Below are 72089 nucleotides of genomic sequence, written 5' to 3' on the forward strand. Positions count from 1 at the left end.
CTGGGACACAGAAACATTAGCGCCAATAATAACTGCCAAGGGACAATGCACTGAGAGAGTGATCAAAAGACAGGCCGTCAAAAGGTCCGTTATTACTTCTCAAAAATTACACAAACCTTAGACTTAGGAAATGTTTCTCATTTTAAACTGAACACTTTGTAGTCCAGAGGGGTCAGTCACTTGTTAGTGTATTCAATTTATCAGTCATAGTTTTATCTTATTTAAATGGCATTTATTGTTTGCAAAATATGATTTCCTGGAGCATTAAGTCCTTATTTTATAAGTACCAGAGCATAAACAGAACAGGGGTGTGCTGGAGTGGTATCAATGTTTCTAATATAGATGGCCTTCACAGGGTCCTGATATGCCCATCTTGGTCAAGACCCGGCTATAGACTGGAACCAAAACATCAGATGATGTGGCCTAAGATCAGGTACAGATGCGGGGCATTGTTCCAGACTGAATGTTTATGTCCCCCCAAAATTTACATGTTGAAATCTTAATCCCAAATATGGTGGTAATAGGACCTGGAGCCTTTGAGACACAATTAGGTCCCTCAAGAATGAGATTAGTGCCTTTGAAAGTAGAGGCCAGAGAGCTAGCTAGCTCTTGTCCTACCATCTGAAGATATGACTCAGACTTCCACAACCTGGAAGAGGGCTCTCCCCAGAGCTTGGCCATGCTGGCATCCTGACTTCAGACATCTGTGAGAATTATTTCTGTTGTTCAGAAGTGACTCAGTCTATGGCTTTACCACTTAAAGTGACGAAGACAGACATCCTGTCTACTAGTTCTGTTCACAGAGGGACTCAGAGCAAACTAGATGGCCCAGGCATCTTTGATTCTTCCTTATTCTTCAACTCAGTTTATTAGGTGAGATATACTTCCAATTCTATTTTCAAAAGGCTGTTCAAATCCATCTTACCTCTACTCTAACTTCGTTAGAAACCCCAAAAATTACCACTAAATTTTACTAACTGACATTCAGTCTTTCCCATCCCTAATCTATCCTATATGATGTTACCATATTATTAACTTTGCAAAATGCAAACTGACCGATCCCTTCACCTACAATTATTCTCCAGTACTTACAGGATAAAGTCTAAATTATCAGTGGACATTTGAGTTTTATCTCCTGTTCTCACTCACTAAAAATCTCTGAGCGGGGATATGCCTATCTATTTTAATAATAGCAAGGAGGCCCCAAACTGAATGAATGAAGACAAATGGTATAGGAAATGATGTCAGAGAAGTGAAAGAGGAGTACATAATGAAGGCCATGGGAAGGTGTGGCTTTAGTCTGCGTATGATGGGAAGCCACTGGAAGCACTTAAATAAGGAGTGACTTGGCCTGTCAAGATTAGACAAGATCACTGTAGCTACAGTATGGCAAACAGAAGGGGATGGGGCATGAGTGGCACAGGAGTAGAAAAGAAAATATCCTGGACTTATTTTTGAGGTAGGGTGAAGGATTTGCTAATGGATTGCATGTGGTATTTGGGAGATCTGATGATAAATGTTTGTGACAATATGCTTCAATTATTTCCATTTTTCTAACGAATGAGAAAGCAAGGTCTTATGCTTAAAGTGAGGCTGGAGAGTTGATGTGGAGGTTTAAAGAGAAAGGAAAGGGTACCAAATAATCATGTGGAAGAGTAAATGATTGCTTAACAATACTAGGGACACATTTCAGTTATGGTCATGGATCTAACATGAGGCTATGTAGATGGTTGGGGCTTTCTGTCCATATCTGTTCAGGTTCAAAGATGCAAAAATGAAGAAGGTAGGTAATTACATTTAACCAGAGTTTGAGTTTTGCCTGATAAATAAGACAAAGTGAGAGAAGGTTTAGGGGGTAGGGAATGTACACAGGGGAGTGATTACAAGGGATAATGACATTTAAACTGGATAAGGGAGACTGAGAAAATGAATGGCTTAAAGAGGGAGTGGGGGGCACCTGGGTGGCTCAGTGGGTTAAGCATCTGACTTCAGCTCAGGTCATGATCTCATGGCCCGTGGGTTCAACCCCACATCAGGCAAAGTGCCCACTTTGGATTCTCTGTCTTGTTCTCTCTGCCCCTCCCCCACTAGCGCTCTGTCTCTGTCTCAAAAAAATAAACATTTAAAAAAGAATTAAGAAATAGAGAGTAAACAGATAATGAGACGAATGCATGAGGTGGAAAGAACATCAAAGTTGAGTACTACACTTAAATATAATAAAATTGCTTGAAAATTGAAATGGCAAAGGAATTGGAGGTTTTGTCATGGAAAGTTCTAGCATATGACTATGACAAGGAGTGCCTCAGGGAAAGTTGAAGGGAAAAAAAAAAATCATTGGAAAAAGGAAGTCAAGAAAGTGTAAGGCCAGGGACGCTGGGGTGGTTTAGCTGGTTAAGTGTCCAACTTCGGCTCAGGTGATGATCTCATGGTTCCTGGGTTCAAACCCCACATTGGATTCTGTGCTGACAGTTCAAAGCCTGGATCCTCCTTTGGATTCTGTGTCTCCCTCTCTCTCTGCCCCTCCCCCCCCCATGCTCATTTTCTCTCTCTCTCTCTCTTTGTCTCTCAAAAATAAATATACATTTTAAAAAGAGAAAGTTTGAGGCCATATTTACTTAAAGTTTATCTATATGAGTATTGAAATCCCAAGGACTTTGTGGTAGGATATTGGAAAGAATGATAATGAGCCAGGAGCTAAAATCTTTAAAAAAAAAAAAAGAAGAAGAAGAAGAAGAAGGAGGAGGAGGAGGAGGAGGAGGATAAGGAGGAGGAGAGGAGGATAAGGAGAAGGAGGAAAAAGAAGAAGAGGAAAAAGGAAAAGGGAAAATATGATAGAGAGACAATATGCTTTGAGGATTAGAATTTGCAGACAGTGGGGGTACAAAGATAGCAGGTACCCAATAATATGAGATTTAAATGCCGGGGATTTTGTGAAAGGAGGAGAGCAAGTGGTTCAACAGAAACATAAGAAATATATGATTTAAAATTTTGTCACAACCTCATTAAAAAAGGAAAAGAACAATAAGTAAAATTAAGTTCAATAATATGTTGCTTGACTTAAAATATCCAAAATAGTATCATTCAATACACAATAAATATGCAACTTATTAATGTTATATATTACATTTTCTTTCTTTTTTGGTACTTTCTTCAAAACCCAGTGTATATTATTCACTTACATCACATCTCAATTTAGACTACACACATTTTAAGTGCTAAAGAGGCATACATGGCTAGTGGCTACCATATTGGAGAATAGAGATCTAGAGATATTAATTATATAAGGGTTGTAGTATATATTCAAAGGGTTTCCAGGGCCACCAATTCATAGTTTCTGGTGAAATAATGTACTTGGGGAGAAACCATATTTCATTAGATCAAGAAGGTGAAAGAAACATTCAGATAATTAAGGAGGAGAATATAGGGGATATTGTTTATGACCATCTATGAGTGCCAGAGGACAGTGTAGAAGATTTTCAGGTTTTAGGGAAGGTGATAAATTCAGTTTATGTTGAGGAAGAAGCTGGATTAGAAATTCATTCCTCAGACTTATTTGGGGTTCCCAGACCTCCCAGACCTCCCAAAGCAGGTCTTCCTGAGGTTTCTTTTGATTTCTAAAGGTGGTGGGGATAGGGGAGATAGAGAGTAAGATTTTGCTTATTCTCATAGTCTCCTGCAATATATTACTTCCAGTTTCTCTAAAAAACATGTCTCAAGGTAGAACTATAGAAATGTTAGATTGGCATGCTCCCAAGCTTTCTGCTAATACTGTTTATATAGATAATATGTTTTATTTCAAGCCCACCAGATTTGCTAAAGAAACAAAAATCATAATAGGTACTCACACTGACAGGAACTGTTGACTCCAAGGAGAAGCTCTAAATCACTATAATGGAATGAATATAATGATAATACCTTACCTTTATATGGGCACAGGAATAGATACAAATAAGCTAAACCCTGAGATTGCTAAGGGGATGATATTTCTTGGAAAGTGACTCTAAAGATATAGTTTTACTCAAAAATGAACAAACTATCGTTGTTCACCAGTTATTCTCACCTGTTGAGCCAAAAGGTAAAAAACCAGAGCTGAGAGAAAAAAAAAATGTAGAGGAGTCCAATAAGTATTAGAAAAATGTAATGGTTCTAAACCTAATGGAATTTCTCAAAGAACTTTCTAGAATCCTTACCTCAATCAGGTGATTTCCTACACATCAGGGTACAATCATTAGCTGAAGGCCGGGAAGCTCCAAAGGGAATCATTTCTGTGGATTGTGCTCTGTGCATCTACATATGCAGTAAACTATGTCATTTACTTGCTCTGTTATGGACTGAATTGTGCCACCCTCATTCATCTGTTGAAGCTCTAATCCCCAGTGTGACTGTCTGGAGACAGGACCTTTAGAGAGGTAATTAAGGTTAAATAAGCTCATACGGGTGGGACTCCAGTCCAATAAGACTAGTGCCCTTATAAGAAGAGGCAGAGACACCAAAGACCTTTCTTCCACCAGGTACAGGCACAGGAAAAAAGGCCACATGAGAACAGAGATAAAAGGCAAGCATTTACAAGCCAGGAAGAGAGTCCTCACTACAACCAACCTGGAATGCACCTTGATATTGGACTTCTAGCCTCAAGAACAATGAGAAAATAAACTTTTGTTGTTTAAGCCACCCAGCCTTCAGAATTTTGTTATGGTAGACATACACTAAGGAGTTTGTACTGTTTTTCTTTATCAGTTGGAATCTTGTAACAACTCCCCAAAGTAGCTCTACAGTTTTAAAAAATTGTTTCCATGAACATTCTCAATTAATTCTTATACTAGTTAGGGCTTCTTGGGTTGCAAACTAAAGAATGTGATTCAAGATAGTGTTGGCAAGAAAGGGATTTCTATTAACCCAAAGACATGAAGGTGAATATGCATCAGGAAGGCATAGGAAACTGCCTGACCTCTTGCTCATGCCTCATTTGTCTAAATCTGATGCATTTTTCTCTCTCCTAGGTCTTCTCCTGTTCTTCTGTGATCCATATGGTGAACTTGGGAGTTGTATCTGGGGTTGCATATTATAGATCCAGGCACAAACATTTGGAGTCAGTGAAACAATGGTCACTCCCTTTCCCACAACTCCAGATATCCAGTAAGGGAAGTTTCATTGGTTTACCTTGAGCCACATGCTCACCCCCAACCAGTCAACTATGGCTGAGGGGTGGGGCACTAGGAGGCAGACATCCAAAATAGCTAGTGCCCTACCAGGGGGAGATGGATTAAATCAGGTATCCATCACAAATAAGATATCCACCAAGCTGTCAGAACAAACCAGAGATCAGCCTTACCATCCCCATCCTGTACTCCAGGGAACTGAAATGCTGATTTGTCCAAGGGCACACAAGTTTTAAATGGAATCAAAACAATTGCCTCGGAGTCCACATTCCAAGTCTGTCAACTTCACCACCTGACTAAAATGATATATTGCCTCACCTTCAAATATTTTTAACTGAACTGAGGAATTAGCCTTCAAAATTCAAATATAGATGAAACTGATGATTATTTTAGAAAGTTATATTTCATTCATTGAATTTATGAGGCTGATATTCTTTCAGCAGAATCTAAGTTGTATAAAAATGCAGATTTCTCCCTTAAGTTTTATGTTGTGAATTGTCACATTATATGTGAAGATAGCTCTTTTTTAAAATGCACTGATACTCTATCTTTGGGGTAGTGTGAAAATAAGTACATTTCACAAAAAAATATGAGTGATGAACCAGATATTCTTTCTTCTATATTCCTGGGACACACTAGCAAAGAAAAACAGTAGGGAGTCCCCATTACTGTCTCCCTTCTATTTATTACTAGAAGTCAGTGGCATTGCTTTCATTTAATTTATGTTCAGTTCTATGGGAAAAGGTTGTCATTAGTTACTGGAGACAACAATAACAGTAATAGTGGAAGTCACCTTGATAATTCCACTTAAACTCTTTTACTTTCAAAACGAATGTGATAACATCCCATGAGATGTTATTTTTTTCAGAATGGTGATATTTTTCAATAGAATTTTTAATAGGAATAATGCAACTTTAAAATACATACAAAAGTTTTCCTTTTCTTGTGTCTTGTTTTGAAAGGTGTCAAATGGACAGTATCAGAATACTTTTAATATGCTAGTTATAGTACTGTCCTTAGTATCTGTACAAATTTTCTATTGTTAAAAATTTCTACAATATTTTGCCTACATAATTTTCACATTATATCCTCAGTTAGGGAATGGAGACACTGTAAAATCTATAATAAACTCTGTCTTGACTAGTCTATCATATACTACACGAAAGAATGTGTTAACTAGTCCTTTATATACCATGTAGAGTCAATATTCTATCCAATAAAGAATTAAAACTAAAGAGGTACAGCAGACATTCTTTTACTGCCATCCACTGTTCTTTAAAATGACAGGAAAGCCATTCTAGATTCTGGAGGTACCCCACATGGCCACCCATCCCACAGTCAGTGAAGCAAACATTCTCTGTGTTACCTCTTTCTTATCTTCTCTTCCTCTTCAAGTGTTCTTCTGTAATCAGCGTCTGGTATGATAGACCTTTCTGTCACTCACAATCACATTAGATCCTGTCCAACCCAGCACTAGATGGAAACTGAGAAAGAGATTTTGAAGGGCAGGAAGAGAAGGAAGGTTTCAAAATCCATGTGGTGTGTTTGTACATGACAATGGCATATCTACCAGTCATTTTACACTATTATGACACTTCCTTAAGCTATTTCTTTGCCTTTCTTAGTCTCCAATCTTATTCTCAAAACATTTCTCATTTCTCCTTCCCTTCCTCATGTATGAAACCAGATGAGGGGTTGATAGTACCTCCAACTACGGATTCTATCAAATGAAATGCCTACTCCCTACGGCTATAATTAATTAATTAATTAATTATGGACAGCTTTTATATGGAAATCCTTACCCTCGATTCCCCTCACTTACTTTCCCAGTGTTGTTTTCTGCCTGGAACTTATTTTCTCCCTTCTGGGCCATTACAAACCAACATAGGCAACTAGCTCTATCTATATACACAAACATGTACCCCAATCACCCAGTATTCAGACCTCTGTGAATATTAGCTTTATACAGCTGAGAAAAAAACAAAAACATCATTTATGGTGTTTAATCAACTTAATGTCTTTAGGCAGATTTACATTCCCATATTGCTACAGGTGAGATATCCTATGTAAAAGCACAAAGTAAACTCTCCTAGGAACTCAAAGAAATTAGAACTAGAAGAAATTCAGAAGTCTCATGGTTCAAACTTCTCATTTTACACACAGGAAATGAAGCCTGGAGAGGTGAAGTAATTTGAACTAGGTCACATAGCTCTTCAGTGTGTGTAGAGGGACAGTAGGGGCAGGAGGCTTGATTTTAAGCTCAAAATGAGTCAAAAGTGGAGTTAAAAAATAGACTGCATGAATTAACAAAGGCTCTCTTATTGTATTTTAGGTAGGTCTTTATGAGGCCCAAGAAGGATAGTAGGAAGCACCTGGTGGGGGTAGGAGTTAGGGGTAGACTGGGATCTGTGGCATGTCATTTTACTAGAACCCTCTGAAGCATGAAAAAAAAAATGTCATCTCCTCCTCTTCCTCTCTCACTTGGAAGGGAAGGAGCTGGGTATAAAATTATTCCATCATTCCAAGTCAAAATTGTCCACCTGAGGGATTTTCCTGATTCATGGTGAGGTTATTCAAAGTAGTGGGTTGCCAGGAACCTCTGCAGGAGATTATATGTTTTTGAGGACTCAAGCAATGAGTGGTCAGAGTAAAAGTGTTGATAATGCCCTGGATATTAAGTTGGTTGGTATGGTCACTAATGTTTGATTTTTTATCACGCTCTATAATTTGCATTGTGTTATATATATGTTTTGTCTTTATCAAATATTTAAAATAAAATAAACTTTTAAATATAACCAGAGATTCTTAAGGACATTGAAGTTATTCAAGAATGAAAACCACAAATACTTTCAAACATGCAAGTGTTCAGGGCATATAATCTACAAACCCTTTTTGAAAAAAAAAAAAAACTTAAGAATGAAATGCAGCCAATTAAATCATGAATAGAGATAACATTATTATCTGAAAAAAATTATTGGTGAGCATTAAGACATCTAAAACATAGATCCATGGCTGAACAATTATGAGAATGATGCTAATATTCAATTTTCAACTGAATATGTTACTTTTTGTCTGAATCTCCTCCATAATATTAGGCCAGGGAAATGATCTACTGTAATTCTCTAGGAACTATATACTTTGATTATCCATATTTATTCCCCCAAAGTATCATGCATCACTCTCAGTACAATAGGGCCTTTCCTGAGGAAGTAGCAACTGATGTGTCAGACATTACCAAGTACTTTGTTTGCCCACTCCTCTCTCTCTCTCTCCACCCCTCTCCCATAAGTATCTACATCTATAGCTGTACGTGAGCATGCACGCGCGCTCACGCACACACACACACACACACACACACACACACACACTTTATTAGTTCTTCCACCAAGAATAGAACTCTAATTCTTTAGGAAAGGCTGCAATTAATGTCTTTGAAAGGACTCACTTCTCAACACAGTGGTTTCCAGTTCTACATTTTCCAAATATGAGCCATCTTCTCTCATTGTGACAGAGGGGATGGTTTTAGGATTAAGCAATTCACAGATTCTCACACCACTCACCCAAGACTCCAGTCCTTTTTCCTGTAGTAAATAGCCTGCACATAATGGCCAAAGATGGTATCAGAGACCTGAAATTAACACCAAAGCAACATAGCTGTGGTAACTTTGTGCTAAGCCAAGACTGATAACAAATGCTATAATTAGAGACCACAAGAGCTCCTCCCTAGTGTAGCTTCATAGAACCTAATTTAATGCTGCAAAGACACTAATAATTGGTTGTATCAATCCGTACCTAAAAGTGTGTCTCTCTCCATTCTTTTTGCTCTTATTTGGCATGGCTGATGTTAAAATCAAAATGCCTTCTTTGGAGCACCGGGGTGGCTCCGCCTGTTAAGCATCCGACTTCAGCTCAGGTCATGATCTCACAGTCTGTGAGTTCAAGCACCATGTCAGGCTCTGTGTTGACAGCTCAGAGCCTGGAGCCTGCTTCAGATTCTGTGTCTCCCTCTCTCTCTGTCCCTCCCCTGCTCATGCTCTGTCTCTCTCTGTCTCAAAAATATATACAAACATTAAAAAATAAATAAATGAAAATAAAACCAAAATGCTGTCTTTAAGTGTGTTGTATCTTACCTAGCCAGTAGAAAGGCTCATACTAGTAACAGCACAAGATTAACTTCCCAAATTCACCTTGTACGTTACCCCCATTCCCCATCATACAAACATATTCATTTGTATGTGTGTACACATGCATACACAAGCTAGCATCAGTGCACAATATAAAAATCTCCTGGAGGTAGGAAAAGTCAATACAATCAATCCACTTGTTTTTTCCAGATATAGAAGCATGAGTTTTCCCCATATCCCTCTAAATGGTTCTAAAAAACAATAGCTTTGCCCTTTTTTAGTGTCTGTAGTGACAGGATTGTTCTCTGGAAACAGTCTGAAGCCTCAGGCTCCCTTTAATCAGAGGAATGGCTCTTGCCTTTCCTGATATTTCCAATAAAAGGAAAATCCTAACAAGAATATTTATGTACTGATTCTCAGAGTAAGTAACTAAATGATATTTCATCTATAGGTCAAATTCTATTATGACAAAAACTATTTCAATAAAATTTCCCATATAACAAATATACCCAACTGATTACCCTTTATTTCAGAAAATGTTTTATCAAAATTGTAGGATGAGGACCACAGCCAGACTCCTGTAGAGTTCATTGTAATAGGACCTGATTTATTATGAGTCTATAAATGCTCGCATTCACATAAGCTATTCATAAGCTTTTTCCTTTGTTTTCTGTATTGACAGTTTCTCTATCAGGGATAGATGACATCAAAATTATTATTCTCTTTGTGCAGTTCCAAAACACATAAAATTCATTGTTTTTAATCAAGCCATTTCACTTTCCAATTCACAGACTCTTATTTGCTATGAGTCTTGCTAGTCATTAGTATAAATTAGGATGGGTCTACAATTGTAATGATCCTTGCCTTATTAACCTCCTCCGTTTATCAAGCATTGTGATTTAAGAGATATCAGTTCAGCCTACACAGCCTGCAAAATTAACATCAGTCACTTTGGAAATAATCAGAAAGAAACCATTGTAACAACATAGAAAGAAATGCTAAGCATACAGGACCATAGTCTATCCATAAATTTAAATGCTATGGAAAGAGAAAAAGTAGAGATCCATATGCAAACATGTGTGCATCAGTCCAGGAATATGCTACTCCAGGTGTGTTGGATCTAGTTACTCCAAACACTGAATTCTAAGCATGTAAAGATCTGGTATAGGTTTTAAATGGAGGTAGCATGGCTTAATGGACTGAGCTCTAGGACTTAATGGAATCAACGAGTGAATTTTAAAACCTGGTCTGCCACTAAAAGGTTATATCAACTTTAGGAGTCACTTAAATTTTTAGTAGTTTCAGGCTCATTACTTCCAGTCAGTAACAGATGAAATATTGTCTGACAAAATCCAGCTTTTTGTACCTGTTGGAAATGTATTAGGAAATGTTTCTTTCTCAATATAGGTCCATATACTTATATTTTTACATTGATATTTCCTCTTTACCTACATGCATGATTTAAAGGACATACTCATTAAATGAAATTTTACTTTTTACTTCTATTGCCTTTCACACAGTACCTTTGAAAACCTATGGTTGCTAATAAGAGATAAAAACCCTCTTTTCTCACTTAGACAATGGTAAACATTGAATCACTTAGGGTGATCACTTACTAAAAGGCGGATGTGGTCTGCCTCATCAAAAAAATTCTATTTTGACATTCTACCAGTCATATTTTCTGGTGCACTAATTATTAGTATAGAAAGATCATTGAATGATGAACAGAATCAATAGGCAACTTCTAATCATCCTGTTTCAGGATAGTCACTTTGTAATCATATTTGATTCCTCACATTCTCCATCCTTGGATTTATGCTAACACATATCATTTGAACCATTGCTGCTATCAATATATCTCCTAGACCAAACTAACAAAAGATGGAAATTGTAGAAAGTGATTGTGAACATCATGAATAAGACACCTCTTTCTTTGATTATTTATAATTAATTCTCCAAAATATCCATCCAATACACTTCTAGCATCTGTCCTCATAGTGTTACTTGTCTCCTAGTATTTAAAATCTCAGTGGAGTGATCATGCAGAGGCCTAAACTATCTCTCTGCTATTCACTCCATCATTCACGTAGCAAGACTAGTGACACAGAAGTGACTAGTAAAGGAGGAAATCCTTATCTATTGAGCAAATAGACCCATGACCAAATATATGCTAACATAACACAAATATAACAAGTAATGTTTTGTTTATTACTTTCAAAGATCCAGGCACTTAGATTGAGTGCTTTACATAGATTATCTCAGTATATCCTTGTATAACCCTATTGAGAAAAGTACTGTAATTATATGACACTGTTATAATAAAAAACTGAGGCCCAAGATAAATTACTTTCCTAAAATCATATGCTAGAAAGTGGCTAAACATGGAGATAAGAGTATGATACAGGGATCCAAATGGAAGCCTGATGGTTAGAGCGAAACTGCCATAACTGTAATAAACCATATTTAATCTCAGAGAATAAAGTCTTTGCATTTCAAATGTCTCCTTGGTTTTAATGTAGGTCTAAATAAATATTCTACAAAACCTACTTTGCCTAAGCAGTCTTTTCCTGTAGATTCATTATCTTTTTTTAAGTTTATTTATTTATTTGTTTTGAGAGAGAGAGAGAGAGAGAGAGCGTGCGTGCATGAGCAGGGGAAGCCAGAGAGAGAAGGAGAGAGAAAGAATCCCAAGCAGGCTCTGCAATGTGAACACAGAGCCCTAATTCAGGGCTCAAACTCATGAACTGTGAGATCATGATGTGAGCTGAAATCAAGAGTTGGATGCTTAACCAACTGAGCCACCTAAGCACCCCCTGTTGATTCATTCTTTGGTAATGTGAACACCTTCATGTCCTGTCCTATCGTGTCCCAAGTAAAGGAAGAAGATTGGAGGAAAAGAAAGGAGAAAGTGACTAGCATTTATAGAGTACTTACCTTTTGAAGGCATTAGAGCAACGTATATTAATAAATACTTAAGCAACTCTAATATATAGGAATTATCAACTCCAATTTACTGCTGAAGAATTTAAATCTCTGGTTAAGTCCCAGAGATTATCCTGGTTGGGATTCAAGTCTACATCTCTTTTAATTTAAAAATGTTCATGTTCTTTTCACCACATAAAAAAAAAAAAAAAAAAAAAAAAAAAAAAAAAACCTAGACACATCCCTCCACCCCCACTGCCAACCCCAGCATACAAAGTTAAAGCCATTTGCTCGCTTTAAACTGAAGTTTTGTTTCACTTTATAGACTTGATAGAATTATTCTGAAGGAATAATTTCACTGCCTAAGATGCAGTGTCTCAAATTTCTAGTTATAACAATGGTTAAAATGAGGGTTAGGGATCAAAAAGAGTTCATTTGACCATATAATCCCTGTTATCTATTAAAACAGATTATATAAATTGCACTCAGTAAGGCAAAGCTGTACCATTATTTGATTTGCAAAAACAACACACGTTCACTCTTCAAAACACAAAAAGATGGCACAGGCTTTGGCAGAATTATGTGCAGATACCATAGCTAATACTTTGAAAGAAATCCAAACTGATCACAAAGCCTTTTAGAAGACCATAATTAAAAAAAGAAGGAGAAAAGAAAATCAGCAATGTTAAGGGAGATGAAAAATATGCTGATCAAATTAGTCTCAGAATCTAGTATTTAGTTGATAAAATAGCTTTATTTTAGAAACCCTCAGGAAATGAATGGATGGCAAGGGTTAATACAAATGTGACCTTCATTAATGGAGAAGAACAGCATCAACTCTGTCGACAATTAATCTTTCAACTGTGTTTGAGTAAGGCGACCGACCCTTCTAAGTCCGTACCCTTAATAATACTGTGCAACATTCCTATGTGCTACCACCAGTGTTTGATGGGAATAAACTGAGAATGACTAGAAAAATCTGCCAATTTCTGTATGTGCAGAGTAACACCAACCTTAATTAGACAGCTGGGAATGGAACCCTAGCTGGAATTTTGCACTGGTGACCATGAATTGGGGACACTGTCTTTGGTAGAGTGACAGCACAAGCAGAGCCCTGAGTACCTTAGATGTGAAGATCTTAAGAATAAAAGAATTTCTTTGCTTTGATTATACCTGACTAACCAAAAGGATGGCTAAAACCACTTTTTTGTCTGGACCAAATGCAGACATTTCTCAAACCCTCAACAGTCCTCATTTAAAGTTGGAAAAACCAATTAAGCCCCTAGAAGCTGTGTCAACCCAGAAGCTGCACATGAAGTCAAAGGTGGCAAGATAAACCCAATTTGACATTCATAATCATTCATAACTCAACATCAGAAATTATATACCCCATGGACCGAAGACACCCTTGTGAAGTCCAGGGTTGTGCAGGGATGTCAGTTGAGCAGGTATATCAACCCAGAGTTGATGCATGTGTCAGTTTTCCAGATAATAGTATGGGGCAACGTCCTAGGGATATGTTGGAAGAATACCAATTATGGCAACTGGTGATTCAACATATTCTTGCCCTTCTGTTCTTGATAAAGATTTCTTTTGGTAAGCCTCACTCAACATATTTTCAAAGGAAATGCACCAGGCTGTCCATTGTAGACAACCTCCCAGGATAATTATAATGTCTAAAAAATATAAGTTGGCCCTTCTTGCTAAGGATAATTCTATCAGAAACATGTGTTGCTGAAAACACTATGGACTTATATAACAGAGACCTAGATCTATGCTCCAATCTGCCACAAACTGGCTTCTTACCTCATTGGTAAAATGAACCATATCAATAGTATTAAGTGACTTGCTATTCAAGTAAGCTTTTAGAAACAAAACATGGTAAATAGCAAACATATATATGCATGCATGTACATATACACAAATATATTGAATTTCTGCTTCAAGGGAAGCAAAAATGAAGGACGCATCATCTACATACTCCTCTAAAGTTAGTCTCTAGGACCCCTCAATAGAGATTCTAAGGTAGCTAAAAGCTACTTGAAGTTGATATTATTTACAAATGTGTTACCACAAGACAATGTGTTTTTAACAATATCAAACAATTTTTTATAAATCTGACTTTTGATGGGGCAGCTGGTTGGCTCAGTTGGTTCAACATCCGACTCTGGATTTCAGCTCAGGTCATGATCTCACAGTTCGTGGGTTCGAGCCCCATGTCAGTCTCTGCTTCTCTCTCTCCCTCTCTCTCTCCACCTCCCCTGCTTGCTCTCATTGTGAAAATAAGTAAATAAACTTTAAAAAATATATTTAAATTTGACTTTTGATACCCCAACTACACAAAGTACATATTCAACAGTACTTTCTGGAAAAAAAAATGTGGGGAAATCACTGATTCCTTACAACATTTTAATCTAATTCTATCAGTTTAACGTTCATTAGAGGAATCACAAAATTTCACTGATTTATAAGAGAAAACTGAGTAGAAACACAAACCAATTGAGCCATAATTCTGAGTGTGAATGAATTCAGTGTAGGATTCAATCTTTATGAAAAGGAAAATAATTACAAGGAACTATCAAAATAGGCTTGAAAAGAACAAAATTACTTACAGGTAATGTCAAGGCTTCTAAGAGAAGCAAAGTCAGATCTAATCTTCCCTTGTGTAAAGTCACTTCAGAGAGGGAAGGATTTCTATCTCCTCAGTGAGTCAATGAATCTGTAACCAGATGAAATCCCTTCACCTTAAGGTGGAGTCCTATATCTCACTTGTGCAAGTAGAATGACTCAGATGGTTATGGCTAAAGGCTTATATTAGCAATGAGAATGTCTACAAGGTTCACTATTCTCAAATAATTAGAGAAAAAATAAGAAATTAAAAAATTAATATAAAGTTACTTTCAGAAGGGTAAAAAAAAAATTCTTGAGCGTTATTGGAGACCTCAAACTGATTAGTCACAACAGATCTACTATTTATTACATACAAGGAATAGAAATTATGAGGTAGTCCTGGGAGTGTGAGACCCAAGAAACATTGTTTTGTATACAATGATAAATATGTGCATAATAAATATATTAATCATAACTAAACATATATTAAATATAATATATTTAATATAAATATGATATATTAATAATATAATGAATATATTGATAAATCCTGGTTATCTGAGAAAACTAAGTAATTACATTATGATGGGAGGTTTATGATATTAGAAAAGGAAGAGAAAATGCAATGATTTCATTAGTCAAAGGGAGCTAATCCCAAAATACATCAATTATATTCTTGGTTCTGCCAGATCCTGGGCAAACTTCAATGGAATAAATACTATAATATTCTAAAACTGATATGAGCTAACTTTCAACCTTTGCCTAGGTGTCTAACTTCTCATTAAACTAGCAAAGTTTTTTTGTTTAATTGAATGCCCAGAGGAAGTTTATTACTATATTCAGCTTATGAAAATCTGATTCAAAATAGATACAGCTCCCTACTCAAGGCGCTTGCCTTATAATTTCTAATTTATTAATTTATCCTCATTACTGTCATTTCCATTTTATGTGTGAGGAAACTAAGAGACAAAGGTTTTGGTTCACTTGTTTAATACAGCATATGGTATATGTGATGTCAAAAGAAAGACATTCCAGAGAAGGCAAAATATGAATTGAATATTAGAAAACAGAGAGAAGATAGCCTGGTCAAAGAGAAATGACATGAGGAAGACTTTCTGACCAGATGAAGCTGCTTCTGGGCTTTTGAACAGAGAGAGACACAGACAGAGAAAAAAATAATATTTCAGAGGCTGTGTGTTATTGGAGAAAAAATATTAAAGTGTAGCAACAGAAAAAGTTAGTCTGGCTCTCTGTCATGAAATGTTTTGAAGGCCAGGGTCAGAAACATACATTTTTCACTGTAGATCACAGAGGAAACACTACAGGATTTTAAGCAAGGATATTTGTATTTCCAAAATAATATTTCTCGTTAAAATGTTGAAAATTGTTGATAGGCAACAATTCTGAAATTAGAAAATTTTATTATAGGGTTCTTTTTCTTGCCCCATCTTCATTCAGATATCACTGGTATACAACATTGTGTAAATTAAAGGTGTACAATGTAATGATGGTATATCTCCATAATTGCTTGGGTATATATGTGAAAATATTTAAGATCTACTCTCTTAGCAACTTTCGAGTATATAATACATTATTATTAACTATAGTCACCATACTGTACAGTCAATTCCAAAAAGTTACCATCTTATAACTGGAAATTGAGAACCAATGATCAACATCCCCACATGTCCCCCCAACCCTTGGCAACCACCATTCAATTCTGTTTGTATGAGTTCAGCTCTTTTAAATTCCACATATAAGTAACACCATATATTATTTGTCTTTGTCTACTTGACTTTTTTCTCTTAGAATAATACCCTCAAGGTTTATCCATGTTCTTGCAAATGACAGGATTTATTTCCTTAATGGCTGAATAATATATACCTACCTACCTACCTACCTACCTACCTACCTACCAACAAATATACCTATCTAATCTCACGTTTTCTGTATCCTTTCATCTGCCAATGAACACTGAGGTTGTATCCATGTTTTGGCCAAAGTCAGTAATGTGGGTGCATAGGTGGAGGGACTAGATGCACATGTACACCACATGCACAGCACACACACAGCAGTGGGATTCATCTTTGAGGATCTAGGCTGGCATCTTGCACTCACATAGCAAGTTACTCCCACTGTGTGACTGATAATGGTAGCCTCTGCCCTTCTTCCTTATTCCACACCATCTCTAAATATCTCAGCTTTGCTGGTCTCTGGATGTGGTGAAAATGAAGTCGGTCCTTCATGCACTGCCCCCAAAGCCTGGGAAAGTTGGTTGCTCACCCTATTCTTCCTTTCTGGAGAGGGAAGCTCTTTCCAGCCTGAGTTGCTTCTTAGAACCGAGTTCTTCCCTGGTGCTGAGCAGTACCAGCCTAAGAAATGGGATGATACAGGCAATATAAAACTGTTTTTTCTTACCTTTTTGTGGAGTTATTCTCAGGTTTTTAGTTCATTGTGTTGCTACAGTTTCTTAGGTGGACTCTAGAGCTCTCCCAGAGCTATATTTGTTTGTAGATAGTTGTCCAATTGATGTTCATTGTAGTGGAACAGTCTGTAATCTCCTATTCTTCCATGTTTGTGACATCACTCCATATTATGTTTATTGATTTGCATACATTGAACAATCCTTACATCCCAAGGATAAATCACATTAGACCATGGAGGATGATCCTTTTAATGTGCTGCTGAATTTGATTTGTTAATAGTCCATTGAGAATGTCTGCATCTGTATATATCAGGGATATTGGCCTATAATTTTCTTTTCTGGTAGTATACTTATCTGGATTTGGTATCAGGGTAATGCTGGCCTCACAAAATGAGTTTGGGAGCATTCCTTCCTCTTCAATTTTTTGGAGGCATTTGCGAAGGATATGTCTCTATTCTTCTCTAAATGTTAGGTAGAATTTACCCATGAAACCATCTGGTCCTGGGTTTTTCTTTGTTGGTAAATTTTGATTAGTAATTCAATCTTCTTACTCATTGGTCTGTTCAGATTTCGTATTTCTTCATGATACAGTCTTGGTAGGTTGACTGTTTTTAATAATACATGCATTTCTTCTAGGTTATCTAATTTGTTGGCATATAATTGTTCCTAGAGTTTCTTATGATCTTTTTGTAGTTGTATGATTTCAGTTGTAATGATTCCTCTTCACTTCTGATTTTGAGTCTTTAATCTTTCTTTTCTTAGTCTAGCTAAAGACTTGTCGATTTTGTTTATCTTTTCAAAAATTCAGCTCTCAGTTTCACTGATCTTTTCTATTATTTTTCTGGACTCTATTTCATTTACTTATGCTCCGACCTTCGTAATTTCCTTCCTTCTGCCAACTTTGTACTTAGCTGCTTCTTCTTTTTGTACTTCCTTGAAGTGTAAATTTAGGTTGTTTAACATCTTTTTTTTCCCCTTAATGTGGGCATTAATTGCTATAAACTTCCTCCTAAGAACTGCTTTTGCTGCATAACTGCTGGCATGTTGTGTTGACGTGTTGTCTTTCCATTTTTATGTTAAGATATTTTTTTATTTCCTCTTTTATCTTTGATCCATTGGTTTTTCAGAGGTAAAAGGCTATTTCCATAATCCATGCATTAACAATACCTGATTCAGGACAGATGCAGAAAAGGTGACAGAATTAAAACATATGGAGGAAAAGAAATCAATAGGACTTAATAATGATTTGACACGGGTAAGAAGGAGAAGCCAAATGTGATTACCAAGAATCTTTTTTCTAAGTAGAAGAGCAAGTTGCATAGCAAAAGAATACAGAGCAAGTACAGATTTGGTGTGACAAAAATGGTGCATCCCGAGTTTAGGCACATAAGTTTGATAAAACTCATTGCTCTGGCAGGTGGCTTGCTGTTATTTGTGAGCCTCTGTAATTGATCTGGGAATTTAGAGCATAGAGGTGATTTGACATTCTGATTGGATATTTCTTTTGTGACCTCAACAGGGGCTTTAAAGTGGTGAACCAAAAACATGACAAAGAACTACCCTAGAGTGTAGCCTTTTTGGAGTCTTGAATAAATGGCTGGTGTGTTCATCAGGGTCTCTCCACTCTACGTCCTCAGCTCTCCAGTCCCTACCATCACTGTTCAACTCATAGAATATTTGTTCAACTGACAGCCCCTGGTAACGGGCCTTGTAGAGTCTTGAAATGTGCAGGACAGCTTACAGTTCATTCATAGATTGGAGGCACCATTATGCTAGTTTCTAGACTATTCTCTGTGATAATTTGCCCTGAAAATTATGGCTGCCTCAGCAGCCTAAACTGACCTGTTTATCTCCATCCAGTGAAACTACTGTCCTCTGCTTGGGCTCCACTTCCTGAACCAAAGTTTGAGAAGTATCTTCAGGCAAAATGCAAAGCAAATGTGAAGCTTATTTTCTAAATTCCCTTTCCATTAAGGATCATAGTCCTATCCAAAATTTTGTTCAATATTTAAAGAAGTTGCTTTATTTATTTTGTCCAGTTTCATACTTCTTAATGGCAGAAGGGCAGCCTATTATTCTGTTATGTTCAGAATCCCACAGTATAAAAATTTTAACAGATACTACTTAATTACCCTCCCTAAAAGTTCAACAGGCATTTAGATAATCTGTACAGAGTTTTCAAAATGCAAGAAAAACAAAAAGGATTAAGTTCGTAATTATTTCATTTTAATATTATTTATTATTATAATGTAAAAATATCAATACTTAGTATTATTAAGTTTTTAACTTAAACATTTACTCTGTACCTGTGAAATGCTACAGGATGGAAATGTAAAGAAGAGATATACTGCAAGGACTTCTCAAAAATACACGTAGTCTACTTGGAAAGGACATATCCACACAAGCAATTTTAAAAAGTGATCAAAGAGGATAGGATATGAAGCAATGCATGGTGGCTGATAAAGAAAGACATGAGATTAAGCTCCAAAATAGAAGATAATGTTTATATGTAATAGGATTAATTTTCCATCATGTCTCATTCCTAGAACATCCTCTACAATCTAAGGATGGAAAAACAGGCTGGATAAAACAGGCTATATTTAAATCCTCTTTGTGTAACTCCTAGGAGTGGAGAGAGCAGGAAAAACATCACACCAGCATTTATCAAAGTCTATTTCACAAACTGCAGGGCATTCCTCATGGAATAGTTTTGAGATATTCACAAAGGACTCAGGAATTGTGAAGTCAGAGAGAAATCCTATGATAAAATCTCCTAATTAATGTGTTTTAATGCAGTATTTTACAAATTTGTGAAACAGAAAAAAATTATTCAAATATATAAATTAATATGATCTATACTGACATATGATTATTACGGCACTAAAATAATATGAGTAATCTTTGAATCATAGTTTGATAAATCCTGCATTATGTTACTTAGACGTGCTATGAGAGACTATTTAAAGAACAAAGCCTGTGGACACCATGATGCAGCTTTCTCCTGAGTCAAACTGACTAGTGGGGCTACTGAAAGATTCTACATTAAATGGTCTCCAAGACTAGAAAGATAACAAAGCTATTGACCCTGTAACCAGACATCTCAAAAGGAGACACATGAGAACTATGTTTAGGCAGATGGACACACTTTTCACAGAGTAACTTAGAAGTTAGCGTGCAACAGAGAAATTGAAGTCAGGGCATATTATTCCAGTATCGAAAATTCAAAGGTCAACAAACAAGAAGACAAATTGCAGTATTCGGGTGAAACAGGGCAGCATGCCTCTTAGTCAGCAATATTATGGAAGGTATATCTGTACTAATGGAAAAGTCAGAAACAGGATGGTGAAAAGATCAGTGTAGTAGCAACATCAGCAGCCCAGTTAGACCTTTTTATTAAGAAGAAAATAGAGTAGAGACTTAAGGAATACAGAAAAGATTGTGATGGGATCCACCATTGAGCTCAAAAAAGATTTCACAGCATATATTACAACCATCAGGTGCAGCAGGGGATGGCTAGCCTGAAGAATAGTAAGAGAATAAAAATAGAGATTTTCCTCTTACGAACCTGTAGCTCAAAGTTTATTAATCATGAAAAAATTAGTGATTTACTAGAGGAGTCAAACTGGTGTTGATGACATATAGGTATAAATTATTTGCAAACCTATATTGCTTAGCTAATTACCTCATAGGTTATTCTCTCTCATTAATTCATAATTTGTTATTATTCATTGACCACTAATATGTAATTCTGTTGTAATTCACATATAGGTTGATGTTAAAATGGAAATGTTTAAAATTGGGTAAAGTTCAGTCATGATCTTGGTGCCTGGATAAAAACCAACCTTGACTATGTCTAGGAAATGATAGTTAACTAGGTAACCTGCCTGTATTTACTTTATTAACTGCTAGATATTTGTGTCTCATACTTTACCATCAAAGAAACATGGTGATGTTGAAATATCTTCAATAAAATATGGGTTTAAAGGCATTTTTCAGGGTGGTAGCCTTGTGCTGAGTTTTGATTTTATAGGTGTAAAATATGATGAACATCTAGTTATACCATTAAAAAACAGATTTGTGTCCTAATTATTAGTGCAATACTCAAACAATGATGGGCCAACATGAAAGTTGTCTTTGCATAGAAAAAAGCTACACTTTCTAGGAAACATTTCTTGATCTTTTGCTTTTTGTTGACTTTTTTCCAGTTACACCTGTTATGAAATGGAAAAGGAACTGTTATGCTTGCATTTTTTAAAAATTTCAATCTGGCTAAATGTATCTAAAATATTCACAAAATTAAGCTTTTTCAGTATAAAAAAAAACATGGTTTCCTAAATTGTTTACAAGAGTGACTGTATGCCGATGGAGATATTTTGAGCACAAGGTGCAGCAGAATTTTAAATAACTTCCTCTCTCTCCTCATCAGTGTCTATATGATTTCTAATCATTCCTCCACACATCAGCTGTGATGAGAATGAATCCAGGTGTGATGAACGTGATGTTCTTTTTATTCTGAAGGACGTTTATTTTTATTTATGCCATTGTGTTTAGGCTTTTCAAGCAATATTTAGAACAAATAGGCATACAAAGCTTCTAAGTTAAACCTTCTGCCAGCTCCATTTCTGGAGTTGGGACAGGATTTCTTCCTGTTTGGATAAAGGTTTCCAACTGGAATAGCATGAGTGAGGCCAGAATACTAATTCTCAAATTGCCCTTCGTCTGCTGTGTTGTAAGGGAATATTTTCTCCGTGGTTCTATCTGAAGTTCTAAAACTCTTTAGAAAAATTGAAAAGAAGAAAATACATATTTCCCAACATCAACTTCCGTTAAAAGAACAACTTTTCAAGCACAGATGTAGATCCATAGATAGAGCTGTTATGGCAAGAGGAACTTTCTGTAATTATAGGTAATCATGCAAACCCCCTTGGAACACAGATTCCATTTCATTTTTTGTTCCTGAGATTACAGAGATTTGGTAAAAGGGGTATTTTCACTTATCAAGCTAACAGCAGATATTCTGAAAAGCTTAGCATATCTTTTATTAAGCATGCATTTGTTCACTAAACAAGTTATTCTTGCTTATTTTCACAAGATAATAATTTTGAAACTCAATCCGTCCACAAGTCTGGTGCTGTGCAAATAAGAAGAATAAACAAGAGCCAACTGAAGAAATAAAGCTGAATGTTAGGAGCCCACTTGATGACACCCAGGAAATGGTTATATTTGATTGATACTTATTAAAGCTCCATGTTTAAGTCTATTAAGATGCATTTCATTACCTCTGCCATATGCAAATTGGCTTTCAAACTTTCCACAGTAGCAGGATTTATTGTACAGTTCAAAGAATGATTGTATCTGCCTTCTGGGCTTGGTATAGTCTAATTTCATAATATATACACAAACAGGATTTGTTCTTGGAGTAACACTGGGACAGTTTCAGAGCTGTAAGTCAGGTGCTTGATGAGCTCCTGAAAATATTTGTTTAGTATTCCGAATAATACATATAATTTACAGTGTTATCCTGAGATAACGAGGAAATGTTATTTAAAATAACAGCTTACTTAGTAAACAGAGGTTCCAGAGGAGATACTACCCAGCTATCACGAGGCACCATACATTCATTTTAGGTAAGCTCATATCTATAACTCATGTCCTGAGAAAATTATGAATATTGTTGTGAATTGGCTGACATTCTGCTCAAATAAGATTTCTCTAGCAGCTACAAAAATGCAAAAGAATTAATTGCTTTAAAAATGATTTCTTGCATTGATAAAAATTACATTTTACTTGAAGGGAAGCCGGGGGGGGGGGGGGTGGAAACTCTTAAAGGCCACCAGCAAGGTATAATCAAAATATGTTTGAAATAATTATAATGTAAACCATTCAAAATATGTCCACTTTCATCAAAGGTTAGATTATACAGAGATATTACTTACATATATCAATATTCACATGAATTTTTAAATCTTAATTTTTTAATTTAATTTATTCTTTCCCATAAAGGATGAGGTAAACCTAAATATCTCATACACTTTATTTCAACAGTTAACTTTGAAATTTAGGCAGCTGGATTATTGGTTCTTCTATTATAAAAAAAAAAATTATTAGGGGCGCCTGGGTGGCTCAGTTGGTTAAGCGTCTGACTTCGGCTCAGGTCATGATCTCCAGATTTGTGAGTTCGAGCCCTGCATCGGGCTCTGTGCTGACAGCTCAGAGCCTGGAGCCTGCTTCAGATTCTGTGTCTCCCCTTCTCTCTGACCCTCCTATGCTCATGATCTGTCTCTCTCTGTTTCTCAATAATAAATAAACGTTAATTTTTTTAAATAAATAAATAAAATTAAAAATTCATTAATTATCAAATCTACATTTACTGTATTTTCTGATCACCCAGGTCTTTAATTAAATTATAACATTTCAAAATATAATTTCAGTTAGTTGTTAATCTAGTTGCTTTTGAGGTACCTGTGACCAAGATAATTAAACATGAAAACATATTATTCTACACACAAAATAGGTATATGTATATGTATTTATGTACATACATCTAGAAATTCCAAAATAAATATATACTAAATATAGTAGTTAAAATAATCACAATGAATACAGATATTCTTCTGCCTACATATCTACCTTAGAGCAATGTTTGGTGGAGTCTTGTAGCTATGAGAAAGAAGACCTAACTCCTTTCATTATTAAGTTTCTATTTCCTCATCATTGTTTTAGTGAATCGTTTTTTATGCCTAGTCTTGTAATATGAGAGTGGTAGTGAGATTTGAATATAATAAATTAAACTAGATAACTTTAAGGAAAAACAAAATTTGAAAAATTTCAAAAAACATGCTCTGTTAATTAAGGCATGATTCTAAATAAATGTTTTCAGTTATAATTGATTGTTCATAGTATTAAATATATTAAAAATATATGACTACTTTAAATTCCCCCCCAAAGATTAAAGTTTATTTCTCCATTTTGAGCTTTGTACCTACATCAATTTTATTTATTTTACAAGAAAATCAAAACTTATTCCAAGTTTTGTTTTTTATTTATCATTTAGATGTGTCATCATTAAATAAATATATTTCAAAATATATTTCTCTTTCATCTACTTTGGAGCCTGTTGAGGCCTACTGGGAACAGGACCATTAAAATGAGCGGTCCAAGGCCATTTTTGCTGGCTATAAGCAGGGTCTCTGGAGCCAGAGGAAGCACATGGCTCTTCTTAAAATTGAAGACGCTCATGCTCGAGATGAAGCTGAATTCTATTTAGGCAAGAGACGTGCTTATGTGTACAAAGCAAGGAACAACACTGTGACTCCTGGTGGCAAACCAAACAAATTCAGAATAACCTGGGGAAAAGTAACTCATGCTCATGGAAACAGTGGCATAGTTCATGCCAAATTCCAAAGCAACTTTCCTGCTAAAGCCATTGGCCACAGAATCCAGGTATGCTGTACCCCTTACTGAAAATAAATAAATAAATGTGTACATTAAAATAAAAAATACAGAAGATGAATGAGGGAATTAAATTAAAGTGAATAAAGAATAGAATAAATATAAGTATCAATAAGAGATATTTGTACAGTGCTAAAGTTTTCTTTTTTTTTTAATTTTTTTAATGTTTATTTATTTTTGAGAGAGAGAGACACATAGTGCAAGTGGAGAGAGAGGAAGACACAGAATCTGAAGCAGGCTCCAGGCTCTGAGCTGTCAGCACAGAGCCAGACGCGGGGCTCAAACCCACGAACTGTGAGATCATGACCTGAGCTGAAGTCGGACACTTAACCAACTGAGCCACCCAGGTGCCCCTAGCTAAAGTTTTCTTAAACATGCACACACACCTACACACGTGCGCACACACACACACACACACACACAACCAAATGACAATCCAATGTCCTTTCTATGACCTCTAGGTAAATACCTCCCTCACACCAAGGAAGAAAGACCATTTTATTTCATAGTGCTTCTAGCAAGAGCTGAAAACTGAACTAGATAACCTCCATCTGCCCCCTTAGATGGCCCCATTCTCTCCATTTCTACTATCATTGACCACCATCAATTAGACTACTCCCATATCTGCCATCACACATGTACATCTCTCATCACCATCTATGATATTCAGTGGAAAGATTAAAAAGTATTTTCCAAGGGCATCTGAGTGGCTTAGCCGATTAAGCCTCTGACTTGATTTTGGCCCAGGTCATGATCTCATGGATGGTCATGAGATGGACCCCCGCACACATCTGGATTGATTTTCTCTCCCTCTGCCTCTGCCTCTCTTCCCTGCACACACATGCTCTCACTCACTCTCACTCTCTCAACATTAAAATAAAAAGTATTTTCTAGGGGCACCTGAGTGACTCAGTTGGTTAAGCGTCCGACTTGGGCTCAGGTCACAATCTCACGGTTTATGAGTTTGAACCCCGTTGCTGGGCTCTATGCTGACAGCTCAGAGCCTGGAGCCTGCTTCCAATTCTGTGTCTCCCCCTCTCTCTCCCTGCCCCTCCCCTGCTCATGCTCTGTCTCTCTGTCTCAAAAATAAATAAACATTAAAAAAAATTTTAAGTATTTTCTGTAAGAGAACATCCCTTGCATATCAGTATTTGTCTGTTCCACTTGTATCTCTTCTACATAGAATGATAGGCAGACAAGTCAGAGGAAGGCTCAAATCTTTTTAGTTCCCAATCTTGCCTCAGGCTTTTAACATTCTGGAAGCAATAGGAAAGAATGGCTAAATTTCACCTCCAACATGCTTTAATCTCTAAATGATCACAGGCAAATAAATGTTTTATCCTAATTAACATTAGTTAATATTTGAATTTTATTTTGAATCTTTGAATATTATTTCAAAGATTTGAAAATTGTTGCAATTTTTTAGTTTCTTCATTGACAAAATAAAAAAAGTCATTAGTTCATCCAGTGCATGACAGGTATTCTCTACATCCTAGGTATGTGACAGAGAACACTCGAGAAGATCCCTGCTCTTCTCCAGCTGTATTCTCATGGGGTCAGAGGGCAGATAATACAAGAAAATTAATAAATAAGATAATGTTAGCCTCCTTAGCCTCAATTTACCCAATGTAAAATTACTCATCCTTTCACCTATTCATGAAATATTTATTGAGAGTTTATCATGTGCTGAGCACTGCTCCATTAGTTGTAAATAAACACAAAATATCCAGTCCTCATGTACTTACATTCTAATGCCATAGATAATAGCTTAAATAGCAGGTAAAACATATAATGTGGTAAAGGCTAATTTGTACCATACAGAGAAATAACCAAGGACAGTACAGAAGGAAGGCCAGGATAATGGAGGTAAAGATTTCAGGTTTTAATAAATCTGGGTAATCAAAGGGATGCCTCAGTAGCCCAGTCAGGTTAAGTGGGTTAAGGTCCAATTCTTGATTTTGGCTCACGTCATGATCTCATGGTTCCTAAGATTGAGCCCCGCCTGGGGCTCTGTGCAGAGAGTGTGGAGCCTATTTGGAATTCTCTCTCTCCATCTCTCTCTGCCCTTCTTCTATTCATGCATGTGGGCTTTCTCTCTCTCAAAATAAATAAATAAATAAACAAACATTTTTTTTTTAAATGCGGTAGTCAAGGAATTACTTTCTGTGAGTGTATTAGGTGAGCAAAATTCTGAAGGAGGTAAGGAAACAAGGCCTGAAAATCACCTGAGGTCAAAGTATTATGGATCCCTGGTTTGTTAAGAGTAGTAAGAAACCACCTGACTACATGGAGTAACCAAGGGAAATCACATTAGGGAAAGAGGAAAGAGAAGGACATGGGTGGAAGAGAGTAAACCTAATGGTTTAGAACTTTGTAGACCATTCTAAAGACTTTGACTTTTAATCTGAGTGAAGAAGACAAAAGCCAATGAAACATTCTAAAAAGACAGATTTCATATACTCTCACACATTAATAGGGAAGAGGAAAGAAGACAAATTAGGATGCTATCACAATTACCTGGATGAGAGACAAGCATGAGACATTGCTGGCATTTCACCAACACTGCAGCGGTAGGGGCGGTAAAGAGTTGTTGTATTTGGAAGGTAGTCAATGGGATTCACTGGTTATTAGATTTGGGGAATGAGAGAAAATGAAGAAATGAGGATAACCTTAAGATTATTTGCCTGAGCCCCAGAAAGAAGGGAGTTGCCATTAATGAAGATGGAGAATCAGGCATGAAACAGTTTTGGAGAAGAGATAAGAGTTCTCATGTCGGGATGAGCACTGGGTGTTGTATGGAAGCCAATGTGACAATAAATTATATTTAAAAAAAAAAGAGTTCTCTTATGGGCATATAGTTTAAGATATTAAATATGCATCTAGGACATCTAAGTATGGAGATGAATATAGAAATTTGAAGCTCAGGAGAGAGCTCCAGGTGGGAGGTATACATCTGAAAATCACATTTAAAATCACAAGAGTGGATGAAAAGGTACGACAGTCACATTGAATTATACCTCATGGTGTTGCTAAAGAGAATATTCTCAGACCTTTGCACTTTACCTAACACAAGTTTGGCCTTTAATATATGTTAGCTATTACTATTATTTAGGATTCTGCTTTATATGCAACTACTTTTTATCCATAACTGTCGTAACACTCAGTAACTACCAGAAGCCACGGTGCCAAGCCTAATTAAAGTGTGCTACCACTTGTATTTGAGGTAATATACCATAGATAGCACAAGTCTCAAAAACAGGTGAAAATAAAAGGCTTTCCTAGGATGGCATGAAGGTGAAACACTATACTCGACAGCGGTTTCATGGATATTCAGCTCTGCAGCATCTCTTCCTCATAATCATTAAGTAGATGTACATGCCAGGTTGACACGCCCTCCAAAAAATAGGTTTATATTGCTCTGTGGTCATTCAGAATCAAACTCAGAAGCAAGTTAATTGGCATGTGAAAGACATGAAAAATTTAATTTGGCCATATTCCATAAGGGAATTAAATATAATGACTATCAAAAAATAGGGGCACCTGAGTGGTTTAGTTGGTTGACCCACTTGATTTCAGCTGAGGTCATCATCTCAGAGGATGGAGCCCCACGATGGGCTCCACAATGAACATGGAGCCTGCTTACGATCCTCTTTCTGCCTCCCCTCCCCGGCTCCCTCTCTCTCTAAAATAAAAAAGTAAACACCTAAAACTTCAAAATAAGTAAATAAATACTACCAGAAAATAGAGAAAATGTGTTGGGGAATGTTCCATTACCTTTCTTTGCTTATGTTTCTCACTTGAGGACTTTTCGTTTAATTAGCAGGGATAAGGCATACTCAAGCATTTTCCAGTTATTTCAAAATATAACTATTTTTAAGATTGTCTTGAATCATAACCTTATTGTACTATAATAAAAAAAAGAGGCGCTATTAAAGACTAACAAGTGTTCTCACAACCACGTTGCATTGATCTGTAAAAATGGGCTTTTTGGGTGGCAAGAGATTAAGAGTGATTTAAGTTCCATTCCCAAGAAAACACTAATAAAATCTGTGGTAACATTTACTGGTCTCTGCATGTTTTTCCTTTATGTTTCAACCAAATTTGGCAAAGCAGGTTTTCACACTCAAAATTTTTAAGTCAATATCAGTTGTGGTTTTCTTATTTTTCTCATGTGAATCACCATTAAATCAGAGAGCAAAATGAAAATCAGTATTCTCTTGATCAATCCTTATGCTTCCATACAAGTTCCAAGACACAAAGCATAGACACTGAAGTGAGCAATCAGGAGCAAACCCTTATGGGCCATTGTTCAATAAACATTCTTGCACTTACGTTTGTCAGTTAACAAACATAACTAAGAGTATTAAATGTTAAGACACGTGTTACACAGGCACCTACACCTTCACAGACATTGAAAAGCTGCATCTGTTACATCACCTAGTGGGTAAAAAGAAAATAGCAAGACTACTCCCTGTGTAATTGGGGGCAGCCAAGTCAGATCTTATTTTTTTTGAGTTTACAGTACCTGACTAGACAGTCTGCAGAAGCAACTGGATAGTGGATATAGTAGTTTCTAATCTTAGGAGAAGGAGGTCATTATTCAAACATAAATTAATCTCCAGCATTGAGACAGAGAAAAAGAATCAGGTGATTCGACTAAAGCCGGTTTTTATGTTCTTTGTAAAAGCCAATCCAAGTCCTGTTCAAAGAGAAATGTGGCGCACGTGTTAATGGAAGATATCGTGCAAGAGCTACTTCTAATTTTATTTCTATATGAGTTGACCCAATGAGAATATCTTTTCTTCTTAACTAAAAATTTTAAGTTGATTTAAGTTGATTTAACTTCATTTATTTTGAATATGTGAAACATTAATGTAAATATCTTTTTTTTTTTTTTTACTTTCAGCAAGAGTTATTATTTCCCTAAGAAATCAGGAAGTAAAGCTAGATCCTAATATAGCAAAATCATGTACAGGCATGTGTTTTAGGGGGTTCAAAAACCAGCTTGTAAGGCAATTTGTAGATTATTCAAAAATCCATTTACTCTCAGGAACAAATGTGATTAAAATATTTTGCCATAGAGAAAAGAAGGTGGCTAATCAATGTCAAAAATACATTTAACTGATAGTCGTAATTTTAAACCCCAATGCTTAACTATTGGTTAAGGATTTATATTCATACTGAGGACATTTTAATAGCACTTGGCTCTCCAAATTCTGAACTCTATGCTTTCCTAACAGAAAATATATGTGACCCAGATATGAAGCTTACAACTTGCATAGCACAATCCTCAGAACTGACAGATACATCATGCAGGTTTTTTTTTTCTTTTTATATAAAGAAAGATTAGCTGTTGTAGGAAAATTTTACTTACTGGAGAGACAACCAGAAAATTAAAGAAAGAAAGCTCACATATTCCCACAGTGCCAACAGGAAAAAGATGCACATATTCTAATCAACTTGTATGAATTTTTTTTCTTCACCTTGCTGATGAATAGTTATGCAACTGAGAAGCAGACACGAAACCTGTCAACAATTTTAACATGATTAGTTAAGGAGAATTGCTGCTAGTTCCTCTTACACTGATCTGAAGCATTAATATAGTTAGCTTGGGCAAGCTCGTCAACCAGGTCATCTGCCTTAGGCATGAACCTGGCATACAGCATTTGTGATAATCCTTTGCTCGATTCCAACTGTCAAGCGACTCTAATGCTATTTTTCTTAGGTGTCAGTGTAATTGCCCCTGACTGAAAAGTGACTTAGTTTCTTGTTGTTCCACATATCTGTAGCTTCTTGCCCCAGGGACTTGTCCCAGGCTTCACTCATGTAATGTTCCATTAACTATGGTTAACCAGGAGTAGACTTAAATAGCCTGAATATATTTTCTTAAAATGGGAAAAATAAAAGAACTGAATTTCAATTAGTCAAAGTATTTTTCAGGTGGGTGGGTATGGATGTGGGCTGTTGTACACATGTACGTGTTTCTTCCCTCTATCATTATTGATAAAAATAGGCAAATGATAGTAATAGGTATGTCAATATTATCATGAGCTCTGGATCATCCATAGGCCAACAATAAAACTTCTGTTTCTCACTACCAAATAAAGTTTAACAGACACTGACTGCTATAAACATGAATCAAAAATTAATGTTAAGGCAATAATTTGGAAACATTAAAATATTACATTTACAAAGATCTTGATCGTGGCATTTTTATAAAAATAATGAATAGAAAATAATTATATAGGACCTGTTAAGTATCTAAAACATGAGAAAGGTCTAAACTTATTTCAACAGGAAAATGTTCACGATATATTATTAAGTGAATAAGCAAATTAAAAAAAAATATTAATATGATTTTGTTCAGAGAAGGAAGGGTAAATATTCGTAAGTGTGTATGTAAACACAGAAAACTATCTTAAGGATATACTACAAAATGTTAGTGGTTGTTATTCCTTGATAAAAGGAGTTTACATAATTTTTTATTCCTTCTTTATTACACGTTATATTGACAAAATTGTGGTATATCCATACAATGAAATACTACTAACAGTAAAAAGGAACTAATAATACTGGTTCTTTCTACAAAACATGTGAAATTCAAATGCTGTACTGTTCATTTTATGGTTTTGATAATTAAACTATGGCATGTAAGCTGTTAACATTAATGAAAGCTATATCAATGCTACACTATTTTGCACTTTTCTAGAAGTCTAAAATTATTTCAAAATAGATTTTAAGTAATAATCGTGCTGAATGAAAAACTCTAGACAAAACAAGAATTATGCAACGTGATTCTATTCATGTGAACCTTCTAGAAAAGTAAAATCTACAGCAACAGAAGCAGATAAGTGGTTGGTTTGAGCCAGATCGGAGCAGAAATTAACTCCAAAGAGGCATAAAATAATTTTTAGATGTGATACAAGTACTCTAGACTGTCATGACCTTTCCATGACTGTATATATATTACCAAAACTGATCAAACTGTATACTTAGAATGGGTGTATTTTATGAAATATATATTATATTCAATAAATATATTAACAAAAGACTATATATAGATATATTCATACACATATGCAAAGATGTATATACAAAGAAGTTCACTGTAGAATGGTCATAAGAAAAAGAAAAAAAAAACTTGATGATACCAAAATATCCAAATACCAAATATCCAAATACCAAATATCCAAAGTCATGCTTCATTCATACAGTTGGACACTGCATGTCTAGACATTCAAGAGAGAAAAAGAGCATATGCATATACTGAAATGGAAATATTTCTAAGATGCATTATGTAACAAAATGCAAACTATGTATGTGTGTATATATGTCTGTGTGTGTATGTATCATACACACACACACACACACACACACACAGTAAGGAACACTTTAAAAAGGGGGGAAATAACCATAATCTGTATCTTTTTCCATGAATATTGTAGGGAAGGAAGAAGTTCTCTCTACCTTCCCAGGTTCTGTAGTTGGACCTGAAAATTAAACTGACATAAGACAGCTTAATAGGAGAAAACGTATACATCTTATTTAATATTTCTATGTGCATGTGGGAGTCTTCAAAAGAAAATGAAAACCTGAAGGAGCCATTAGGTCCAAAAAAGCTAATATGCCTTTTGATTATGAGAATGTGACTTGGGCCAGGAGCAGTAAATTATGGGACAGTAACAAGGAAATATAAGGGGGCAAGACAAAGGTTATTTTAGTAGGTTTGTTTGTACAGATCCATTTTGGTGTCAACTCTCAGTCCCTGGTGATAAGAATGTTCTCTTCCTGGTACAAAGAGGGCACCTTTCTCATGGGAAATTCATGACCTGCTTTTAGGCAAAAAGGCAGAGGTCAGACAGTTCTTCATGCATCTGCTGTTTCTCTAGTGCCTTCACCTCAAAATAATCAATATGCCAAAGGGCATATTGTGGGGTGGCATGTTCTGAACCTCTTCAGTATAAAAATATCTGAAAAGCACAGAAAAAAATTACCAGTAGGACTAGGAATGGAGAATTTATTTCTTCCAATTTAAACTCATTTTTAATTTTAATCACATACATATACAGAAAAAAAAAAGCTAATTATCATTCTCCAGTATTTTTTCCCCTTCTGACTACTCTTTGCCAACTTTTATTAAGGTTTATAGGAGGCTGGCTAGGAATTACATTTCCCATCCTCTCTTGCAACAAAGTTGGATCATGTGGCTAAGTTTCTGCAATGAAAAGAGCAGAAGCCAGACATCCAATTACCTGGGCATTTCCTTATAACAAAATTGCTTGCTTTGTATCCTGTTTTTTTTTTTCCCTTCCAACAGGCTGTGGGATGGACATTAGCCAGGTTGGGCCATGCAGATGAGGAGAGCACCTCGGTGATAGTGCATTGTGAAGCTGAATTGAGCACAATGGAGCCGAGCTATCTGCTTTTTATCTTCTTCCTTCTTTGAAATTGTTCTCTGAGAGAAAATAAATATCTGTCTTTTGTACGTTCCTGCATTTTGAAATATTTTCACAGCAGCTTGGCCTATCCCCTAACAAAGACAGCATATATTCTGCTTTAAATACAGTTTAAATTTTAAAATTCAAGATCAAGAAAACAAGTATATTTTAAACTATGGTAATCAAAGTGTCTGTTCTATTAATTATTTGACCAATACACATAGTTCAATAGTATTTGAAACTCCCTTTTTGAATGGCATAGTAACTTAGCAGTTGACTTTTCTTACTCTTACACTTCAGCTCCCAAATTGTTCCTACTATAATTATGCCCAGAAAAAAAAATGACCCATTGTTATGTCTAAAGACAAAGGCTAGTTCTTTTCATTTCATTTCAGAGATTTTTTTGATATTCACTTTTCTTCATTTTCCTAGACAGTCCTCTCACAGGACAATACTTCATTTTGACAGCTATGATATTGTCACTTGTTTACTCCTCATCAGATAATAGACTTTGGTATCTGATTAGCTTTACTCTATTCTCAAAAGAAAAATGACATCCCCAGGCTAACATATCTTACTGATAGCTGTCAGTAAAATAACCTTTGGCACCTTCCCAATACTGCCCTAACAACTTCCACAAAACATACTGCAAACAAGACGAGCTGGATTCAAAAGTGGCATTCATAATTTGGAAAAAAGTTCCCAATAATGACAGTCTACAAACCTATAAAATTCTTAATTTGCAGGAAAATTGACTGGCTTGTGAGTTAACTTAATAATCAGGCAATACGCAGTTCTCATACCTTGTGTCACTATCAAAATTATTAGTAGGGTGCCCTTTACTCCCATGCAATTCCTCTGAAGACAAAATAGTTTCTATCTGAAACTCCTTTGTACAGTAATTTTAGAGCTTTCCACATCAACATTTAGAAACAAAGAATTGACTGCTTCTAAAACTCAATATTCTGTAAATAGATAGACCATTGCTATGATTAATCTTATAATGTGTTTATTTATAGAAGGGCTTACATCTAAAAGTCAAGTTTTCCTGACAGCATTTATGTGAGGCATTGCTACCCTTATTTTTTCATCAATTTTACCATTAACATACATAACCATGAGAACTTTTTCCATTTATTTAAAAAGAAAGAAAGAAACAAGAAACCTTACATCAGGGTGCTGGTAGAGGAAGTTGAGTCCCTTTATTCTTGAATGATACCACCCCATCTCTACAATTCATTTAGGCTTTTTGAGGTTATTGGTATTGAGTTTATTTTGGAACTCTAATAAGTAATTAAAAAATGTTTTGGCAAAAAAGATCCTCCAAAGAAAGGCAAAGCCTAGTATGCGTTATGTAATGATGAAAAATAGATGAAGGCTATTGCACAAGCCTAAGCTTAGATGGTACCCAGAACCAAGGTATGGCCCTTTGGAGATGAGAAGGAAGGTGCAGATGAGAGAAATGTTAAGAAATAAAATCCATAATGATGAATAACTTACTGACTATAGGTCAATGACATTTAAAAGAGGTGAAGGAAGGCTCTAAGTCCTTAAGTTTGGCAAGCTTAGATGATGGGGGAAATGTAAAATAACATTTGATGAATGAAAGTAAAAGCCACATTGAACTAAATTCAAAGTAAAATAGGGTAGGCACAGCAAGACTGATACAGTAGTTCAATAAACTTGGAAATACGGTCAATCATAATAGATACTCAAACTCTAGGTTTGATTTGCTTGGAATCATGCTTGTAGAAGTCACTTCAAAAACATTGACTTTGATACATGTTTTTTTTTTTCTCTGTTATAATGAATTATTGCAGAAAAGGGTGGGGAGGGGAATAGGCATTAAACATCAATTGTAAAATCTATTTCCAACAAGACATTTAAGAAAATTGCAATTCAACAAATATTTGCTTGAACGTTTAGTGCTGGACTTTTCCTCAAAGAGAAATTATAATTATTCAAGAACACTAATATAATTAAGACAATTATTAGACAAAAAATAACAACATTGAACGACTGCTTTCTAAAAAAGGTTAGATCACTTTTATTCAGAGAGATACAGAGAAAAACAATTGGAGGAGATAGCATTTGTGAGAAAGATTATGACACTGCCTCTAGCCATTGAAATGTTTATTACTGATTTGTGAAAGCATAAGTACAGAGATTCAAAGGGTTTAGAAACTTTTATAGCCATTTGAAAATGTGTTTTGAATATAATGATAACAAATTAAGGCTTGTATTTGATAAGCCTTTTATATCATATGCCTAGCAATTAATCTTTTTATATTACAATTTGGAAATGTGACTGAATAGGAACTTTCAAAACAACTGGCCCTTTACCACAGAGAGGTTGAGAAGCACTGTATCAAAGGATAGATAAAATTTCTACATCAACATGGAAGACGGTCCAAAGTTTTTGCAAAGCAAAGCATTGCACCTGCTCTAGGATCAGGAAGTGGTCTAGTTTCATTGAAGTATAGTGTATATAAAGGTTTAAAGGTAGAAACGTTGTAAATTAGCTTTAAGTTATAACTCTAAAAAGTCTTGAATGCTACAGTTTAATTAAAGAGACTTTTCCTGAACTTCAGGCAAGAAAGGTTTAACATACAAAATGAAACCATCACATAGATAACAGGCCAGTTCTAGTTGTTTCTTGTAGAGATACAATTCTTTTGTTTTAATGTTTATATATTTTGAGAGAGAGGGAGAGGCAGAGAGAGGGAGGGAGAGAGTCCCAAGCAGACTCCTCTGCACTGTCCACACAGAGCCCAATGCAGGGACCCCATCCCAGGAACAGTGAGATCATGACCTGAACTGAAACCAAGAGTTGGACGTTTTAATGACTGAGCCACCCAAGCACCCCTGTAGAGATACAATTCTAACTAGTAATCTTTCCTTTGTATCCCCTCACTTTCTCATCACATATCTATACAAAGCCAGAAGGAAAGACCAACGCCAAATAGTATGTTATATTATATTCTGGTATATTTCCTTACATAGCCAATGATTTCTAAAAATGTATTAACTTCAAAGCCAAATTTCATCAAACATCTCAAAAAATGTGGTCACCCAGGTTTCATTGTGGTTTATTAAGAGACATTATATTTGATAAGTGGGAGGTGGGAAATACCAAGAGAAAAGGAGAAAAGGTTTTAGGGGAAGCCAGTTTCCCAAATACTTATGGCATAAATTGAAGCCCTCAACATAACTTTCATTAAAGGGAATACTTTGGTAAGATAGGAACTTCAAAATTGTGATCTATGATGCTTTAGCTGAATTCAGGCCTTTCCTTGGCTCTTAGAAATAGCTATTGGAGGATATGTAAGCTACAATGAAGCAGACATATTCTAAAGATCCAAGTCAACAACCTCCTAAATTCATCTGTTCTTCTTTTGTTCTAAGTAGTACAATATCCATAATAGTGAAGTTGCATCACAGGATGCAAATGGAGGACTTGACTAGAAGCAATTGTGGAGTTTCTTGTCGAAGTTACTCCTTACATCCTAAAGGACTAAATGAAGAAACAATCTGGTCCTGTATCTTGGCTACCCAATGGCTTTAATCTCCAAATCTATGTGCTCAATCTAAAATGACTTTAAAAGAAATTGGGCACAGACATGATTTTGAGCAAGTACAAAAACAAACAGCAAAAGAAAACCAAGTTTCCATTTATTGAATGCTCATTTGATTACGCATTAAGATCAGATTGATGCTAAACATAAGACAACTGCAATATGTCATTTTTCTATTAAAGGCAGCTTGATAGCTTTGTTCCATTAATAGGCATGTGGCATTTTCAAGTCACCCTCCAGAGTTATCTATTGTTCATTTTGTCTCATGGGGTAGAGTGGTTGTAGTTCCTTTTAGAAAACAACATTTTAAATCACATAGGTCTCCTCGGTATTATCTTTTAAAAAAAAATCCCCTGAATTGATGCTAATGAAGAATATATTTTTTAGATTAATATTAACTCACATAGAAATAGAAAATGAATATGTGCCAAATGTTTTATTAAGTCATTAATTAATGAGAGTACTATAAGATGTTACCACTGGTTCAAAGAAAAATTCAAACAAATCACACATATACAGGCAATCAAGAATAATGAAATAAATCTGCAAATAGATCTAAATCTGATAAATATGTACAGGGCAATAATCAGTTGTGTTTTACTAGACCAAACTCATTTTCATTTTTATGGGTAAGAATTATTTGCCTTATTAACTAGCTCAAAAATGATGAATGGAGGACCACACAAAAGCAGATAACCAGGAAAAGTGTACTATGTAGGACACTCAGTAATTTTTGTGTTTTGTCCATTTTGATGCCTTTGGCAAAATTTCCCTACAGTCCTGTCAACTAAAACCTTCTATCTTTGCATGTTGTATTTTATTGATTTTGTTATATATTATTTCCCCAATTCGTCTTTAAGTAAAAAGAGGAGACAGTCAAGCTTCCTAAAAAGCGGGGTTTCAAATCAACCGCTCTCCAAAACATTTGATTGCCAGGCATTTGAGAAAGGGATGCATTAGGTCACCGTGTTTTCAGTGTCTGACATGGCGGTGCTTGTAAGTAGCCATGTATTGTTTGTGCAGGTTTCCTCCAATTCTTCACATGGAAAATTCATTTGTTTTTAATCCACGACCATTTACTGGCACGTAAAAGATTATGTTTGTTGCAGAAAATCTGCTCGGCAGTATGTGGGGTAGAAGAAAGATATGGGGGACGCTTTGTTCTACCACAGCAGTAGAGTGTAGAGTAAGCATATAGCTTCTCAAATTAGTAAGTGGGAGCGTCAGCAAGCAGTGGGATGTTTAACCAGCAAATGGCTACTGCAGAGGCGGCCCATACCTTACTATGGCTACTGTACCTAACACTGTCAATTGAAAGCCCTGACTGAACACAGCTGCGGGTTGATTGGTGCCCTCTGAATAGAAGCTAGTAGTTTCCAGAAAGGCCCTATTAGGCAGGCATCAATGCTTCCTGGAAACTTGAAAGGGCTATCACAAGCCTGAGGGGCTTTCTAGTTTACTCCTCTGAGCCATGTTGGTTGATTAAGTTTGAGGGTCTTGTGTGAAGTGCTTTGGGAGAGTCCGCATGCACTGTGAGACTGGCAACACAATACGTCTTTTTCTGATTAACTTCCCCAGGGCTCTCAACTCAAAACCTCGCACTTGCACGCATTGCACTTAAAATTTTACAAAAGCCAGAACCCCTGAGGTCTCATTGGCTTCCACTCAAATTTGCCTTTGCTGCCAAAAATTTATCTTCTTTAACAGAGGCCTATATCCTCTCCACTATCTCCCCTTCAGAAAATTGTCCAGCTGTGGATTACACCTCATACGCTAGCCCTGTGATAGCCAAGATAAATCTGACTCTGTGCATACAATCATTCTGATTCAAATAATTACATGCTTGGCTTAATAGTGGGTGCCAGCCACAAATGTGATAATTTCTTCTTCCCGCAGCCTCACACAAAGAAGTAATTTGTTCCATGCCCCCAGCAACAGGTGAATGGCACAAAACATGAGCATTGCGTGCATAGAGAGAAAGGCGCATTTTATGGATAAAATGGGTGACAGAGAAATGATCCATGTGCACAATTACTAAATTTGCATTAATCATTTTGGGATGGATGCTCTCATTGTATGAGTCTTGGGAAATTTGGCAGAATAAAGCTGTTGCCTAGAGGACAAAAATAGCTTTATTCTTGCCGTCATAAGCCTGAGCACTGGGGGATTCAATTCCCTTGCCAACTTTTTGAAACTCCAGCCTGAGGCACTAGAGTGTCACTTAAAGCCCTCCACTTCTTAATCAAATTCTCAGTTTTCCTTTTTCCAATACTTGGGTTTTATTTGCTCTCAAATAACAATACCAAATAAGATTGGCTTTCTCTTGGCACTTATGTGCCATTCCTACACTGGTCTGAGACAATTAAAGGATTCCACAGGTAAAGAAAGTGAAACACAGCTATTAGTATATTTAAAGAAAAAAAAAAGATTTTAGGCTTCTCACAAACTGTTCATTCTAGTTTATAAATTGGCAGGAAGAAATGGTCACTCACTTAAGTGTCACGGAAACCAGTGGTTAAGCCACAGGTGAAAATGAAAGTAAATCTATGCCAGGAAGCGTGTACACAGAAAGCTATACATCTCCAGCTGTGCTACAACTGCAGATTCACATTGGAAGGCTTGGAGGAAAACAAATTAAAACATAATAGATGGTGAAATAGGGAACTGATCAGTATTCATATACTGATATTAATGGGAGCATAAGGCAAGCTGAAGGCCAAGCACAAGCTAATAATAGCCTCCTCCCCAGGTGGGGTATGTGTGACCCTCCCCAGGCACTCCTGGCTGCCCAAGAACAAAGGAAAGGAAAGAAAACAAATGGTTAACCACAGAGATCACAGTCATGCAGGACATAGGTCTCCACTGGTTTACAAATATGTTGGTAAATTACAAGAAAAAGGCAATCTTACCAGTAGCCTAATCTCCAAAAATCTATAGACTCCTGGAACCCCAACATCACCCTGCCCTCCATAGTGATGTGGGGAACAAAGGCAAGAAGGAAATGGCAGGCGAAATTAAATTTCTTTATAATCTGCAGCCCATTGACAAATACTTGAGGCAGAGAGAGTATAACATTTCTCCAAGAACCCCCTACTGTCTTAATGTTAATGCTTTGCTAGGGGGAAAAACAACCTTAGTTTGACAACAGCTAAGCCTCCAGTATCCTGTGGTCTTCTTTAGCATATGAAGATCCCTTTGGAAACTTCCTCTTGTCTTTACCTCCCCCAACTCCATAGTATATAACCGGTCACTCTTCACAATCCCAATGCATCTCTTTCTGCCCAGGAATCCTATCCCTGGGCTTTAATAAAAGCAAATAAAATCACCTTTTTTTTACCAAACATGTCTCAGGAATTCTTTCTTGGCCGTCAGCTCCAAACCCTGACCATTCCAAAACCCCATCAATGTGAATGGAGGTTATATGGTTAATGTTTTTTGTTCTATTAATTATACCTACATTCTAGATCTTCATTTACCTGGGGAACAGTTCCTTCTATGCCCAGAAACTCAGACTGTCACTCTGGAACAGCTGCTTCTCCATCATTCCCGCAAACTCTAAAAGCCTCTTCATGCCTCATCATGACTACCCTCCCCCAACATACCCCTTTAAGATTTCTCTAGTCTCTACCTCCTGTATCTGCGTGTATCATCTTTGTGCATGATCACTGCTATAAATCATTTGACTGGATCCTATTCTTGTTCCGGAGGTGTGCTCCTTAAACAAGCATTTTAAACTAATCTTTCTGCTACTGAGGCCACCCTCACTTGCAAAATGGACATTCCTTTTCTTTTGTTCTGTCTGCAGATGATATCTGAACTAAGTCAGGGGAAGGGGAGTATACCTACAGCATCTGTTATCTCTTCAAACTCCAGTGTATTTCTATCTATATCATTCCCATCTTTCAAATATTTTTTTTTTCTCTCCACAAAGCTTGCCAAGATAAGCAACACGCCCTGATGGCAAGAGATGGAAAATGTGGAAATGCTAATATTTCACAGGACATATTGGACTACTAGCCATCTGTGGTAGGCAGAATAGTGATCCCAAATCAACCTAACTGTCAAAGCCGATGCCCACAGATAAGCCCCACTATCAGTAAAGCAGCCTACCCACCCAGAAAAGGACACAGATGGGGGACAGAGCCAGCCAGAACCACCAGAAGAAGTACCTCTCTTTTTTTGCTTTTAACTTTATTTATTTTGAGAGAGAGAGAAGGAGAGTGCATGAGTGAGGGGAAGGGCAGAGAGAGAGGCAGAGAGAATCGCAAATAGGCTCCCCCCTGTCGGCGCAGAGCTCAACGTGGGGCTTGAATTCACGAACTGTGAGATCATGACCCAAGTTGAATTCAAGAGTTGAATGCTAAAGCAACTGAGCCACCCAGGTGCCTCCGGAAAAACCACCTCTCCAAGCCTCACCTATATTGACAAACTACAAAATCACGATCTCACTAAATGTTTATTGTTTCAAGTTGTTAAATACTGGGGTAACTTCCTGTACATCAATAGCTATTACCACATTTATACCTCCGCCATCTGACTTCACAGAAAGAGTCTGCAGTCCCACGTACTTGCACGCCTAGATTCTTACATGCACGGATTCTGTCACAGCAAGCTTTGTGACTTCTGCCAAGTCATTCAGTTCTTAGGTGTTTCACCTGTAAAATCAGAAGCTGCTACCTTGCAATATACAATACCACATTTGGCTTTGTGACTCCATCAAGGATAAAGAGAAAGAAAGGTTATAAAATATCCCTTTCATTAAGAAGAAGCAAACAAAGAAGATGACTGATATGTGCTCCACACAGATTACCACTTCTTATTTGACTGGAAGAATGAATTTTAGCAGCTCCAAATGCCGAGGTAAGCCCTGAGTTTAATATATACTTTTATTTCACATCTTCTCTTTATTCATACACCACCACAGAGAAAATGGAAGGATACAGTTCAGTAACAATAAAAATAAACAGTAAACAATATAAAGAAAGGAGAGTTTGAATTGTCAAGCATTAAGCCCCATTAGACCCTTATCAAAAAATAACACATTGCTCTCTATTTCTATATAACTTAGTAACTTTTATAGTGAAAAAAAATTAGAGAGCAGCTCTATGCCTTTTGAAACAGAGCTAATCACCACAGCAAAACTGAGTATTGTTTTATTTTAAATGTAGGACAAACAGAACTGTGTGTGTATTCCAAACCTACTCTTCTTGACTCCGTGGTGTTGAAGTTGGCCTCTAACATTTCCCTGTGCCGGCTGACACAGTGTCAGGCTTGGTCAATAGAGGGTGCTGGAGGGATACCGCAAGACAGAAACAGAAGAATCTTCTCTTCCAGATTGAGAAGGCTCTTGTAAGCAGAAAGAGTTAGATGTATACAGAAAAAAAAAGGGGGGGGGGGGAACGTAGCTTTCGTGACATGAGAGATGTCATTTTAGGTCCCCAGCTATTTTTGTGAACTATGCCCCACTGGACAATACTTGCCCTGCACACTCTGTGCAGAACTTCCTAAGAGGTGTTGGGATTACAAAGGAATGCAAAAACCCCAGCATTAAGGATGTCAAAGAAACAAAAGGAATGCAAAAACACAGTCTCTAGGAAATAGAGGCTAGGAAGTAGCCTAACTATACCAGACACAGTAGATCGATCCATGGTAAAACTCCCAGTGCTTTTTTCCAAAGACTCACCTAATGCACATTCTATAGTTGTCTTTTTAGGATTCAGATCCCGTTGAGCACTCAAACACTGGACTAACTGGAGCCAGAGGACTGATGATACTGATCCTTGCTGGTCTTCTCAACTAGGACAGGGACTCTGTCAGTTTAGGATGACTTTTGCCCCAGTTCTATACTGAACTCTCCTTTGTCAAGCCCCTTCATGAATATGCATTCACCCTCTGCTTAAAACCTCCCCGATTTTGTTGTTTGGAGAATCACAGCTTTGGAAATTTTTCCTTGTGATTTTCTTAATTGCTTCTAATAAAGTTTATTTTGTGTGACAACTCCACCTGGTGTAGTCTCTACCTGTAACTTACCAAGGAGCGAACTCCCATTAGATCCTTATCCTCTTTCGTTGCAGCTCCCAGTAGATGGGTAGACAGGTGGCCCAGAGGCAGTAACCCTCTGGCAAGTTATTCAGCCCCAGTGAACTGCTCCCCTGGGCCAGCTCAGTCCTCCAACACTCCACAGCAAGCTTCTCTGCCCCCAGCTGGCTGCATTGTACAGACGAACTCCAGCTCCTAGCATTGCATTGACTATGGTACATTACAAACAACAAGAGCTATTGTATCATTGTGAATAGCAGTCAATTATTATCACATCAAAAAATTATATCAAAAATGCATAAAAATTAACATTTCATGTATCATTTGTAAAGTTTCAGAAACAAGACTTCCTGCTTTTCAAAGTGGGAAGCTAACTGTGCTATCAATGAATAAGCAAATTAAGAGTTCTTTTCAGGCTGACTTTTTTTCTGAAGAATATAAGTTTTCACTGATTACAGTCAGAAGAAAGACAGTAGTCTTATTCTTTAGCATGTAAAATATCAGCCATGGTATTAAGAAGGTATCAGTCTGGAATAATATCTGTAATATAAACACTTATGCAGTCTTAAAATATTGCAAAATTTTGCTAAAGAGAAATAAATTCTCCTTAGAAACTTATTGTGAACATGGGCTGGAAGAAGTTAATCATTATGTGGCTTATAGTTTGCTCAGATCAAGTTGCCCAAAAGCAGAGTTTAAGAAGATCTTTTCTAGGTGCCTGGGTGGCTCAGTCAGTTAAGCATCCAACTTGGGCTCAGGTCATGATCTTGGGTTCATGAGTTCAAGCACTGCATTGGGTTTTCTGCTGCCAGCACTGATCCTCTGTCCCCCTCTCTCTGTCCCTCCCTTGCATGCTTGCTCTCTCTCTCTCTCTCTCAAGAATAAATAAACATTAAAAATTATATTTAACAAAAAGAAGACTGTTTCGCTGATGACATCTTAAGGAAATAATCCCAGGAGAGATCACTAAGGAAAGTGGGAGGAGGGAAGACACAAGCCAGAGAAAGAGAAGAAGGTAATGAAGGGTACATTTGCAGACAATGTCCCAGAAGAGTATGTTCAACCTGTGACTGCAGAACTCTAGAGTACTCTGTTTCAGAATTGTCCCAGCCTGAGGCAAGGAACCTGGGTGGTCATACTCTACTAAAATCAGTCATTGGCTAAGGGCCTACTAGAAGGAAAAGTCCCCATCCAGGCATTTGAGGTTCCCTGGGGTGAATCCAACGGCATCTGAGCATCTGAGTGGAACAATAACATTTGCTGCTTAACAAAAGAAAATAATCTTTCTGGCCTTAGTATTTTTATTTCAGATGATCCTAAGAACTATTCTGAACAAGCTATAATAGAGAAAAGACCTAGAATCAAAGAACTTATCAAAAGATCATGCATGATGTCAAATAGTGATGACCAGAGATAGATTTAGAGATCCCTTGGTACTCTACAAGTCAAGATCCCTCTCTTGCAGAATAAATAGCAATTTCTAAGGAAATACAGGGAATCATATGAAAGTCCAAGATTACACGCTGTTTAAGCATAATCACTGGAGACTATAGAGGCAAAAGATTCTCCAGGAATCTGAGAGTCTATTTTCTTCTTAACAGTGTCACCTTATGTACTTATTTGAGACTCTAGGCTGACCCCAAATATTTAGGTATGCTTTCCAATTTGGGTTCAAAATATTTCTCTTTGGTTCTATGCAGCCTGAATCTGAATCATATCCATCCTCTGATGATATGTAAATACTGACAGTAAAAATGTGAAGGATAAACTGCTGAGCCAGAGAACACGAAGAATGCAGAGAAGCATGGGCTTTTTAAGGCTGCAACCAAAAAAAAAAAAATGGCAACTGATAAAATTATTATCTAAAAAAATCTGAATTCCACCCTCATGAGGAAAATATAAAGACAAGCAAGATGGCTTCAGCATAACTTAACTAAGCAAGGATGTTTAAGGATTACAGAACACCAATGTCTGTATTTATTTCAGGTAATGAAACATCACTCATACCCAGAAAGTGTATATACCTGAAAATAAATCTCAGTTTACAATGACATTGTAAGAGGGTAAGATTCACAAGGAATACCCGCGATGATGTGTTACAGGATCAGATTGTTTTGTTTCTGGCAGATTTTGATATATTATAAATATCATTACATATGGTTCAATCTTGGGCAAAGAATGAAATATATAAATCAGACTCTACTCCTTTTCAAAAGAATTAAGAATATAGCAAGGTTAATCACATAAACCCAAATAATCACAGAAACACTTTCTCAAGTTCACAGATTTAAAGTGAAAGAAACATGGGATGCCTGGATGGCTCAGTCGGTTAAGCTTCCGACTCCAGGTCAAGGTAGTGGGAATCAAGCCCAGCATGGAGTCTACTTAAAATTCTCTCTCTCCCTCTCCTTCTGCCCTTCACCTGCATGTACTCTCTGTCAAAAAAAAAAAAAAATTAAAGAAACATTAATTGCCTAAAAAGTAAGAAGGGAGATTGAAATAAGAAGAGATAAAACAGCAAAAACAAAATTTTAGTGACACTAAAATCAAACATCTCTTCTTCCCCATCTCTCTCTCTCTCTCCTTCTCCCTTTCCCATTCCTAATGAGGAATGAATTACATACTCTAATCTTTAGCATACAGTTCAATGATTGACTTTTTACATACACACGTGTATAGACCATTTCCAGCACCCAACCCCCCAATTAAGTCTCCCAGAGTAGCAATTATTCTAATCCTTATCACCATGCATACATTTTCCTACTTTGCAACCACTTGTAAGTAGATTCATACAGTATGCATTTTTACTTGCTTTATTATAATTCATTCTGTATTTGAGATCATTTATGTTATTGCATTATAGAAGGTTTATTTTGTGATGGAATGATTCTAAAATTAGGTTACAAAATCGGATTTATCTTCTTTTCCTTCATTTTGTTTCTTTTCAATCCCTCACCTAACTGTGTATAGCAAAGGTGCAGATTTCTGTTTTAACTTCAATATACAGTAAGCTTTCTGTAATGAGCTGGGCTAACTAGAGTTCAGAGAGAAACTTACAAGCATCTAAGAAACTCTTATAGAATTTAAAATTTAAATTCTTGATATTTATTAGTTTCTAAAGCATAAAAATGGGGTACCTGGGTGGTTCAATTGGTTGAGTATCCTACTCTTGATTTCAGCTCAGATCATGATCCCAGGTGTGTGGGACAGAGCCCCACATTAGGCTCTGCACCAAGCGCGGAACCTACTTAAGATCCTCTCTCCTTTTGCCCCTCTCCCACTCATGCTTTCTCTCTTTCTCAAATTAATATATATATATATATATATATATATATATATATATAATTTTTGAGTGACTTTGGAACAAAAAAAAAATTTTGAAAGTGAGAGAGAGAACCTGTGAGCAGGGGAGGGGCAGAGAGAGAGAGAAAGAGAGAATCTTAAGCATGCTCCATACCCAGACCTAGGAGGGACTCCATCCCACGACCATGAGATCATGACCTGAGCCGAAATCAAGAGTTGGAGGCTTAACTGACAGAGTCTTCCAGACAGCCCAGAACAAAATGTTAATAAATACTCTATTTAAATGTATGTACTATTCAAGAGGAACAATATTATTTTTAATATATTTTACTCTTATTTTCAGCCTTTTGAAAATCTAAGCAACTATTAAATATAAAAACACAACATACAAATGCATGCACTTTCCTCTACTAAATGTAAGAACAAAGAGTAATCCTCTCAGATAAAAGGTTGATATGATCCAATAAAATTGAATTTCAGTATATAATAAAGATGATTATGCTAGTAATGATGATGGTCTGATGATTATTAAAATGGTGATGATAATAATAAAAGCATCTAAATGTATTGAAAGCTAAACATATCCCAGTATTTTACATGTTGCATCACTCCTAAAAATCTTACAGGTTATGTGTGATAATTAGGTCTTCTTTTGTGAAATAGAAAATTCAAGAGTTTAAGATGTTCAAAGTCATACACACACAATTAATTCAGAACCGGAATTTGAACTAAAGGAGAATGACTTCAGGCCTTTACTTTTAACTATAGGTTGAAATACCTACATCCACCATGTTATGTTACCACTAAAGTTGTTGCTAACTTGTATCTGTTATCTTGGGCTAAAAGATAAATAAATAACAACACCAGCCAAAGGCATCTCCTGTTCCATGACTTCTCATAGGAAAGCAAACAACAGCAAAAGATTGTTTAACACATACATGCATGTGTGTGTGTGCAGGTGTGTATGTGTGTGGTATTATAACAATAACCTGACCCTTACCTACTAGGTTTATAAAATCAAACATTGAACTCTACTTAGGGATTTAACAGCCTATCCTTTATCTTTTCTAAGCTTGGGGAAAAAATATTTTTTCTGTTTCCCTTCCAGAGGTGAGAGGTGGCCTTTTTACTAATCTCCAAGAGTGCGTATGAATTAATTCAAACCTGGCAAAACCTTTCACTTGAAAGAATGGAGGTGGTTATGTTATGGGACCTCTGTTAAAGAGACAGAGGCTTTAAAGGTACTGCCCTGTCTCTACATGTTATTTATTCTCAGGAAGAGAACATCAAAACTGTTCCAATTCTTTTCAGAGAAACTGCTTCTTTTATGTGTTTTATTTTGAGAACCAATCTGCCAAAATTACTTTAATCTTCTAAATCATTCTTAAAAACTTTTAAAAATGTAAATTCTAAAACATTCTCTTTGGAAGAAAAGGGTAGGGGTGCAGGTTGGTGGGCTATCAAAGGAAATTCCAGATAGGGCAACCAGGGAGACAAATGAAAATTATTGCACAATTCAAACTTTATTGACTTAATATTTAGTATTCTTTAACCTTTTCATCAATTTATAGACTTTCATTGAAAAATAAATGTGTACAAAGAATTGAAAGAAGGTTTGTAAAAATGCAGTTAATTGAAAATCATATTTAGGAAAATATTTCAGTCTCTAGGGCAGTCCTTTTCAGCAGGAATTATTTATTTTACTTTCCCTTCAAATAACACAAAAATTTCTGCATGCCTAGTTTTCAAACTGTGAGGAAAACATGAATACTTCTGTTTGATGCTAACCATAACAAAAAGATAACTTCTTTCCATTGTCAACATTAGATGTTTCCTTATAGTAATGGCAAGTGTGTTAAGCAGTAAATTGTACTCCTTCTGAAACTGAAAAGTACCACCATCTCCTGGGTATTCATGAAAATTGCATAAAAGATTACAGTGTTAGTTGGTAACTTCCAATATGTTCAATACAAACTTGGAGATTCTTCTGCTAGGGACACTCATCCCAGTGAGCAAAGAGGCAAAATTCAAAATCTTTATTGAGACTTTCCCAACTTGTTCAGCCAGCCCAAAAGTGAAATGATTTCACAAGTTTCAACTAAACAAACACTTCTAAGCAAATCAGAGTATAAAAGGATCATTTTTAATCCTAAGACATTTTCAGGTCATGTAAAAATTGTTTGTCAAATATAATTGTTCTCTGTCCCTTTTTAAACATCATGATGTTTGGCTTTGAAATGTATTTGACTGTAGTAAGATTGACATTACACAGCAATTTATATGTAGATTCTAAAATGGTGAGTACAAAGACTCAGACCCTCAAAGAGAGCCTGCAAAATATAATTATAAACCGGGGCAGAAGGAATCCTTGGTTTCTGAAATCTACCTAGAGATATTACCAATAGAAACACAGTATAGAATACCGTGAATACACAACTACTCCTGAAAATTGGCTAATGTTTTTAAGCCTCATTTCCCTAGTAGGGAAGAACTCATTGCTTTTCAGGCATAAGTAATTTACAGAAAGATAATAGTCTTTCCTTTTGCATTTAAAATCTTCTAAAGCACTTACATATGTGTTTAAATGTTAAACTAACTTTCTTTTTTTAAAGTTCACATGCGAGTTTCATATGTGACTTTGCTTTTATGAAAGAACTACATTACCAGCTATTTTCACTAACCAAAAGAAATCCAAAGAGGATTTTCAGTTTTACCAAAAAAGGGTAAAAGCAAAAGTAGCACTTAGTGTTTGCCTTGTTCATTAGTCCTCATTAGAGGTAGCATGAACCCCAAGCTGTGAAAGTGGCCCCGCCAACCTTCTTGTCTGGGAACATCTCAGCATCTCCACCTCCAGCTACCATGACTTTGAACTGTGCCTGTGAGCATCCTTTACCTCAGATTTTTTTGTACATCCATTAGCAAGATGTATCCTAAGGTACCAGAAAAGTCTAAGAGAGGTTACTTTTTGAGTATGGGAATGCTAAAAAAAATTTTTCATATATTAATGCTCATTGTTTCTTTGCTTTATGCTAGTTTGGCTTAGAAAAGGTTTCATAGCAACACTACCTTCAGATAGAGAGGACTCCGATAGATAAATATACACACACACACATACACACACACACACACACACAGACTGTGAAGAAATTTCTGTCTACAATGGAAGAGGAGGATATGAAATGGAGAATCTCACACATGCACCTTCAGAACAACAGAATTTAAGAACAGAGAGATTAATTTTCTATAAATGCCTGTTTTAGAGAAAACTGAGACTTATCCTCTTACCAATGAATATCTGCCAGGGATCCCTCCCCAGCCTCAAGCCAATGGTCTTACTGTTGGACTCCGGCTGGATTTCTGCCTCTTTGCTCACCTTTCCCATAAATAGAGCCACCCCAAACTCTCCACAGATTTGCCTGTAGCTTGCTACAACATGCATATCCTGAATTTCAATTCCTCTGTCATTCCCAAATAAACTCAGTTCCTGAAATTTTAGCTTGCCTCAGTTTACCTCTTTATTAATGTTTACAATACATATATCTGAAATTTAGAACTCAGAACAGAGTACATTGTGACAGATATATTAATCATCTTCAAATGAGGAATCTAAGGTTCATTATAATAAATTAACCAAAGTAACATCATTAGCACAAAGTAGAACTCAGTGCAAATTTAATCCTTTAAAGTGGAAGCCCCATGCACTTTCCATTACACCAGGAAGGAAAAAGTATCCTAGAACTATTATTTTAAAAGGTACCATATAACTTAAATATGGAACACTAGAATGCAATACTTAAGATTTCTGATGGCTGAAAAGTCCTGGTGAGGGTCACCTCTTTTTCTATATCCTCCCCATTCCTGGCTCCAATCTGAAGTGATTAGTCAGAAAGATAAATGAAATAAATAAACTCTTAAGACAAACCACCAGGTGAAATTGCATCAGTGACTACTTTCCTAGGGAAAGACTAGAATCCCAGAAGGAATTTGAATACCCTAATATATCATGGATTAAGCTCACGCTTTTGAAATTGCAGTGATTTTCTCCACCCAAAGATAAGTTAAATGGCAGAATACCAGAGGAAACAAAAATAGAAACTGGATTTACCATTCTGTTAAAATAAAAGAATTTACTCTGCAAGCCTTTTACTGAATCAGTTCCCATTGAAGAATATAAAGCTACTAAGTACTGCAGTGCCAGTCATCTGCAAAAACTTCCAAATGTGCCCTGCTTTCAGGATATAACCTAAGTTTCACATTATTCATCGTCTTTACTATCAGGACTTGTATTTTCATCTATTAGATCATCAGCTAGATGACATTTATCACTCAGCCACTGTTCACTTTAGAACACATACAAATATCTTTCTCAGCTGGCCAAAAAGAAAGAGATCTAAGTCATCTGGAAAAACGCTGGAGCCGCATTGTATCTGAAAATGTACCAACAGTCTGACAATTCCTAAAGTTGTGTGAAATGATTCTGGTAATAGCCAAGATGAAGTGAGCTCACTGGACCCTTCAGCTCACAATGATAGTGACTGAAACTCTGGACAGAATACAAAGAGAATGTAAAGACTCTAAGAATAAATAATAACAGATTGAGGAGGGATGTCAAAACCTGAAGGAAGTCCAGCATAGTGGTGAGTTAATAGTTTTTTTTTTCCTCCTTTATCTCCCATGTTTGATTTGAGCGCAAGCTGAGCCCCATAACTGCACAAAGGATTAACCGTACATTGATAGGAAAATCTCCCAGAGAAACTCCATTTTGAAAGTAATAGGACTGAAGAAAAGTAAAGTCTTCAGCTGGAGAAAGCAGGAGGAAAACCTAGTGAGTTTTGTTGTTGTTTCGGTTTGCTTTTGGTTTTTGATGTTGTTACTGTTCGTTTGTTTGTTTCCTGGACCTGCTCTGAAGGTAGCCAGTGTTAACGGGTTACAACAGCAGACACACCTAAAGCCTTAAGAGAAACAGATATCTCACCTACTGCTGATAGGAATGTCAAATGGTACAACCACTCTGGAAAGCAGTGTGGCATATTCTCATGAAACTAAACATGTGCTTACCTTGTGACTCAGTATTTGCACTCTTGAGCCATTACCCCAGAGGAATGAGAACTTGTGTCTTCACACAAGACTTTGCCCAGGAATATTCTTAACAGTGTTGTTCATAATAACCCCGATGTGGAAACAACCCAAATATCTTTCAATAGATGAATAGTTACACTGTGACACATCCTTACCAAGAATACTACTTAGTAATAAAAAAGAAAAAAAGTAAATATAACAACCTGGATGGAACTCAAGGAAATTATTTGGGATGGAAAAGACCATCTCAAAAAGTCATGTACTGCCTGATTCCACTCATGTAACATGTCTTAAATGCCAAATTATAAAAAATGCACAATAGATTAGTAGTTGATTGAGGTTAGAAAGCAGGTGGATACAGGGACTAAAGAAGGTGGCTGCGATTATGAAAGGAACAGATGACACATCCCTGCCATACACTTGATCTGTATCTTAAGTATTACAGTTGTCGCACAAATATACACATAAGATTGCAGAGAACTAAACACACACACAACAGAAATCAGTGCATGTTAAGCTGGTGCCATCTGAATAAGTCAGTAGATTGCATCCACTTCCTAATTGTGATACTGTACTCTAGTTATACAAGATGTTAATATTGGGGAAAACAAGGTCAAAGATGTATGGGATCTCACCATCCTATTTCTCATACTGTATATGAATGTACAATTATCTCAAAGTAAAAAAGTAAGAAGACAAAACAAAGTACGAAAACCCTGAGAGAAATCCTATCTGGGCATATATCGCTAAAAATTTCCCTTTGAGCATTCTCTTTGCTGCATCCCATACATTTGGGTAGTTGTGCTTTCATTTTTATTCATCCCTAAATGTTTTCTAATTTCCCCTGTGATTTTTAATTTGACCGTTGGTTGTTTAAAAGTGTGTTGTATGAAAGATGATTGCCAGAGGGGAGGAGGATGGGGGGATGGGCAAAATGGGGGAAAGGGAGTGGGAGGTACAGGCTTCCAGTTATGGACTAAATAAGACACAAGGATGCCAGATACAACATAGAGATTACAGTCAATGGTATTGTAATCGTGTATGGTGACCGTTGGTAGCTACATTTGTGGTGATCACAGCATAATGTATAGACTTGTCAAGTCACTATTTGGACTTTATCATAATTTACCATAATTTCAAACTTTTGTGCATCACAGGACATTATCCAAAAAAGTAAAAAGACTTACCTAAAAAATAGGAGAAAATTTTCCAATAATATATCTGAAAGGGATTTAATATTCCTAATATGTAAGGAAATCCTAAATCCCAGGAATAACAAAAAACAAACAGGAGGAGCCAAGATGGCAGAACAGCATGTAAGGTTTTTGTGTGTCTTGAGCCCATGAAATACAGCCAGACCAACACTAAACCATCCTACACACCTAGAAAACTGACTGGAGGATTAACACAACAATATGCACAACCTGAACCACAGAATTCAGCAGGTACGTGGCGCAGAGAGTTGAATTTGGGGAGCGAGAAGCCGCAGAAGATAGGGAACCACTTTTGCGGGCGGAGAGAGGACTGAGACTGGGGAGGGAGGGAGAATACAGGAAAAGCATCCCTCTGCAAAAGCAGCTGGAGAGAAAGTGGAAAACTGGAAACAGCCGCAGGGACTAAACTAAAAAGGGAGAAAGGAGAAAGGAGAGGGTTTAAATTCCATTAAGACTGTAAACAAGAGGAGCGCAAAGGCTGCAACTCCGCAGCTCCATACCTGACAGTGCTCGGGTGGAAAGGGCGAATCCCCAGGAGCAGAGTGGGGTCCGGGAGGTTCTCGGGCCACAGGGGGAAAAGCAGTTCCACTGCTGGAAGTACATTTGGTAGAGACTGTTGAAGCCACCTGGTCCCAGCAGACCCCAGAGAGTGGCCACATCCGCTGGTGCTGGAACAAGGTCATTAAGGGTGAAGCCTGGTGCCAGTTGTATGTTGTGATTTTCCATGATCCCTGAAAAGCTGCTGCTACACTGTCTCGCGAACATTTTCTGGGAAGAGCTGGCACCTGGCCGCAGACTCGGGGCACTGGCAGCAACAGGATACAGTAAGTGTTCGTGGGTGCAGCCGACATTAGGCCACTGATCATTCGGCCACTGCTCAGTGAGACCCTCCTACAGAGGCGCTGAACGGGTCAAAGTCGCAGTCCTTCGGAAGTAAGGCCCAGGGAAAACAGCCGCATCTGAGACAAAACTCGGGAGAGAGGTACTACCTGGAGCCTGGTGACGGGGAGTGAAAAAGCAGGGAGTGGACGAGAGCTGAAGACAGTGGACAGGTACGCAATTGCTGATCCAGGAGAACAGACCAGGTAGCTGGGTGTGCCATTTTCACCGCGCCCACGCATGCGCATTCGCACCTACCAGCTCCACAACACTCCACCTCAGTAGGCTAGCAGCGCCATCTAGTGGACAGTGGAGCTGTTACACTGAGCCCCGCCCAACTGGGCCAACTTCTCTCTTCAAGACACAAGTCTCACCACCTGCTTAGTTTATAGACTATAAAGCGCTACATAGACTAACTTCTAGGGGAAAACGAAGCAGTTTCAGTCCTACTTCAATCTGTTAGCAGGTTCATCTATTCAGTCTTCTTACTTTTTTTTTCATTTTCCTTTTACACTTCTTTTTCTTCAATACAGAAAGAGAAAAAATTCATTTTTATTTTCAATTTTAAAAAAAAAATATTTTTCTTTAATTTTTATTACTACATTTTGTACTTCTGTGTAAATTTTTTCAAATTCTATTTTACTTCCATCACTTTATTTTAGTCTACTTCAGTGTATTCACCATTTCAAATTTTCAAACAATTTCCTTTTTTTTCTTTTCTTCTCTTTTTTGTTTCTTTTCTGAAAAAGAAAATTCAAGAAAATTGAATGCAGAAAGAGAAAAACTTCATTTTTACTTTCAATTTCTATTAAAAATATTTTATTGTAATTTTTACTGTATTTTTTGTTTTTATATAATTTTTTTCAAATTCTATTTTACTTCCATCAATGTATTTTAGTCTACTACAGTGTATTCACTTTTTCAAATTTTCAAGCCATTTCTTTTTTCTTTTTTAAAATATTTTCCTCTTTTTTATTTCTTTTCTTTTTTCTTAAATACAGAAAAAGAAAAACTTAATATGTATTTTTAATTTTTATTAAAATATTTTTATTTAATTTTTTCTACTATATTCTTTAATATTGTGTACATTTTTTTCAAATTCTATTTTACCCCCATCATCTCATTTTAGTCTATTTCAGTGTATTCATTTTTTCAAATTCTCAAATGATTTCCTTTTTTTTCCCCTCCCCTTTTTTTTCTCTAATCTGTCAAACCACTTTCAACACCCAGACCAAAACACACCTAGGATCTAGCATCATCTATTTGATTTTTGTGTGTGTTTGTGTGTTTAATTTTTGATTTTAATATTTTTTTATTTTTAATTTTTTTATTTCAATTTTTCTACCTCATTAATTCCTTTTCTCCCTTTAAAATGACAACACAAAGGAGTTTACCCCAAAAGAAAGACCACAAAGAAACGACAGCCAGGGATTTAACCCAACAGATACAAGCAAGATATCTGAACCAGAATTTAGAATCACAATAATAAGAATACTAGCTGGAGTCGAAAATAGACTAGAATCCCTTTCTGCAGAGATGAAAGAAGTAAAAAATAGAATGAAATTAAAAATGCTATAACTGACCTGCAATCACGGATGGATACAGCGGCAGCAAGGATGGATGAGGCTGAACAGAGAATCAGCGATATAGAAGACAAACTTATAGAGAATAATGAAAAAGAAAAAAAGAGGGAGGCAAAAGAGCACGATTTAAGAATTAAAGAAATCAGTGACTCATTAAAAAGGAACAACATCAGAATCATAGGGGTCCCAGAAAAGGAAGTGAGAGAAATAGGGGTAGAAGGGTTATGTGAGCAAATCATAGCAGAAAACTTTCCTAACCTGGGGAAGGACACAGACATCAAAGTCCAGGAAGCACAAAAGACCCCCATTAGATTCGACAAAAACAGACCATCAACAAGGCATACCATAGTCAAATTCACAAAATACTCAGGCAAGGAAAGAATCATGAAAGCAGAAAGGGAAAAAAAAATCCCTAACATACAAGGGAAGACAGATCAGGTTTGCAGCAGACCTAGCCACAGAAACTTGGCAGGCCAGAAAAGAGTGGCAGGATATATTCAATGTGCTGATTCAGAAAAATATGCAGCCAAGAACTCTTTATCCAGCAAGGCTGTCATTCAAAATAGAAGGAAAGATAAAAAGTTTCCCAGACAAACAAAAATTAAAGGAGTTTGTGACCACTAAATCAGCCCTGCAAGAAATTTTAAGGGGAATCTCTGAGGGGAGAAAAAGTGAAAAAAAAAAAAAAATATATATATATATATATACACCAAAAGCAGCAAAGACTAGAAAGGACTAGAGAACACCACCAGAAACTCCAACTCTACAAGCATTGTAATGGCAATAAATTCATATCTTTCAGTACTCACTCCAAACGTCAATGGACTCAATGCTCCAATCAAAAGACATAGGGTAACAGAATGGATAACAAAACAAGATCCATCTATATGTTGTTTACAAGAGACCCACTTAAGACCTAAAGACACCTACAGATTGAAAATAAGGGGATGGAGAACCATCTCTCATGCTAATGGTCAACAAAAGAAAGCTAGAGTAGCCATACTTAGATAATCTAGGCTTTAAAATACTGTATCAAGAGATGCAGAAGGTCATTATATCATAATTAAGAGGTCTATCCACCAAGAAGACCTAAAATAATTGTAAACATTTATGTGTCAAATGTGGAAGCACCCAAATATATAAATCAATTAATCACAAACATAAAGAAACTCATCAATAGTAATACCATAAAAGTAGGAGACTTCAACACCCCACTCACAGCAATGGACAGATCGTCTAATCAAACACTCAACAAGGAAACAATGGCTTTGAATGACACACTGGACCAGATGGACTTAACAGATATATTCAAAACATTTCATCCTAAAGGAGCAGAATATACATTCTTCTCCAGTGCACATGGAACATTCTCCATAATAGACCACATACTGGGACACAAATTAGCCCTCAGCAAGTACAAAAAGATCAAGTTGATACTGTGCATATTTTCAGACCACAACACTATGAAACTTGAAATCAACCACAAGAAAAAATTTGGAAAGGTAACAAATACTTGGAGACTGAAGAACATCCTACTAAAGAAAGAATGGGCTAACCAAGAAGTTAAAGAGGAAATTAAAAAGTACATGGAAGTCAATGAAAATGAAAACACCACAACCCAAAACCTTGGGGACACAGCAAAGGCAATCATAAGAGGAAAGTATATAGCAATCCAGGCCTTCCTAAAGAAGGAAGAAAGATCTCAGATACAAAAGCTAACCTTATACCTTAAGGAGCTGGAAAAAGAATAGCAAATAAAACCTAAAACCAGCAGAATACAGGAAATAATAAAGATCAGAGCAGAAATTAATGCTATTGAAACCAAAAAAAACAGGAGAACAGATCAATGAAACCAGAGGCTTGTTCTTTAAAAGAATTAACAAAATTGATAAACCAAATAGCCAGTTTGATCAAAAAGGAAAGGACCCAAATAAATAAAATCAAGAATGAAAGAGGAGAGATCACAACCAATACAACAGAAATAAAAACAATAATAAGAGAAGGTTATGAACAATTATATGCCAATAAAATGGGAAATCTGGGTGAAATGAACAAATCCCTAAAAACATATACACTACCAAAACTGAAACAGGAAAAAATAGAAAATTTGAACAAACCCATAACCAGTAAGGAAATCAAATTAGTAATCAAAAATCTGCCAAAAAACAAGAGTCCAGAGCCAGATGGCTTTCCGGGGGAATTCTAGCCAACATTTAAGGAAGAGTTAACACCTATTCTCTTGAAGCTGTTCCAAAAAATAGAAATGGAAGGAAAACTTCCAAACTTTTTCTATGATGCCAGCATTACCTTGATTCCAAAACCAGTCAGAGACCCCACTAAAAAGGAGAACTATAGACCAATTTCCCTGAGGAACATGGATGCAAAAATCCTCAACAAGTTATTAGCCTACCAGCTCCAACAATACATTAAAAAAATTATTCACCGTGACCAAGTGGGATTTGTACCTGGGATGCAGGGCCGGTTCAATATCCACAAAATAATTAACATGATTCATCACATCAATAAAAGAAAGGACAAGAACCATATGATGCTCTCAATAGATGCAGAGGAAGCATTTGGCAAAATACAGCATCCTTTCTAGTAAAAACCCTCAAGTAAGGAGGGATAGAAGGCTCATACCTCGAGATCATAACAGCCATATATGAATGACCCAATGCTAATATCATCCACAATGGGGAAAAACTGAGAGCTTTCCCTTAAGGTCAGGAACAAGACAGGGATGTCCACTCTTGCCACTGTTATTTAACATAGTATTGGAAGTCTTAGCCTCTGCAATCAGACTACACAAAGAAATAAAAAGCATCCAAATCAGCCAGGAGGAGATCAAACTTTCAACTTGGCAGACGACATGATACTCTATATGGAAACCCTAAAGATTCCACCTGAAAACTGCTAGAACTGATTCATGGATTCAGCAAAGTTGCAGGATATAAAATCAATGCACAGAAATCAGTTGCATTCCTTTACACTAACAATGAAGTGACAGAAAGAGAAATCAAGGAATTGATCCCATTTACAGTTGCACCAAAAACCATAAAATACCTAGGAATAAATCTAACCAAAGATGTGAAAAATCTATACACTGAAAACTATAGAAAGCTTATGAAAGAAATTGAAGAAGACACAAAAAAAATGGAAGAAGATCCCATGGTCCTGGATAGGGAGAAAAAATATTGTTTAAATGTCACTTCTGCCCAAAGCAATCTGCATATTCAATGCAATCCCTATCAAAATAACACCAGCATTCTTCAATAATAATCCTAAATAATCCTAAAATTTGTATGGAACCAGAAAAGCCCCAAATAGCCAAAGCGATCTTGAAAAAGAAAACCAAAGCAGGAGGCATCACTATCCTGGACTTCAAGCTGTATTACAAAGCTGTAATCATCAAGACAGTATGATACTGGCACAAGAACAGACACTCAGATCAATGGAACAGAATAGGAACCCAGAAATGGACCCACAAACTTATGCCCAGGTAATCTTTGACAAAGCAGGGATGAATATCCAATGGAATAAAGACAGTCTCTTCAGCAAGTGGTGCTGGGAAAACTGGACAGAAACATGCAGAATAATGAAGTGGGACCACTTTCTTACCCCATACATAAAAATAAAGTCAAAATGGATGAAAGACCTAAATGTAAGACAGGAAGCCATCAAAATCCTCAAGGAGAAAGCAGGCAAAAACCTCTTTGATCTTGCCCGCAGCAACTTCTTACTCAACACGTCTCCAGAGGCAAGGGAAACAGAAGTAAAAATGAACTACTGGGACCTCATCAAAATAAAAAGCTTCTGCACAGCGAAGGAAATAATCAGCAAAAGTAAAAGGCAACCGACAGAATGGGAGAAGATATTTGCAAACGACATATCAGATAAAGGGTTAGTATGCAAAATCTATAAAGAACTTATCAAACTCAACACCCAAAAAGCAAATAATCCAGTGAAGAAATGGGCAAAAGACATGAATACACACTTCTCCAAAGAAGACATCCAGATGGCTAACTGACACATGAAAAAAATGCTCAACGTCACTCATCATCAGGGAAATACAAATCAAAACCACAATGAGATACCACCTCATACCTGTCAGAATGGCTAACATTAACAACTCAGGCAACAACAGATGTTGGCGAGGATGCAGAGAAAGAGGATCTCTTTTGCATTGTTGGTGGCAATGCAAGCTGGTGCAGCCACTCTGGAAAACAGTATGGAGTTTCCTCAAAAAACTAAAAATAGAACCACCCTACAACCCAGAAATTACATTACTAGGTATTTATCCATGGGATACAGGTATGCTATTTTGAAGGCACACATGCACCGCAATGTTTATAGCAGCACTATCAACAATAGCCAAAGTATGGAAAGAGCCCAATGTCCATTGATGGATGAATGGATAAAGAAGATGTGTTATATATATATATATATATATATATATATATATATATACACACACATATATATATATATATGCACACACACACACACAATGAAGTATTACTTAGCAATCAAAAAGAATGAAATCTTGCCATCTTGCCATTTGCAACTACATGGATGGAACTGGAGGGTATTATGCTAAGTGAAATCAGAGATAGACAAAAATCATATGACTTCACTCATATAAGGACTTTAAGAGGCAAAACAGATGAACATAAGGGAAGGGAAACAAAAATAATATTAAAACATAAAACAGGGAGGGGGACAAAACAGAAGAGACTCATAAATATGGAGAACAAACTGAGGGTTATAGGAGGGGGTGTGGGAGGGGGTATGGGCTATATGGGTAAGGGGCACTAAGGAATCTACTCCTGAAATTGTTGCACTATATGCTAACCAATTTGGATGTAAATTTTTTAAAAAATTAAAAATTAAAAAAAACAATTTAAAAAATGAGCAAAGGACTTGAATAGTCATTTTTCCAGAGAAGATGTACAAATGGTCAATAAGCACATGAAAAGATCCCAATATCATTAGTCGTTAGGGAAATGCAAATCAAAATCATGATAAAGTATCACTTTACATCTGCTAGAATAGCTATCATGCAGACAAAAAAAAAGAAAAGAAAAGAAAAAGAAAATAAATGTTGCTCTGAGAATGTAAGAAAATGGAATATCTGTACATTTCCAGTAAGAATGTAGAATGGTGTTGCTGCTATAGAAGCAGATGTTTCCTCAAAAAGATAAACTTAAAGCACCTCAAAATCTAGCAATTCTACTCTTAGGTATAAACCTCCCCAAAACTGAAAGCAGGCACTCAAGCAGATATTTGTATACCATGTTCAATTATTCACAACAGCCAAAAGGTGGAAATGACCAAAGAGTAAATCAACAGAATGGATAACAAATTGTGGCATATATATATATATATAATGGAATATTATTCAGCCATAAAGAAGAATGAAGTCTGATACATGCTACAACATGGATAAACCTTGGAAACATTATACTAAGTGAAATAATCCATATACAAAAGGATAATTTTGTACAATTCCATTTAAATAAACTATCTAGAATAGGCAAATTCCTAGAGACAGAGAGGGGAGGTTACCAGAAATTGGGGAGAGGGAGAAATTGGGAGTTATTGTTTCATAATTACAGAACTTCAATTTGGGGTGATGATAATGTTTTGGAAATAGTGGTGATAGTTGCACCAGATAATAATGTAATTAATATATAATTAATGCCACTGAATTCTACACTTAAAAATAAATGGCAAATTGTGATATATATTTTTTCTCATATATATATATATACACATATATGTACATATATACATATATACATATATACATGTCATGTATATATGTATATATATATTGGAGAAAGATCTGTAGTTATTTGGGTTTAGATACAGGACTAAATTGTGGTTACAAAGCATGAGGAACTTCTTTGAAGTGATGGATCTGTGGTCGACAACTCTGTGTATCCATATTCGTAGGACTATACACCAAAAAATGTGAATTTCATTGTATATAAATTTCAAAGTGTAATTCATCACAAATATTTAGAAATAGTTTATAATACGGGCACCTGGTGTCTCAGTCAGTTGAGCGTCATGATTTTGCAGTTTGTGAGTTCAAGCCCCATATCAGGCTCATAGCTGTCAGTGCATAGCCCACTTTGGATCCTCTGTCCCCCTCTCTCTGCCCCTGCCCCACTTGCACTCTTTCTCTCTCTTTCAAAAATGAGTAAACATTTAAAAAAACAATTTTTAAAAAGGAGTCTGTTTCTCGGTTTGTCTTTGTTTAAAAAAAAAGAAATCATTTATAAAAATAGAATATTTTAACCAACTAAAATAATCAATTGGTAGAATTGAATAATTTCCAAAGAAGTTTTGACTTTTTGTGTGATATTCTTTTTATTTTACTGGGACTGTTTCCTTATAATTTGAAAATATTTTCAAATTATATGAAAAAAATATGAGTGCTTTATTTGAAAAAATATAAGTGCAACCTTGGCTATCCATCCAGGTTATAAATATAATTTACAGAACATGCACCAGGATAGCATTCATGAAAATTGGACAAGAATATTATTAAGTACCTCATCAAGTAGAAGGAATTTCATGATTCTCTGATGGAATGGGTTGGGTCAATCTTTAACAATTGACAGGCCAAGCCCATCATTATATTTAAACCTTCCCTTTGCCTCAGGTTCAATTCTGTTCCTGTTAAGGGACAATGGCTATTGGTCCTCTGAGCCCTGCTATTAATCATTTCCGAAGTTATCCCACTAAAATTTTTAGTAATTTTCATAAGATTGAAGAAGTCCTCTCTTTTTTTTTCCAAGCTAAAACTCTAGCTATCTTCTTTATTCTGTTTCTTCCTGAAGATGCATGAATCACATTATCTGTAACTATTTCTGATTTTTCGTATTAGAAGTAATCATTTTTCTTCCAATGTATTTTTAATAAGTCCAATAGTGAGGAGTATTATCATTTCAGTTCTTTCAAAGTGACTCACGTGAATAGCGGCTATTCCTATGATAACTGTCTCTCAGACTTTGAGTTCTTTACCTATGAGTTCAGCTACTAGTAACTTCCAAGACACTTGTTTGCAGAGAATCATTCCCCATTCCATCTTTCAATGCCACTAACTTCCCCTGCCTGTACTACTGATGCAAAATTCCTCTAGAACTGCCCTCTTGTATTTAATGTTTCTAACTATACCAAGATATGCAAAAAGTTCAGAATCAACACAACCCATTATTTATTAACCATGATCTCCTGAAATAAAACCAAACAGTTTTATACCTCACAGAATTGCATTGAAGTCACAAATGTTCCACTCAATGCCATATGGAAACACCGATTTAATGAATGGTCTCACAATAACCATACAAAATGAGATTTGTAGTTATAGGTATGAACTTGGATGATCTGTAGTAAATATGCCATCTTGCCACCTTTATGGAAATCCCATTGGAAAGAAAACTCATGTGTATTTCTTTCCAGTATGTAAGATTGCTTTTATTTGAAACGTTGTTCACTGAGCTGAAACTCTGTGCACTGTGATTTATTGTACTTCATATCTGGATTTTACAGTTATAATCTAATGGCAATCGAAGCAGAGTTATCTACATGCACTAAAAAGGCCTCGTAATATTTTCCCTGTGTTCTGAGGCAAGGCCTATTAAAATGTATTTACATCTCATATTTGGAATCTTTTAAGTTATGCATTACGTATTCACAGGTTTTAAATTATCCGCATCTACTTGAAATAATGTTGACAGATCTTATGGTTTCTCTTGGGTCCTTAATAGATCGTCTTCCTCCCCACCATCAGGGTTTAAACAAAAGTCCATGGGTAAAAATGATGTTTATAGCCTGTATGTGTTTGTCATGCATGGACACACATATACCACAGCACTATGAGGTGTAAATGTAAAATAAAAGATAATTTAATGGAAAAACTCACAAGCAGAGAGACAGCAGAGTGCATGACTCCTCCATTCTCTCAGCACTGAGTAGAGGGGCATGCTTGGGTAGAGCACAGCTGGAGAGATTTTGAGCTTAGCTTCTGGTATCAGGCTGTTTTACTATTGAACTAATTCAAAACTGCTATGCTAGCCGCTTGCTAAACTACCAAAGAGAGAGTATGAGTTGCGGATGAGGGGGAGAATAAGCCCCAGAACCATCCAAATTTGTCTCTTCTCAATCCACCCCTGGGCCTTTGGTGGCTCATTAAGTGTGAGTCTTTCCATTAGCTCTCACATATCCTGGGTCACAGTGATTCTTGCATAATTGTCTGGGAGGTGGTCCTGCAGCTGGGGCAGATAGCAAAACACTGCTTGAAACAATTGTGAAAAACCATTTCATCATTTCCATCCATATCTAAAATAGGAAATCTACATACACCAGACATTTTCTGGGGGCAAAGGTGTTCATGCATGACTAATTAAGGTCTGTCATTCCTCTTTGTTTATGAATTAGACTATATATCCACTTAAAAATATTACGAGATTTTCCAATATTTAGGAATGACCCTTTTGTTATTAAAAGTGACTTCTGGGTAAAGAAGAAGGTTTTTGTAGAACCATAAGAGGCAAAATCACTATCCAGAAATATGTCTTTCCAGCTGTCCTCAATCTGGACAAAATACACTAACCATCAAGGTCATAAACTATCCATCCATACACCATTGCCGAAGCAAATACAAGTCTTAAAAATATTGAAGATGGCAGGGGCACCTGATGCTACTAAATCAGTTTAGCGACCCACTTCAGCTCAGGTCATTATCTGGCAGTTTGTGAGTTCGAGTCCCACATCGGGCTCGCTGCTGTCAGCCTGTCAGTGCAGAGCCTGCTTCAGATCCTCTGTCTCCCTCTTTCTGCACCTCCCCCGCTTGTGCTTTCTCAGAAATAAACATCAAAAATATATATGTATTGAAGATGGCCAAGTGTTCCTTTTCAAACTCACTTAGCTTTCTAGCCAATGACTTCTGGGTACACTGTTGCTCAACCATGGCAAAGTAGATATAACAATATACAACTTTTAAAGAGCAGCAGGCAGGGGTGCCTGGGTGGCTCAGTTGGTTAAGCATCTGACTTCAGGTCACAATCTCACGGTTTGTGAGTTTGAACCCCACATCAGGCTCTGTGCTGACAGCTCAGAGCCTGGAGCCTGCCTTGGATTCTGTGTCTCCCTCTCTCTCTGACCCTCCCCTCCTCATGCTCTCTCTCCCTTTCTCTCAAAAATAAATAAACATTAAAATATTTGTTTTTAAAAAAAGAGCAGCCAGGAGAGCCAGCTATTAATTAATTAGTTATTAAAAAAGAATAATTAATGAAAGGCTAGAATAAGTGGCCCAAAGAGGGTTCTGTGAATGTGTAACCTTTTCCCATGTGGCATTATCATCAATTACCATGATTCTATTACACTTATTAAAATATAGTAAGGAAAACTATTCAGTGGAGCCATGGCCATGGTGTCTTATAGCTGGAGAAAGAAATTGGCCTCAACTCCAGATACAGCACTGGTAAGTGGAAATTTATAGCCAAAGAAGAGAGTATAGGTCAGCAGATAAAGAATTACTAAAGAGATAATACCATGAGCAAGGGAGGATTCTGGCTAAACCAATTAACATGACTCTTGCTGAAGGCAGACCAGGGGGATCAGAAACTATTTGGGGGATGGTAAAGGATGAAGGACCGAGGTGATAGGATATAGGGGAAAAACCCACATTTTTCTTAATCTGTAGAAGTATAATTTTAGTGACCAGCTAATTATATCACTAATTATTTGTAGCAAAATAGTACTCATTTAAGCACTTCAAAATGGAAGATACAGGAAGATTAAATTACAACATACTACATTAACTAAATACTTGGTTTTTTTACAAATAAATGTCATAGTACACTGTTGACATTTAATACTCTTATAATACAATAGTTAAACCTGTAAGCCTGCAAAATAAGTCATCTGTAATTAATTAAGAAACACAGTTCGGACACCTGGGTGGTTTCGTCAGTTAAGCATCCAACTTTGGCTCAGGTCATGATCTTGCACTCGTTAGTTTGAGCCACATGTCAGACTCTATGCTGACAGCTTGGAGCCTGGAACATGCTTCAGATTCTGTCTCCCACTCTCTCTGTCCCTCCCTACTCATGCTCTGTCTCTCTCTCAAAAATAAATAAGCATTAAAAATATTTAAAAAAAATAAGAAAGTTAAAAAGACCATGTTAAACAAAACTACTGGGCCTAACAGGATGGGTTTGTAAGTAGCAACAAATATATCACACAGCTCCTGTGTATTTCAAATTTTATTATGGATGAGCTAAACCAGCTTAGCAGCATTCTTGCTAAAACAGACACAAACATGTTAGTCCAAAAATGGAACTCTAGTTGAAAAGTTCAGGGGAGCCTGAAGAAAGTTTGGTCCAGAAGAGACTCTTTGTCATACATCATACATCTGTGTAGATGTTTAAGTCAATTTAAGAAAAGCTGCTCTGTGATCAGGAGAACTAAGATTTATTTGATAGCATAGAATCACTAGTTCTGTGGGTTATTATCAACTTGGTCTCATTAAGTTTGACAGATGGCTATGGCATTCCATTGGGTTCACCCACATTGGAGGAGGGCTTATTTATTTATTTATTTAATCAATGACCCATGCCCTTTTGTAAAGTGGAATATCTTGTTGACAAGGCTTCTACTGAGCTAACAGTTTGGGTAAAGCTATAGGTGAGCCATCTCATGAGAAATGAGTAAGGAGTCACCCATTCATGATGTTAGCTAAGATTCAGAAACCAAACCTAGCTCTAGACTGGATGTATCATGTTCATTTTTCAACAGATTATTTTTAAGCTTATCTTTTCTTATGAAACTTATGATTCAGGAAAGATGTTTTATAGGAGTAGTAGCAATCTTCTTTTAGTGAGAATGATTTGCCTTCAGTAGGACCCAATCACAGACTAGCAGCTATTGCTAGACCTTAGAATAAAGTTTTCAAGTACAAAAGGCCAGAAGCCACTGAATACCAGGTTTTTGTTTGTTTTGTTTTGATTTTGGTTGTTTTTGTTATGGCTCATTATAGTTATAAGTTTGGTCCCAGGAATCTGGAATTTGGGATCTAAAGTAATTGGTAACCCAAGAATAGAGCTTGTCTTACTGTTGTCTGGACACTTTTGAAGATTATGGCCTACCAGTCAAGTTTTGCCACTAATTGGGTGCCTTGGGATAGAGATTTTAATACAATTCCAAGTAGAGAATACATTTCATCCAATATCCAAAGAGGTCAAACACTTGGTAGGCATCCTTCTTTACAGTGGGAGACAGAAAGGCCAACAAATTACTCTTAATAGGCCAAATCAATGTCTGCAAAGACTGCAGTCCAGTTTCCCCCTAGGTTAGTTGTATGGCAGAACCTGGGAGTCTATCCTCATTTAAGGTCTCATTCATGTTTACTCACTTGTGTTAGGATACCATGCTATGTAATAAGAAGACATTTCACAGTGGGGATTACTATCAAAATACCATCAATATTCAAGAATATTTAGATCTCGTCTAGAAATCTACACTGTACTTGTGTTTGTCCAATTCCTGATGACACTTCCCAGGAAGGTTTGCATTAGTAAAAACATACTGTGTTAGTTGTCAAGTAATGACAAACTGAGTTGGGGAATTTTTAGTTAAGAAATATGGAAAAGAGGGCATTAGAAATGCCCAAGGTTATATACAAAATATCATTGGTGACAGCTATTTGTTCAGTCAATGTAATGAAATTCTGCATTTTAAGAACATTTCCTTTTTTATAAGCCTCAACACTCCATAGTATGTCTCCAAGTACCAGTGTCTTTTAATGGCTTTTCACTGGCCAGAAGGGGAGGTTGTTTTTATAGCACCGCTGCCTCCAATGACACTTGTATGAGAAGAGTAAAATGTGTTCCTTCTTGTGAAAGGAGACATTATTTCAATGTCACAACCTTGGCAAGTTTTAAGCTTAAAATTAGTTCTGAGTCATGTGTTCAAATACTTGAGAAGCCACCAACTAGAGTCACAATGAATTTATATGATCAGTAGGTCCAGATACCCATGCACTCATAACATCCACATTAATTAAAGGCAGGATAACACAGAATAGCAAGCATAGTTCAGGACTCCCTTCTCTGTTGGGGTCCTCACTCAGCAAAATGATTAACAACTAGTAAGAGGAGATTTCATCACAATTTCCTTAAATCCAATAATCCATTATTGTACATTAATACACTGAGTTGTTTACATTTTTCACTGCACAAGTCGCCAAATAAATTCCAGGTATTGATACCTGTTGATCAGGCTGGATGCATTTCTGAGCAGTCCCTATCTTGTTTCATCTTGAGTATTTTTATTCTCTAGGAAAAGTCTCTACATTTCCTCCCCCAGAGTGCTGGTTTTTATAATACTCTTTTTAAAAAATAATTTGAGTGCTCGCTTCGGCAGCACATATACTAAAAAATAATTTGATGATTATTTATTTATTTTTAGAGAGACAGAGTGCAAGAAAGCATGTGCACAAGCAGGGGAGGGGAAGAATGAGAGAGAGAGAGACAGAGAGAGAGAGAGAGAGAGAGAGAGAGAGAGAGGATCCCAAGCAGACTCCATGCTGTCAGTGCAAAGCCCAACACAGGGCTCGATCGCATGAACCACGAGATCATGACCTGAGTCAAGATAAAGAGTTGGAGGCTCAACTGACTGAGCCACTAGGCACCCCAGTTTTTGTAGTATTCTTAAATCTCTTTTAGGCCTCTTCATCTTCAAACACAGCCACTGGCCCAGCTCAGCTTCTCTCTGTAATTGTATCAGTCCTCTCCTCTGCCCTTCAGCCCATTTACACTGAATGGGATTCTTCTTACTACCCAGTTTTTCTCAGCCCACTCCAGTTCTTCTCAGCCCAGCCTCCTTCCTACTAGTTGCTAACAGCCTCATTACAGTTTTATTTCCCAAGAAATCCATCATTCTGAGATTTCAGACCATGGCATTTTGCTCAACCACTGCATAAATCTGAATAGACATAACAGAGAAACTATTGTCTTTAGAGTTTGGAACACAGAGGGTAACTCTCCTAATCTGCGTCTACTGATTACTCAGTTATGAGCTCTCCCACTTTCCATGTGTCTGGAAGGGATATACCTGAGCCCTGCTATTTCCCAAAACACAAAACTCAGAATGGAGTGGGGTATGTTCCTTAAAGGTTACCTGTTGTTATGTAAAAAGAGTCATTCACCCACCACTCCAAATGTAAAATATAGTGTTTTTAGAGGAATCTTGAAGGCAATGAGATACGTGGGATGGAGACTCATAGGTCATCTGTGTTTGATAATTTGCTTTACCTGAATGAAAAGTAATAATTGGAAATAGTTTCACAATTTAGAGCAAGGTATCCCACCTAAATTAAACTCTTACTCTCCCACAGAGACTGAGAGACAGAGGCACTATCTTTCTTGACTATATTTCAAAGGGATGGCTCTCAGGTCCTTGAGAGAGGCTATGTGGGGTTGTAAAACTGGCAAGAAGCTTTTTAAAGATTTATACCTCAAAGGGGCAGGGAAAGAATTTACAATATTCCTAGTTTCTAAAGCAAATGTTCTAAGAAAGAGGAGATCAGAGGCCTAGACACTAGAAGAAATTTGTCTGAATTTATTCAAGCTGAGGAATATGTTAAAGTCTTTTTGGTTATAAGGTATGCTGCCTGAACCTTATAGTTACCAACCCAGAAGCTATGAATTGAAGGGACACTGGCTTTGAGCTGTAGCTCTGATCTATTCAAGTAAACATCTATTATTCACAGAGATACTATACATCGAGCCAGGGACACTGAGCCTAAGAAATAAAGTCAGTAAAAAAAAGTAATTTAGGAGTGGGCATCCAAAAATTATCCATCTTAAATAAAAAATGGAATGTGTGTCAGGCAAAGGAGCCAAATGTGGCTTCTCCTGGCTCAGGATACTACATTCTTCTGCCAGCCATTGAACACCTCAACCATGGCATCTTTCTTCAAAGATTCTGGCATGAAAATAGTTTTTCCACGGAGCTAGTGATCCACTCACACAAGACCTACATTCTCTTTTACTAGAGTGGCCCTTTTAAAACATACTTTAGTTGATAAATCAAATTCATCCTTATTAATATCAATTTACTAAGTCTAGCCCTTTTTTTTTTTTTTTTTTTTTTTTTTTTTTTTGCCAAGCTACCAAGTCTTAGAGACTGATGCTTTCCTCTCAGGCCATCCAGGAGTTAAGCACAAGTCAACAGGACATTTGGATGGAGTCTCCAGAGTAACTGGGGAAAACAAAAGTAGCAGATGGGCATTTGAAATCAAGCTGAAAGAGAAGGAGAGAAAGAAGCCAATCATCTCTTTCCCTCTAACACATGCACTATTACCTGGAATTAAGTCAGGTGATACATTTGCTATTTTTTACCACAAATATATTAAAAACATTTAGCTTCATCTTCTTTGAAATGGAATATTGAAATTCTCTCTGCCTTCAAATAACACTTGATGCTGTCACTTAGCTTTTAAAAACTAAGAAATACTCCCATTTTTCATTCCCTTAAAACTTAGTGGCTCTTCCCAACTTCAGAACAAATTCATCAAACTCCTTAACTTAGCAAAAAGGAGAATATATTGCAAACATTTCTTCTTCCCTGTCCCGCACCAGTGGGACCTTGTGTACTGTCCCCATGCGAAAGATAGCTGCTGGAATTGGGCAGTACAGTGAAAATTTTCAACACACTCTGTTCAGCTATTCCCAGATTGAAGCTGCCCTTCCATCTCACAAAAGACATTAGTCACACACTGATATGATTATTATTTGAAACAAATGATGGAATTTTCACTATTGGAGTCAAAGTCTCCCATCTAATCTCCCTTAAAAGCAGAACGTAAGCTTTTTAGGTATTGGTTATATTGCATTCATCTTTTGTCCACACTGCCTTTAGAACAGAGCTTGGTTCATGGTTGACCCTCAATAAGAGTGTGCCAATTGAATGAAATTAATTACTCGTGAATGAATGAGTGGATAACTAGTTAGAATTAACTTATAGCTCTGGAAAAGAGACATGCAAACGTGCACTCCAAGGGCTCAAATTAATGATGTTAACCTGCATTAACCATGTGGGATAACTGAGTTAATGAACCACAGATTCACCCTACACAGATATACAAAAACACCCATATGTATGCATGGAAAAGGATGGCATAATACCAAAAATTCTTTTATCTTATTCTATTTTTTTTTTTTTGGAAAGCAGGAAAATGCATTCTTGTTCCCTGAAATCACTTTCCCTGACATTTTTTTTCAGTCTGTTGTATTGATTGATCTTCATCAGTTTTAGCCTTGAAATGATAAAAAGGGTGGAATATAAACAAAGAGTTGCCTGCACAATATTTAGGTGGAGAACATTCATCAGTGTGAACAACTCGTACTTAAAGGCAGTGAGAAGAGTATTCCCCCAATGCCCAAGTACAGTTCTCAGCTTTAATGAAAAAGAGACAATTAGAACAAAGGCACTTGCTCACTTCAAGTCACAATTCATCAAGCTGTCAAAGACAATAAAATGCTACATACCTAATCTTTCCTGTTAACCATAATGTAGGCAATGCAATTACATTGTTGCAGCAAATTGGCAAGAATTAGAGGAAGAATTAATGTAAAAACCTTGTGAAATTTTCTGTTCCAGTAAATGGTGTCATTTATATTTAAAAATCTGGTAAAGAAATATTAAGTATTAAGTGAATTAGCGATAAATACTTCTTATTAAGCCCATTGTCTTGCTCAGAAGTATTAGAGATTTTTTTAAGTATATAAGCAAGGGAAAAAATCAATTAACACTGCCAAAGCCATCTATTAAAATTAAAACCATGAGATAATTTTAGGTGAAATGGAAAGTAGCAACACGAACACTTTATAATACTTGGAAATGCAAAAGAACAGAAAATTTAATCTCAAAATGGCCAAAATGCTACAAATACATTCCTTCCATAAACGATACATCCATATCCTCATAGAAGAAGAAAGTAGCTGACTATGAAATTATACAGTTAAATATAAAGCATTCTCTAAATGACCTCTATTTGCAAAATCATTTCTTGACACTATAAGAATACAGAAAAATAAAACAAGTCCCACCCATAAAGGTGCAAACATTAATTGAGGACCTAAAAATGCCAAGTCAATGAATAAAAAGATGAGAAGGGGCCATGTCTGATCTGGAGGAGCCCACAACCCCCAGAGAATGTTAAGTATAAAACATCATTTGGTGGAGGAGCCAAGATGGCAGAACGGCACTGAAGTTTTTTTGTGTCTCATGTCCATGAAATACAGCCAGATAAACACTAAACCATCCTGCACACCCAGAAAACTTATCTGAGGATTAACACAACTATCTGAACCACAGAATTCAGCAGGTATGCAGCACAGAGAAGTGAACTGGGAGAGAAAGAAGCCGTGGAAGATAGGGAGCCTCTTTTGTATGTGGAAAGAGTATGGAGATGGGAGTGGGGAGGGGCAGAGAATATGGGAAAAGCAACCCCCCCAAAAGCAGATGGAGAGAAAGTGGAAAAGTGGAAACAGCTGCAGGGACTGAATCCAAAAAGGAGAAAGGAGAAAGGAAAGGGTTTAAATTCCATTAAGACTCTATAAAGAGGGGGAGCAGAGAGTCTGAAACTCTGCAGCTCAATACCTGGTAGTGCTCTGGTGGGAAGGGTGAATCCCCAGGAGCAGAGTGAAGTCCAGAGGTCTTTGGGCCACACACAAGAGGAGGTTCCCCTGCTGGGAGGACACCTGGTAGAGGCTGTGTGGATACCCCAAAGGCAAAGGCACCAGTGGACCCAGGAAAACAACCATATTTGCTGGTGCTGGAACAAGGTCATTGGGGGTGAAGCCTGGTGCCAGATGTGTTGTGATTTGTTATAATCCCTGAAAAGCTGCTGCTACACGATCATGTGAACTTTTTCTGGGATGGGCTGGCACCCAGCTGTAGTCTCCAGGCATTGGCAGCAGCACAGTCTGGTGAACTTTCCTGGGTGTGGCCAGTACCCAGCCATTGCGTGGTGAGACCCTCCTGCAGAGGGGCAGAATGGGTCAAAGCTGCAGTTCCTCAGAAATAAGGGGTCAGAAAAACAGCCGCATCTGAGATAAAACTCAGGAGGGAGGTTCTGCCTGGGGCTTGGTTACAGACTGTGTAAAAGTGGGGAGTGGATGGAAGCAGAAGACAAAGGACAGGTGAGCGATTGCTGATCCGAGAGAATAGACTGGGTAGCTGGTGGCACCATTATCACTGCTTCTGTGCA

The sequence above is a fragment of the Acinonyx jubatus genome, chromosome C2 (assembly GCF_027475565.1).
Source record: "Acinonyx jubatus isolate Ajub_Pintada_27869175 chromosome C2, VMU_Ajub_asm_v1.0, whole genome shotgun sequence".
Taxonomy (NCBI): domain Eukaryota; kingdom Metazoa; phylum Chordata; class Mammalia; order Carnivora; family Felidae; genus Acinonyx; species Acinonyx jubatus.